Source organism: Zingiber officinale, chromosome 7A (assembly GCF_018446385.1).
Source record: "Zingiber officinale cultivar Zhangliang chromosome 7A, Zo_v1.1, whole genome shotgun sequence".
In the NCBI taxonomy this organism is placed as follows: Eukaryota; Viridiplantae; Streptophyta; class Magnoliopsida; order Zingiberales; family Zingiberaceae; genus Zingiber; species Zingiber officinale.
Genome location: NC_055998.1, coordinates 30767379 through 30839467, shown reverse-complemented (window position 1 = coordinate 30839467; position 72089 = coordinate 30767379). Strand labels below are relative to the sequence as shown.

Here is a 72089-nt window from a genome sequence, read left to right as displayed (position 1 = left end):
CCGAAGCTTCGACCCGCCAAGACTTTTCGCCTAGGGTTATCATCCCCTATGACCTAGGGTTACCGCCCCCCTAGGGTTTTCCCTTTGCCTAACCGCAGTTAGGACTTTTACCTAAGTAACCTTAGGACTTTCCTGCAATCTCATTCACACACATTAGATATCAAAACAACTTAACTCGAACCCTTTGACATAATCAAAACATAGGTTCAATCGTCGGATGCTTCCCGCACCAACAATCTTCCCCTTTTTGATTATGACAACACTGTTCAAAGTTAAGTAAAAATATGACAAAATTTAAATATGAAATTAAGAAATTTAAACATGAGCATGAATGTAAAGATTTGTAAAAATATGACAAAATTTAAATATGAAATTAAGAAATTTAAACATGAGCATGAATGTAAAGATTTATAAAAATATGATAAAATTTAAATATGAAATTAAGAAATTTAAACATGAGCATGAATGTAAAGATTTGTAAAACTTATGCTCCTCCTTATATTTAAATACTTAATTCTTAATTTTCTTTAACTTTGACTTTTCTCTCTCCCTTTGACATAAATCAAAAAGAATAAGGAGAAAAAAATATTTTATGTAATTTGAAGCTTCCTCTGAATAGTAGCACTTAGCAAAATTTAGCTTTGAAAATACTTAGCTATTTAGAAATATTTTAAAAAATATCTAACTTTTTCTAACAAAAACTTAGAAACTTTTATATCTTTTTCGAAGAACAAACTTAGCTAAATTTTCAGCTTTAAAATTGATTGCGTTGAGAAAACACCTTGCCAAATAGCTAAGTTTTAAAACATAATCTATCTAAGTTTAGTTTAACAAACTTGATTAAGTATTTAGCTTAAAGGTTTTTTACTTAGCTTAAAAAATACTTAGCTCTTTCAACAAAAAACTTGGCAAAACTTAGGGTGCGTTTGGTTTGCCCCATTTTCATTTTCATTTTCATTTTCTGAAAAACGCGAGTTTTTCGTTTTTCAGAAAATGACTTTTCCGCATTTTTCATTTTCTTAGAAAACGCTCTCTCATTTTCTTAAAAATGAATGTGGAAAACGCAAACCAAACGCGTTTTCCATTTTCTCAGAAAATGAAAACAGAAAACAGCGTGGAAAACGCAAACCAAACGCCCCTTTAGCATTTGAAAATAATTGCCCTGGAAAACACTTAGCTAAATTTGAAAAGTCTTTGAAAGATTTTGACAAGCCCTTAAAAGTATTGATAAATACTTAACTTTTAAAAGAATTTTCTTGATAGAAGTTTAGTTTAAGTACTTAACTTTAAGAGAATTTTCATAAAAGCTTAACTTAAGTACTTAGCTTTGAAAATATTTATATTTTTAACAGAGACTTAGCTAAATTTTGAAAGTAAATATTTTGTCAAGTACTTAGCTTTCAAAACTTAACTTAAAATAGATTTTGATAAAAAGCTTTAGCTTAAGAAAAAATTTAATAGAATCTTAAATTTAAAGTTAAAAACTTAACTAAAAAATATTTTCTTGAAAAACTTACTTAATTAAGTAAGTGATTTGAAAGATACTTACTTAAAGATTAATTATCATTAAGACTCTGAATATAATTTAAAAATTAATTATTATTAAGATTTTGAATCAAATATGATTTGAAAATTAATTAGGATTTAAAAATTAATTATCATTAAGACTCTAATATAATTTAAAAATTAATTATTATTAAGATTTTGAATGAAATATGATTTAAAATTAATTAAGATTAAGATCTTGAATCAAATATGATTTGAAAATTAATTAAGATTTGAAAATTATAATTTTGTAAATAATGATTTTGAAATTTGAAATTATTATGATTAATACTTTAATAATAATTAACTTTTTAAGAAGTAATTTAAAAATTAATTATAATATGAAGTGAGATTTGAAATTAATTATGATTTTTAAAAATTAATTAATAATTATCAAATTTTCAAATCGAGTAAGATTAATTATGGTTCTTAAAATAATTTTCAAATTGAGTGAGATTAATTATGATTTGAAATTATAACTTTGTAAATAATGATTTTGAGATTTGAAAATATCAAAAATAATTAATTTACTTTGGTTGAAATTAATTAGACTTTTGAAATTAATTAACTTTTTAAAAATTTTCATAAAATTAAATGAGATTTTGAAAGTAATTATGATTTTAAAATAATTTTCAAGTAAATTGAGATTTTGAAATTAATTATGATTTTTCAAATAAATTGAGATTTTGGAATTAATTATGATTTTTCAAATAAATTTCAAATTAATTGATATTTTGAAATTAATTATGATTTTTTAAATAAATTGAGATTTTGAAATTAATTATGATTTTTAAAATAATTTTCAAATAAATTAAGATTTTGAAATTAATTATGTTAAATTTATTAAATTGATTAAGGTTGATTAATTAGATTCAATTAAATTAGGTCAATTTTAAATTCAACTAAGTACAATCTAGATCCATCTCACCCAATTCTAAGTTGTCAATCAGGGAACCTTATGTATTTTTATGAAATGGTTAGCTTTAATTTAGATTATATCTAAGGATTAATTTATTTTTGAGCTAAACTTAGGTTTTCCAATTAGTTAATTAAATATACATTTCTAAGATTAGCTCCTAGACTGTGGTGAGACACTAGACCTTCTTGGGTATGAGATCATCCATAGGGATGACAATTTTCGGGGATCCCCAATTTTTCGGGGATGGGGCGGGTTTGGGGCGGGTATGGGAATACTATCCCCATCCCCGAACCCGCCTCGAATATTATTATTATTAATATTAATAAATAATAATATGATTTTTTTAAAAATATTAATAATAGTGTTAATATTAATATTAAAATTTTTGAAAATATTAATAATAATAATATTATTGATATTGATATTAATATTAATATTATCATTAATAATTATTATTAAATAATAATAATAATAATATAAATTAAATTTAGAAATGGGGCGGGGATGGGGAATCCACGAACCCGTGGTGTAACGACCCAAATTTCCTCATTAGGAGTTCTAAAAGTTCTTAAAAATATTTAGAAATGCTATAGAAAAATTCTAGAGATTTTTAGGAATTTATAGAGTATTTTTATGTAATTTTTGGAATTCGTTTGGTATTTTTACCAAAAAAGAAGAGATTAGAAAAAATAAAAAAAATAGGTCGAGATTCAAAACGTGGACCTCGACCTGAATCGAGCCTTAACTAAATCCAGTTAGCCAACTGATCCCGCGATCGTTTCTTATTAAAAAAAAGGTGAAAAAGTCTATTTAAGCAGTAGTTGGGAAATAAATTAAAATAAAAAGGAACAGATGAGAATTGAACCCACGACGCTTGATTCGGTAAAATTCCGGTTGAGCAAGTGTTCGGGCAGATGGTTTGTGATTAAAATAAGGGCGAAATATATTTAAGCGGTGATTGGTAACAGAATTACCTAGGTGTTAAAAGGGATTAATTTCTCCCGATCCAAAACCTAATCCCCTCTTCGATCTCGCGCGCGGCGTTCCTGTGCCCGGGCGGAAACGAAGCCGAGCCTAGGGCTTTGTCTCCGGCAACCGGCGAGGACCTTTCCCGTGAGATCTTCACGTTCTCAAGACCCCTTCAGCGAGGAGAAGGTGTAGACGCAAGAGATCGCCGAGATTTGGAGCTCACCCGAACCCTAGAAGCACTAGAAGGTTCCTCCTTCGGCTGGGAGTTAAGGAAACGAAGGTGAGTTGCTCACTCACCTGCAGTAAGAGTAGTTCCGAGATTTCATCTTGTGATGTTTCATGGATTTCTATTTTATTCGAGTTTTTCCTGAGGAATCGAGTTTTTGAATCTAAACTCTGGATGGATTTGATCGATACTTGTTTAGATTCTTCCTTATGTTTCCAGAAGTTAGGGACATTGCTAGAGAATTAGCTTATTAAGAATTTGGTTTTATTTTATGATAGTTTTGTCGAGACTTAGCTAGGGGATCATTCTTGGATCAGGATTGATGGATAGATGAATTTGGTGCTATATGTTGGTTTCTGATTCACTGATAGGTTCTCGTAGGACAAGTTAGAAAGGTTCGGTTGAATTGATGTGGTTGCCGTGCACCTCAAAGAAAGGAGTTTTCTGTTCGAAGCATATCACAGGAGGTAGTGTTTTCTTTCTGGCGATTGCTGCCGTGAACCCTAAAGAAAGAAAGAGGATGATTGGTTTAGATTAAGCATGTAGGTTCATGTTTTTGTGGGTTGTTTTCCTTCAGACGATGAAATTAGTATCGCAACTTTTGATCTGAACTTTCTGTTTGCGACCTTGATGAACATGCTCGGTTCGTGTGGAGTTTTACAAGCTTCGAATTTTGTTGCTCTATTAAGACATAAGCTGTGAACAAGTTCTACATAGGTTTTGATTTTAAAAATTCCAGTAAGTTTAACTTAGGTGGTGTTGTAGTTTTCAGATCCTTGTAAATACTCAAATTGAGCATAGAGTCAATTATATGAGAGCTACAGATCTAACAACGTTTACAGTTGTTCTTGAGATGTTAGAAGCTTTAAGTACTGTAGATTTCTAGTGTTGGTATGTTTACACAGCTTGAGGTTCATGTTAGAGAATTGGTTATAAAGTTTTGTAAGCGCATTCCTTTATGTTAGTATGGATTCGATGAGGTAAGGGTTAAAGGTCTTGGAATGTTTGGTGCTAAAGAAAATGCCAGGACTATGGAAGCCTTGGGACTTAGTTAAGGATTTGTCTAGATTAATTCTTTATTTAGAATGATAAGAAAATTAGGAAGTAAGAAGTTGTATTTCATTATTAAGTTTCCGCATTTTAGTAATTGGGATGATATATGTTATTTTGATGTTATTAGGACATAGTAGATGATTTGGGATCTTGAGTAATATAGTTCTTTTTTGTTTTGGATTATTTACTGCGTGAGTTGTTGATATATGTTCCATCCGCCTGTGGCTGATGTATACTTTGTATGTATATCAGTTTAAGGTCACCGGTACAGGGGAGATTCTGTCAAAATTTTTCGGTAGGGTTTCCATTTGAATTTAATCATACCGGTTAAGTAGAGTTAGTAGTTAAGTAATGGTCACTCTTAGAGAGTAGTAGTAGTAGTAGTAAGAAGGGTGATCGTTACATGTGGGTTTAGGTTCAGGGAATCCCCGAACCTGAAAAAATGAGAACGGGGCGGGGATGGGAATGGCAAACCCGCCCCCGCCCCGCCCCGTTGCCATCCTTAATCATCCACCACTTCTAGACAGAGTCTTTCAAAGAAAGTATATATTTAATTTCCTTTTTGAAACCCCTAGGTTTAACTAAACAAGTGTAAATTACGCCTAGATCCTTAATCTAGCATAATCTAAACATATAATAAAAGCAGTAAAAAATAAGCATCAAACAATTCTATTTTATAATAAAAATGATCTTTTTATTGGCTCCCCCTGGATCATAGCCTTGATATGATCTATCAAGGAAATGAACTTGATCCTTGGGGACCCAATATAGGCCAAGTCCAACTCGATTGATCAAGTTAGAGTTGGGGACTCATGCTTGGACTATGTTTCTATTTGATCTATTTACAAGTGACAAGTAAGACCGGTATTTTCTTTTAGCTTTAAACTCTAGTCCGGATCGATTGTATACGACTTTCTATTTTCCAAGAATCAGGTCAAGATTCTTGTAACCCAGTGTAAACCATTCCAATACAATTTTCAAATCCTTGACTTGAGTTTTCAGGCTGAAATTCTCTTCCTCAAGCTTTTGGACTTGAGTTGAGGTTCCAGTTTGAACAGGTACAGTTAAGGATTCAGAGTTAGCCACTTCTTTAAGGGATGTTACCTCCTTTAGAAGTGATTTGATCCGAATGTTGAATTTTGCTAATTTATGCATTAAATAATTGATTAAATTGTATAAGTGAGAAACACTTACAGAGGGGTTAGGCCCTTCGGAAATGGATACGGACCTGTGGCTTCTCTCGGACTCAGCTTTTGATTCGTTCTCGGTTTCTGAATCGGACTTGAATTCGGACTTAGTTTCGACAATATTTGCTTGAATCGGTAGTGCGAGGAAGCTTGCTTGTTCTTCTTCATCGGACTCGTCTGATGATTCAGACCATGTTGCTTTAATACCTTCTTTCTTTGTTGCTTCTGGTTTGGACAATCCGGCTTGTAGTGTCCCTTCTGATTGCAGCCGTAACATGTGACTCCAGTCTTGTCATTCTTGGACTGGATCACCTTCTTGATGTCTTTCTTTTTGCAGAGCTTTCTTACTAAGTTGATGAGTTTTGCGGTGATCTCATCGTCGTCGTCGTCGAAATTCAGTTCTTCTTCTAGCTCCGATTTAGTTTGTGTCTAGGTTTTGATTCGCGTGCTCTGCTTGTACCTGCAATCAAAGCTATATCTTTCTGGTCGATTGGACGTTAACTTGTTCATGCAATTTAAATTCAGCGAAAAGTTCATCTAGCTTAATTAAGGAGAGATCCTTAGAAACCTTGTAAGCATCTACCATGGATGCCCACAAGGTATTTCTCGGAAAGGCGTTTAAGGTATACCTTAGGATGTCGCGGTTTTTCACTCTTTGTCTGATCGCGTGAAGCCCGTTGAATAGATCTTGTATCTGGGTGTGGAGCTGGCTAGCTGTCTCACCTTCCTGCATTTTAATATTGTACAATTTGTTAAGTAGTAAATCACGTTTACTTACCTTTGTGTTGGGCGTTCCTTCGTGCAACTCGATCAACTTTTGCCATAGTTCTTTGGCGCTTGAGAACGGGCCGATGTGGTTCAGCTCCTCCTTGGTTAGGCCGCACTATAGTATACAGGTTGCTTTGACATTTGCTTCTACCTTCTTAATTATGCTTGCATCCCAGTTCACACAAGAAACCAATTCTCCAGAGCCGTCGAGTGGAAGCTCGAGTCCGGTTTTGATGATCATCCAGACTTCGAAGTTGGTTTAAAGGTACATCTCCATCAGTACTTTCCAGTAACCGAAGTCATCTTTGATGAAGAGCGGTGGACGAGCGGTGCTATAGCCTTCTTGGAGAGCCATTGAAGATCTAGCACAAAAAAACAAGAAAAACAAGTCCCAGGACTTGATTCTGGATTAGCAGTGTGGTTTAAGAATCGAAATAAAATACAATCTCGAGTGGTGTTGCACCTACTTCGAGAAAAGAATCCGATTACGAAAAATTAGATCGGAAGACGACAAGAACATCGATTCCGATCGACTCCGAAAAATTGGAAAACATCACGAAAAAGTGCTTGACTGGTGGTTGCACCAAATCGAAGCGACCCCGCTCTGATACCAATTGTTGGATCGAGACGCGCTAGAGGGGGGGTGAATAGCGCTCGTGGCTTTCACAATCCGTATTCGAGAAACGTACGAGTAAAGCAACGGAATAAGAAAACAACATACACAAAAAGACCCAAGTATTTACTTGGTTCGAAGCCTAGGGCGACTCCTACTCCAAGGCCCACGCTCGTTGAACGTTTACTTTGGGCAATCACTATGATATCACAAATACAGTACAATTAATGATTACAAATAAATGCACTATTACCGACAATAAGAAATTGTAAAATCGCAGCTCCAGGTCGTCGGAGACTTGTCGTAGCTTGGCCGGAACATTTCTTAAGCAGCACACAGGTGAAAGATCACTTCAGAATTGTGTGTTCAAGCTGTTGGTCGAATACCCCTTATAAAGCATGCTGAGGGCGCCTTCAACCTCCTTGAAGGCACCCTCATCCGCTACCGAGTTCGCCTCACAGATCAGATCAGAAGTGGTCGCAGCATATCCACTTGAAGGCGCCTTCATTCTCCTTGAGGTCGCCTTCAAGCCTGTCCGAGGCGCCTCCAGCTCCTTTGAGGGTGCCTCCAGCCTTGCTACACGTGCTTCTTCTGCCTTTCACCCGAGGCGCCTCCAAGCTCCATGAGGGCGCCTCAGGTACTGTTCATCCGAGGCATAATGTGCTCTTTTGTCTCTGTAAAATATATTAGTCCACAAAACAACCATATATCCTGTAAAACAAAGTTAGCACATAATAAACATGATAATAAAATATTTTGACAGTCTCCGGACTGTCCGGTTCTGACTTCAAATTTCTGACCGAAAACCCTAGGTCGAACCGACGCCTATTGTTCCCTCTTCCGGGGAACGCGTCTTCACCTACTCCACTCAGGAGAAGTTACCTTTTGCCAGTTCGGTCCTCCAAACCGACTGGGCTTTTGCTCGGCGCTCGAGTCTTCCGATCTTCATGCTGGACGCCCGCTCCATGACCCGTCCACAGTGTTGTTAGAGGCGCGAAGCGCATCGAGGCGCAAAGGGCTCCTAGAGCCCGAGGCGCGAGGCGCGCCCGAGGCGCGTGCCTCTTGAACATGAGGTTGATGACTACTAACCTTTTGCCACACTCATATACTATGTCAAATATGATAACTATTAATATTCCACACACATCAATATCAAATATAACAAGCAAAACAACACCATGATAAAATTAATAAAAGTTTCAAACTTTCAAGTTTCAACTTTCTAATTTAAACTAACAAAGTCCATCAAAACAAGTGTAATAAGTCAAATTAATCATCAAGCTCAAGATCATCCTCATTGTATTCCTCTTCTTCGTTATCTTCATCTTCTTCAAATTCAATTTCTTCTTCTTCTTCTTCTTCATCTCTAAGTCTTAGAGATGAGTGTCTCATAGAGGAAGATGCATTTCCCTTCTCGACTTGTTTAGGCCTAGCATGTGAACTAGAGGTCATGATGTAATATTTTTTCCTCTAGTACAATATTCAGGCTCTTCAGCTCCACTAGCCCTAGCAACGACATCCCATGTCAAGTCATCACCTTCAAAAACCAACTCATCTTCTTCATTATCACTTTCTCCATCCATTCTACCCATCAACCATTCATTACTATCATCAATATCTGTCAAAGAGATGGGGGCAATCTTATCACGTGCATCATACCAAAGCTTTAAGGCATGATTGTATTTCACAAATACCAAATCATTTAAGCGCTGCTGAGTTAGCCTATTTCTTTTTTTGCTGTGAATCTACAAAATGTCAAAAATCACAATAAGTATAATAAAATATCAAAGAATATTTTCTACTTATAAAAGTAGCATACTAATAGTATCAAACATTTATATTTATTACATACCTGCTCAAATACACTCCAATTGCGCTCACAACCAGAAGCACTACAAGTGAGGCTAAGCACTTTAATAACAAACTTTTGCAATTCTGGGGTATTTGCTCCATAGCATTCCCACCATTCTGCTGGAGATAATGCTCTTCTATGTCTAATTGCTACATTCCTCCCAAATAGCCCTTCTGCCTTTCGATATATAGAGAGCTGGGTAGTGATTTTATCTTGCTCGGCAGCGCTTGAAACCAATCTCTCCAGAGTTTCAAACAAACCATTCACCACTTCTCCACAGATATTTGAATCTGTGTATGAATAAAAATATTCTGGATTCAAATAATGTCCTGCAGCATGCAGAGGTCGATGAAGTTGACATTCCCATCTCGCATCAATGATCTCAAACACTTCTTTGTATTTCTCTTCTTTCTCCTTGAAGGCCTTCATAATTGTTTCTTTTGCCCTATCCATAGCCTCATAAATATAGCCCATTGCAGGTTTTCTTTCGCCATCAACTAGTCTCAGAACACGAACTAAAGGGCTATATTTCTTTAAAATATGCACAATACTGCTCCAAAATCTAAGTGTCATGATAATTTTAGCTATCTTCTTCCCCGCCGGTCCTTTTGCCCATTTACTCTCTGCCCAATCTTTTGAAATGAACATTTTTCTTAAATTTTGCTTCTGTAGGTGCATCCTTTCAAGAGTAAGAAAAGCTGTAGCAAATCTTGTGACACTTGCCCGACAAAGCTCTTTTTGTCTTGTGAATTGCCTCAACATATTTACCATGCCGGGGCGAACATAAATGTAAGCATTCACACTCATTGCCTTTTTCAATGTTGCTTTAAAATCATGCAATTTCCCTATATCTTCTAAGATCAAGTCAACGCAGTGAGCAGCACAAGGAGTTCAATACAAGTGTGACCTTTTTGCTTCTAATAATTTTCCTACAAACGAAGTTAGAAAAGTAGATAAATTTAACATATATAAGAAAAAGCATATTGATAAGAAAGAATTAAATAGATTCTTACCAGCAAGCACATTGTTACTTGCATTATCCGTAACAACTTGAACAACATTTACTTCTCCTACACGCTCCACAAATAGATCAAGCAACTGAAATATTTTTTCTCCAGTCTTTGCATAATCAGAAGCATCAACCGATTCGATGAAAACCGAACCTTTAGGAGAATTCACTAAAAAATTAATCAATGTTCTCTGCCTTTTGTCTGTCCACCCATCTGCCATCAAACTACAACCATACTTGGCCCATTCTGTTTCACATGACTTAATGTAATCATTTGTCACACTATCAACAACCTTTTTTAGAAAAGGAACCCGCACCTCATGATAACTAGGTCCTTTTAGACCTATACCATATTGGCCAACCAAGTCCAACATTCTTTTGAAGCTTGAATAGTTAACAACATTAAAAGGAATTGCCGCATCATACATCCACTCAGTTATGGCCATACAAGCTTTTTTCCTCAATTCTTTCTTGTATGCCTCATTTATCGTAGTTTGTCTTTCTTTACCTTTTCTACTTTCAACATTTTTTTTTGTACATTAGGAGCAAAATACGTATCCATTGGACCTATTTGTCTGGGCCTTTTTTGCATATTCACTGATCTAGAACTTGTACTTGTACTTGTAGGCGGCACACCTTTAGCTCCAATATTATCCATATCAATATCATCACCAAGAGGGTCTATATCCTCAAAGTCCAATGTCGTAAGTTGAGAAAGAATACTTTTCTCTGCCTTTTTCTCCATGAAATTTTTAATTTCTTCACGTACATGAGGTGGACATTTTTTGCAAGTCGTAGTATTTCGAAACCCCTAACAAGATGTTGTTTTGCACGATAAATATCCCTTTGTAACTTTTTGACAAAAGTTACAAATTAAATCATTTTTATTATCCGGATTAACTCTTTGAAAATAATTCCATCCCGGATCTTTTGATATATATGTTGGAGTATCACTACTACCTTCCATGATAATTGAACAAGAAAATAATCTGAAAAATTAAAAATAAAATAAAATTAATATGGTACCAGCAATAGAAAAGTACTGTACAATAGCAAAATAGTAAAAACAAAAAGCAAAATAAGACAAACAAAAATAAAAAATAGTAAAAAATGAAATATTGGACAATAGGACCAATACGAACAAATCACAAAGACAAAATTAATGCATAGCTGACTTAACCCGGTTGAACAAATTAAAAATCACTAGAGTACTTACAACATCAATCTTTTTGATGTGAATCAACCTAAATTAAATTAAAGTTAAACCAAAATAAAACAAATTGAACAAGTAAATGAAATGTGTAATCACAACAAAAATTTTACAATAAAGAATCCTCCCCGTAACTTAATCCACATCAAAAATAAAAGAAGGAAAATATGAAAAGAAGATAGAAAAATATAGGAAAAAAAGAAGAAGCGAAAAGAAGAAGAGAAGAAGAAGATGATGACAGACGAAAAAGAAGAAGAAGAGACGAAGAAGACGAAGTGAAGAACAGAAAAAACAGGAAAAAAGAAGGAAAACATACTTGGATTTCTTCCTCAGCGATGGCGCGACAACGATGGACTTGGGTTTCTTCCTCAGCGATGGCGCGACGGCGACGGATGGGAAAGGGTTCAGGTTTCTTCCTCCCTTCCTGCGTTCTCTTCCACCTTCCTGCGTTTTCTTCTCCTATTTCCCGTGCCCTAATTCCAAATAACGTTGATTTGGAATATTTTTTTTTGGTTTAAAATCCATATCTGTTCACGATCGATCACGGTGCCTCGATCGCGCCTTTATTGCGCCTTCGTTGACGTGCAAAGGCGCACGAGGCGCGCGCCTGGCAAACAGCGCCCGCCTCGCGTGGGAAGAGGCGTTCTTCCCAGCGCCTTGTGCGCCTAGCGCCTCGGGCGCGCCTCAGGCGCGCCTTTAACAACCCAGCCCGTCCAGACTTCCACCTGGTTCACGACATTAGGATTTCCACCTAGGGTTACTGCCCCCTAGGATTTTTGTCCGAAGCTTCGACCCGTCAAGACTTTCCGCCTAGGGTTATCACCCCCTAGGACCTAGGGTTACCGCCCCTTAGGATTTTCCCTTTGCCTAATTGTAGTTAGGACTTTTACCTAAGTAACCTTAGGACTTTCCTGCAATCTCATTTACACACATTAGATAACAAAACGACATAACTTGAATCCTTTGACATAATCAAAACATAGGTTCAATCGTCGGATGCTTCTTACACTAACAAGATCCACTTTTCAATAATTTTAACTAAGTTAATAAACTTTATTTAAATTAGTCTAATTTTATTTTATGTTATAATTGCTATATTAAAATAAAGATAATTTTAGAATAATAAATATATTATCATATTATTTTAATTTATTAAAAAGGATGTTTTTTTCAAGGAAAATGATAATAAGGGCATGGTCTATTTGAATAAGGCAAAAGTGAGAAGGATGTGTTTTCATTGAATCGTTACTATTTTTTTTATTTATCATCGAGACAACAATCTATTTGGTATGCTTTATTTTTAAAAATATCTTTACGCTGCTATAGTACGGACTGATGTGAATCCAAAGAGAAAGATATCTTAAGAACCCACAACGAATGAAAGAAGAAAGAAAGAAAGAACTAAATCGATAAGATTGATAAAAAAAATCTCGACTCAATGCTTAGAAAAGCATGAACCTTGGTATAGAAAATGGTAGACACCACAATCTTGGGATGAAGATTGATAAGTCTTCGAACGCCATAAGGAAATGCCTTGATAAGTTCTAATTCAATGAAGAACTAACAAATGAGAGTCTCACCGTGCTTTAGATTGAAAAATATGTCAAAGATACATGTGTGGACGTCACCCTCTTTATTTATAACTATAAGGTGACCAAAAATCCTAAAAGTCCAAAAGAAAGTCCATTTAGTAAAGACCTATGTAGACTACTTAGTCATTTTAAGCTTATGACTTTATTACAACCTAAATAAAAGTAGAAATTGAGTCTAAATTAAGCCTATATATCCCTACTACATAGACATGAGACGTAAGTACTAATTAAGCTCATATAAGGCTTGAATTAGGTAGACTATGCAGAATGACTTGCTCTTGGTCAAACCTTTTTCAATGGTAGCTTTGGTCTTCACATTTTCAATCAGTACATTAAGTGCTTCATTCATCTTTCTAGCCTTAGCCTTTGTAATTGGGCCTCCATTGATGCATAATGGATCATCATTAACATCTAGAGTGGGTTGACCATGATACATATTGTTAGCTTGTTACTCTCTTTCTTTGACTCCATCATTCCCCCTTTCCCCAAAAGGATTCGTCCTCGAATCTTGATCATCTACATCAAAGGGAGAAAGATCAGAAACATTAAATGTAACACTCACATTATACTCACCTGGTAAGTCAAGCTTGTATGTATTATCATTGATTATAGCAATGACTTAAAATGGACCATCTCGTCGTGGATGCACCTTAGTACGATGTTTAGTAGGGAATCTTTCCTTCCTCATATGAACTCAAATCCAATCTCCGGGTTCAAAGATCACTTTCTTTCGTCCCTTGTTAGCTTGCGTAGCATATTGTTCAATCCTCTTTTAAATTTACAATTGAACTTTTTCATGCAGTTGCCTCACAAACTCAGCTTTGCTGGTACCATCTAAACTGGCACGCTCAGAGACAGGCAAAGGTGACAAATCTAAAGGGATTAAAGGGTTGAACCCATATACCACTTCAAAAGGTAAAAAAGTAGTAGTAGAATGCACAAATCTATTATAAGCAAATTCAACATGTGGTAAACAATCTTCCCAACCTTTTAAATTCTTTTGAATGATAGCTCTCAATAAAGTAGATAAAGTTCGATTTATTACCTCAGTTTGTCCATCTGTTTGTGGATGACAAGTTGTAGAAAACAAAAGCTTTGTTTCCAATTTTCCCCATAGTGTCTTCCAAAAGTAGCTTAGGAACTTTGCATCACGATCTAAAACTATGCTCCGCGGTACTCCATGAAACTGCACAATCTCCCTAAAAAATCAATCCGCAATATGGTTAGCATAATATGTTTTTCTACAAGGAATAAAATGAGTCATTTTAGAAAATCTGTCCACAACGACAAAAATAGAATCCATACCTTGTTTAGACCTTGGTAGTCCTACAATAAAGTCCATGGAAATATCAACCCAAGTTCACTAGGAATTGGTAAAGGTGTATACAATCCATGAGGTAAAGATCTAGATTTTTCTTGCTTACATGTAATACACTTCTCACAAAGCTTGACTACATCTCGTTTCATGTGTGGCCAAAAGAAATGCTCTACCAACACTTCTAGAGTTTTTCTTACTCCAAAATGTCCCATTAGTCCCCCACTATGAGCTTCTTGGATTAATAATTTCCTTAATGAATAATTAGGGACACACAACCTATTCACTCTAAAAAGAAATCCCTCATGCTTATCAAACTTCCCAAATGCAGCATGTTCACAAACATCAAACATATTTCCAAAGTCAGGATCATTAGAATATAGATCTTTAATGTATTCAAATTCTAACAATTTAGTGTTCAAAGTAGAGATCAAGGTATACCTTCGAGACAAAGCATTTGCAACAATATTTTCCATACCTTGTTTATATTTGATCACATAAGGAAATGATTCAATAAACTCCACCCATTTTGCATGGCGTCTATTCAACTTACTTTGACTATTCAAATGCTTCAACGATTTATGGTCAGTGTGAATGACAAACTCTTTGGGCCACAAGTAATGCTGCCAAGTCTCTAAAGCTCTCACCAATGCATACATCTCTTTGTCATAAGTTGGATAGTTCAAAACTACTCCACTGAGTTTCTCACTAAAATAAGCAAGAGGTCAACCTTCCATTACAACAAAAACATTAAAAGACAACGGTTAAAAACCGTTGTAATTGACAGTGTTGTTAAAAGTGGGGGTGCTACGACAACGGTTTTAAACCGTTGTCTTTGAATGAAAAGACAACGGTTTAAAACCATTGTTATTTAGAGCATTTTTAAAACAGTACTGCTAGCTACAACCATTTTTGGGGCTACGACAACGGTTTTTAACCGTTGTCTTTGAGGGTGATAGACAACAATAACGATTTTAAATCGTTGTCTTTTAAATTATTATCTTTTAATACCAATATATCTGATTTCAATTTAAATATATTATTAAGAATCATAATCAAGAAAGAATATTCCCCACATCAATATCATTCAAAATGTTAGTTATACAAGAATTACAATCACAAAAGAAGAAACATATCTCATGTTCAAATACAATTTATCTCAATTACAAATAAACTCTATTTATAAGTAATGAGACAGGATGTTATTGTAGTTTATTCAAAATATGCAAAAATGCTCAAAAGTGCTGATAATATTGTGCTTGTCATTGAGTTGATCAAAGACGATTCAAAGTCTAGATTTTAGCTAAAACCTCTGTTTATTTAAGAACAATGCTGGTACGTACCTGCTAGCAAAACAACTCCATCTATGTAAGGTAGGTAGTTACAGATGCGTCAATAAAACCAAACTTGATTGGCTCACATTACACTCTAAACAGCAGACAATTGTTTTTTAATATAGGGTTTAGCAATTAATTGAACCATATCATCAAAGATTAGACAAAGTGTACCACCCCATAGCAATACTAGTGCATATGAATTTTGTCTCGATGGAAATGTCCGTTGCAATACATGACAACCTGATAGCCTCAGTATGACCTAGAGCCGCCAAGATCAGCTCTAATGGGGGCCTTTAATGGTCATTTTAGGTTAGAGTTGACCATTTGACATTTTTTTTTCTATTCCTCTTTATGTCATCTTTATAAAAAAATGAAATCAACACTCAAACCTGCCAAATTACAATTAAACATCTTGAAGATTACTTTCCTTTAGGATGAAAAGAAGAAAAAAAATATTAATATGATGTGCTAGATTTCTAAAGAAGAAAGAGGGGTTATTTCTTACTTCCTAATAAGTTGAGACTTAGCTAATATCAATGATCATGATAGAGGTTTGAATACTTAAATTTAGTCCCTCAAGTTTCATTTGAATCAATGAAACCTTTGGTATTTGGTTAAGTACTCACTATGGTCCTTCTCTAGACCGAACCTGTATCCGGAAGGTTGACCCATTATTTCATTGAACTACATGAGTTAAAAAAACAAAAAACACAACAGAAGCTAAAATGAGGCAACTAAACTTAGTTAAATCAAAACTTACAATACAAACTTCAGAGGTCAAATTGGAAAGAACTTTAACTAGAAATCACACTGAAATGTAGTCATGAGATAACTAAACAAAGATTAAATGAGATGAATGAAACTTCGAGTGTCACATTAAAAGCCCCATGCAAATACGAGGGGCCAATTGGGATCAGAATTTTTCCCAACAAATTACAACAAAATGTTGTAATACAGTTGCCATGTGTTGTTGAATAACTTAGTGTATAAAATGTTGAACTAGCTATTGTTTATCTATTGGGGCACTAAATAATCCTAGTACCTGAGTTTCTTCAATTGCACTGGATGTGAAAATATAAATGTTCAGGTCAGTCAAATCTTACTTGATTTGTATAACCTTCTTTCTTGTCGTGTATCCAACCGCCGCTTTGTAGATAATGGTAAGAATTAGCCATGAGACTAAGAATAAGTACATGCCTCCTTGGATCACCATCGACACAGGATTAACCTGACTCTTTCTCGTAGATTCATTAGGCACGCTGTAGGAAAGCATGCAATGTGCATGTCCATTCTTCTGGGAGGGCTCGTGCATGACATTTTCTGATATGGTTGAACTTGTAACGACCCGCCTTCTACCACTAGGCTGTAAGGCTGATCGTCACATTATGCTGTGCTAAACTATTCCCTGACCATTTAGTAAGTCTAGATGCGGAAGCTGTAATAATTAAAATTTCACTAAAACACTGACATTTCTTGGTTCTACACATGCTAAGGAAGGTAACTAACTACTCATAACATGTCTTACCTTCCCCATGGCCAAGGAACTGGACTTAGACACTTCCATGCTGATACCAGACCTCCCAATCGATCCACGGATCGATTGGAATAGTCGGATCGATCCATCCGGCAACTGTATGCGGGACATAAGTTGGATCGATCGGCTGATCGATCCAGGCTGATCAATCGATCCAAGAGCTCTCTGTTCGCGATCGGAAATGGCCGGATCGATCGGTGATCGATCCAAAGGCCCACTGTTCGCGGAGTAGATTGCCCAATCGATCACTGATCGATTGAAACCTCGAATCGATCACCGATCGATTCGAGTTCTCGATTTCGTGCCAAATGTCCGATTTCAGCACTGTTTCGTGCCTCAACCACATTACAAGTACCAAAATGACTAAGAAACACTCTAATGACAACAACTAACATTCTAACAACATAAAAGAGGTGTTCTAAGCATAATAAAGTGCATGGTTAACTAATTCGTAATTAATAACATACTAAAGTGCAAGATGATAAAAGAAACACTGAAAAGTTCTAATGTTTGAAATAAAGCTTGCTAAGGTTCCTAAGATCTTCTTGAAAAATAGGCAAACAATATGCAAGTCAAGTTCTCGAATAGAACCAAATTCTCAGACTTAGAGTGGTGGAGAAATATGCAGATAAGGAGATGTATCAATGATGGGTAAAAGTTATTTATCGGTTTCATACATAACCAAACATTGTTGGGAATTATGTAGTCTCTGCAGAACAATTCCGACTTTAATAATTTTACATATTTGATGCAATCGAATAACAACGGAAGCGATTACGCAATTTCATAAATCATAATCGAACATATGAATATAAACTAATGATGAAATTAAATTTATAAAATAAATATTTTGTAGAAAACTAACCTCTTGTAGTTTTCTTCCCTTTTGTGAATTTGAGGTGCGTAGAAACCACAATCTTCTGGTACAATCCTTCCTGCCGGCAGTGTGTGGACACTCCAAAACACAAACACTAGAAATCAAAATGTATTTTCTCTATATGAAAACGTCGAGTCGGCTTGATACCAGAACATATCTGTATTTATAGAATTCAAAAACCCTAAGACTTGTTCTAGCAGGAATAGGATTCTCAATCCTAAACTTTGAAATTAGATCTTATCTTTTAGATATTAAATAAAATATAATATATTCTCAATATGTTGAGATATTATTAATATCTATTTGGATATTACCATAATAATCCAAATTTATAATTATCTCATAATTATAATTTAGATCTAATCACATTTAATTGCATTTATCTACAAGCCCTCCTCTAATAGGAGATCACTCTAGGCACGACAACGCCTAGAATCTCCAACTAAAGGAGAACCACGTGTGTCGGCCCGCAGGTAGGTGTTCAACTAAATCCCTCCAGGAGGGTTTAACATACCCTATGTGTGGAAAAAACCATATATAGCTAAAACTAATGCATAGGAAACCAACCGGAGCTATTATACCGCAGGTGAGGGTTTCACCTCTTGATCGTAATTTCTACGATTCTATCCGCTAGAGTTCCGGTGGAGGTCGTGTTGGAGTCGTCGCCGGAAGGTGAACCGATGGACCTTGGCTTGGTGTGCCGTGCGTGAGGAAGAGGAGAAGAAGAGAGGCGCCGGTAGGGTTTGAGAGGAGGGAAGGTGCCAACCAAAATAAACCAAACTCAACTTAAGTTTATTATTTATATTAAGTGGTTTAATGAACCCAACTCTAATATAAATATATTTAGTTCTCCTTTCTTCAGCACGGCCCTGCTGGGTTCACGATTACTAAACTAAAACCATAGGTTCCGGGTTCGATTCCCTTTTATTCTTCTAATTATTTTTGCTACTTCCGCTACTCGAAAAATTCCGGAAAAATATCCAAAAATTCCAGAAAAATCATACTGTATTTCTAAAACAGTTTTGAGAATTTTCGGGCTTTACAAAACTATAGATGCGAATAAACCCAGAGGTTACATGGATTGGATTGGCTGTGTGGGCAGCAGCAACCTTTCCAGACATAGGAGGAAACTTAGCAAATGCTGCGGGTGCTGAGATTGCACCGAACATGTTTAATAGATGCTTCTTTGCAGCATTTTCCTTGTTAAAATCTTTCATGGTGTCATCTGTAGCAAAATAGTGTAAGAAAACTAAGAACCTGAAATCGTCAAATCATCTAATATTCATAGATAGCGGTTTGAAGTTTATCTAACCCAACCAACCATTTGCAAAGTTTTGTAGGCATAATTAGTATACTCATTTTGCAAATCATTACCACTAATAAAGACTATGACCACCATACCTGGTTTATCACCAACATCCTCACATTTGTCTTCGGATTGATCCATGAAGATTTTACTCCAAGACAATATTTAAAGTGGATGGTACCTTTGGGGCTACAAGACATTGATACAAAATTCTTTGAACCAACAAATTAATTTCAAATGAATCACCCTTCAAAATAGTTGACTTGCAAGTTAGCATTAGATTGAATAATGCCACCATCAATATTTGATACAGTTCTACCTTTATCATCCAGTATACAGCAAATAATTTAGACCCAACCTTGTAAGGACTTTGACATATGCTTCCTTAATGTATATAATCATTGTCTTTGTTCCCTTGAAGGCCATCACACTTTAGCTGCTTGATAGCCACCTCCTTCTCATGCAAAAGATCTTTTTCCCTGTCAACAATGATCTGCTTTGACCGATGCAAAAGTAAAGAAAAAAAGTAGGAAGAAAGAGGGTGTTCGATTGAATTAGCAATCATGCGTTGCTATTGATTACTTCTTCCGTCAAAGATTTCCACTTGTCTCCTCCAGCTTTAGTAACCTGTTCAAATCAAATTGATGCACTTATTATAGTGGTAAAAAATCGAAAAGAAAAAAAAATCAATTATGGAGTAGAAAGATCTGTAGGGGAAAGGAAGAGGAAATCTAACCGTTGCGATTGACTTGTTATTAGGGTTCTTTTCCTTGAATGTCTTCCAAAATTCTTCCCTGCCGAGATAATCGAGTGAGCAATGACGTACAAAGAAGGGTAAAGTAAATCGATGAGCCGATAAGAGAGGATCTCACATGAAGTCGAAGAAGGCACTCTAAGGCCTCTTGGGCGTGTTGGGATTCTTGCCAGCTTTGGATTTCCTTGGCTTCTTTGTTGCACGTTCCGGTCCCTTCTTCACCAAAAGCCTTTAGAGAGAAGAAAACAAGCATCAAATCCCCCCTCCCAAAATCACACTTTTTCAACACCGATCGATCTGCTAAGAACATTAAAAGGAGAAACGGAATCTCACTTCGTATTAGCCTTCTTGGGAGTGTCAGTCTTTGATTTCCCCCTCTTCATGGCGAGATCTGTAGCAAAGACAATCAGATCCGCCCAAAAAAGTAAAAAAAACACACAAAAATCATAGAAATCATGAGAAATCATAAACTTTACCTTGAGATTAGGGTTCTATGCCATAGGAGAGGAGTGATCGATGGGATGTATAGGCGAAAGCAAAGAGGATAAGAAGAGGAGGTGAGGAGGAGCCTGGAAGAAGAGGCAAAAAATTGAAATCAACGGCTCGAGATCAGGTCGGGGAAACTAGGGCGAAACATCAAGGGTTCGCAGTGTGAAGAGAATGTATAAGGAGAGGGAAAGAAAATGTTCGAGAAGACTAAGGGGGAAAACACGGCGCCAAAAGTTTTTGGCAAAGAGGGAAAGCAAAACACGGTCGAAGAGAAAAATGGCGAGAGAATAAAGTCAAAGATAACGGTTTTAGATAATCGTTGTAAAATGCGTTGTTGATTTAAAATAAAATCGCTCATTGACAACAGTTTTCACAAAACTGTTGTCTTTTGTATTTTATGGGAGCTCAAAGACAACGGTTTTATCAAAAACCGTTGTCTTTTATTAAATTTACAACAGTTTTTTACAAAATCGTTGTCGTTGTGGTGTTGTCTTTTAACATTTTTGTTGTAGTGTTCTTGTATTAGCACAGCTCTAATACCTATTCCTAATGCATCACACTCAATTTCGAAAGTTTTAGCAAAGTTAGGTAATGCAAGTAATGATGCAGAACTTAGCTTCTCCTTAAGTAAGTTGAAAGCTAAAACTTGTTCACTATCCCAATGAAACCCAATATTCTTTTTAACCACTTCAGTTAAGGGTGCAGCTATAGAACTAAAATTTTTAACAAACCTCCTATAGAAACTTGCCAACTCGTGCAAGCTACGTACCTCAATTATAGTTTTTGGTGTTGGCCACTCACAAATTGCTTTAACCTTTTCTTCATCAACTGCTATTCCCTTAGCACTAACAATATACCAAGAAACTCTATTTGACTAGTGCAAAAAGAATATTTTTGAATGTTAGCATACAATTTTTTATTTTGCAAAACAAGTAGAACTTTTGTAAATGATTGACATGCTCATCTAAATTCTTACTATAAACCAAGATGTCATCAAAATATACTACAATAAAGTTCTCAATATAAGCATGCAAAATATGGTTCATTAATATCATGAAAGTACTAGGTGCATTATTTAGCCCAAATGGCATGACTAACCATTCGTACAAATCATACCTAGTTTTAAAAGCAGTTTTCTATTCATCTCCCTCACGCATGCGAATTTGATGATAGCCAGACTTCAAATCAATTTTAGAAAAAAAAATGCAAAAACCATATAGTTCATCTAGCATATCATCTAATCTAGAAATAGGATGACGATACTTTACCGTAATTTTGTTGATAGTCCTACAATCAACACACATTCTCCAAGTTCCATCCATCTTAGGCACAAGCAAAACAGGAACTGAACAAGAACTCAAACTTTCTCGGACATACCCTTTTCTCATCAACTCTTCAACTTGCTTTTGAAGCTCCTTCATCTCCATAGGATTGATCCTATAGGCTGGTCAATTAGGAATGACTATTCCTGGGATGAAGTCAATTTGGTGCTCTATTCCCCAAAGTGGTGGCAATCCATCAGGAACTTCTTCAGAAAAGACATCATCAAATTCCTGCAAAAGAGATTTAACAACACTAGGTAAAGAAGGGTTATGATTGTTAGTGTTGAAATAAGTCTCCTTGTACAAAAGTACAATCATCGGCTGTTGAGAATAAAAATCTCTCTTAACCTCTCTTTCTTTTGCATAAAAGCTCCCTTTTTTATTTTTTTTTCATTCTTTTTTTCACTACTCTCATCCTCACTTTTCTTTTCTCACACTCCTTTTCTTTTTCATTGTTTTCTCTCACAATCTTTTCTTTTTTCACTCTCTTTTTTTATCCTCAATTGATCTTCATATACTTGCTTAGGAGTTAATGGTACAAAAGTTACAAGTTTATCATGCATCTTAAAAGAATATTTATTTGTGAAGCCATCGTGCATGACCCTCCTATTAAATTGCCATGGTCTACCTAAAAGCAAATGACTTGCATGCATTGGTACTACATCACAAAGAACATCATCATGATACCTACCAATGGATAATGAAACCAACACTTGCTTAGTGACCTTAACTTCCCCGCAATCATTCAACCATTGTAATTTATAAGGTTTAGGATGTTTAGTGGTAGGTAATCACAATTTCTCAACCAAGATAGTACTAGCAACATTAGTGCAACTTCCCCCATCTATAATCATACTACATACCTTGTCTTTGATGTGGCAACGGGTATGAAATATGTTGTCTCGTTGTTCTTCATCTTCTTCCTTCACTTGTATATTTAGAGCATATCTAGTGACAAGGGTTTCATCTTCGACGAGATACTCTTCTACATCACTTTCCATCAATGGTGGCACGACATTATCATCTTTGGACTCACTCTCAGTTTCAAAAGCATAATTCTTTTGTTTGGACATTGTGAAGCAATATGCCCTCTTCCCAAACATTTAAAGCATTTAATATCTTTATTTCTTGAAGATTGGATAGATTCTTTACCTTTGACCAATGGAAAACCAACATCTTTATTCTTCAAAAACTTGGTCTTACTCTTTGATGCAAATTTATCATCTCTTTTGTTCCAACTAGATTTCTAAGTGGATGAATTTTGACCATGCTTGATTGAACCCTTCCTTTTGAGTTGCCTTTCAACTTTCATAGACATATGCACCATATCTTCCAGCTCCACATAATGTTGCAACTCCACTACATTTGCAATTTTTGAATTCAAACCTTGTAAAATCTTGCCATGGTTGCTTCTCGGTCCTCCACATTGGCTCGAATTATGGCAATCTCCATCTCCTTGTGATATTCCTCCACAGTTTTGGATCCTGGGGTTAGACTTTGTAGTCATTAGTACAAATCTTGATAGTAGTGTGATGTCACGAACCTCTTTCTTATAATAGATTCCATCTCTTCCCAAGTGCCAACGGGTTTCTCGTTGTTTCTTCTCCTGCTTAGAATAATTTGATCCCACCAAATAATAGCATAATCAATAAATTCAACAGCAGCTAGTTTTACCTTCTTCTCTTCAGAGTAGTTGTGACAATCAAACACTAATTCAACTTTCTTTTCCCACTCCAAATATATGTTTGGATCGCTTTTGCCTTGAAATGAAGGAATCTTCATCTTGACATTTCTCATGTTTCTATCAACATAATCATTCATTCTTTCTCTTCTATCACCAATTCTAGCATGACCAGATCTGTCATTAGAAACTCTATCATTAATGTCCTCAGATACGCCATCATCATCATCATCATCATCATCATCATTGTTGTCATCATGGTTATATTACCTTGAATTTCATGTAGGAACTCTACCCATTTGGCTATTTTGTAATCTCGAAATTACAACATCTTGTCTCTCTAATCTGTCGAGAATTTGATTCAATCTGATTTCCATGCATTCCAAGTGTTGTCTCAAGGCTCGTTGTTCAAGTGTTTCTCTCGGTCTTGCTTCCTCTCCACTTGTCGCCATTAATGCAATCTGTTGACACTCAATCACTCAACTCACTAATGTTAGCTCTTTAAAGAACTTAGAATGGTGGCAATTTCTCTATAAGCGTTTGTTGACTAATTTAAAACTCCCAAGGGTATTAGGATAAAAGATAGGAATTGATATAAAAATACAAGTTGCAGAATTGAAAACTGATATTAAGGACAGAAAGGAAATTTGCCAGAATTAAATCTTGGCAAATCTTAAATGGAAAATACGAAATTGGAAAATGCAAGTATACTAGGCAAGACTTTAAAGGATATTCGGTGTATACTAGGCAAGACTTTAAAGAAAATACGGAATTGGAAAACACAAGTATACTAGGCAAGATTTTAAAGGAGATGCAGAGTATACTAGGCAAGACTTTAAAGAAAATACGGAATTGGAAAATGCAAGTATACTAGGCAAGACTTTAAAGAAAGATATGGAATTGGAAAACACAAGTATACTAGGCAAGACTTTAAAGGAGATGCGGAGTATACTAGGTAAGATTTTAAAGAAAATACGGAATTGGAAAATGCAAGTATACTAGGCAAGACTTTAAAAGAAATGCAGAATTGGAAAATGCAAGTATAGAAATAACAATTCTCTATAACCACATTCTTTTTTTTTCTTTCCTTTTTTTTAAAAAAAAAATTTTGACCTTTTTTTTTGCTGAAAATATTTTTTTTTTGTTTTTGTTTTTTTTCTACTGAAAATATTTTTTTGTTTTTTTTGCTGAAAATATTTTTTTCCTTTTTTTTTTGAATTTCGGATTTTTTTTTATAGCAACAAGACGACTAAAAACTCATTAAGATTGAGATGATAATGATAAGTAGATAATGTTGAACAAAATAAATAAAGATTCAAGCACAAAAGAAAAAGGATAATGAAATCGATTTAGAAAAACCAAAGCTCTAATACCAAATGACGTGAATCCAAAGAGAAAGATATCTCAAGAACCCACAATGAATGGAAGAAGAAAGAAAGAAAGAACTAAATCGATAAGATTGATGAAAACAACCTCGACCCAATGCTTAGGAAAACATGAACCTTGGTATAGAAGATGGTAGACGCCACAACCTTGGGATGGAGGTTGATAAGTCTTCGAACGCCATAAGTAAATACCTTGATAAGTTCTAATTTAATGAAGAACTAACAAGTGAGAGCCTCACCGTGCTTTAGATTGAAAAATATGTTAAAGATACATGTGTGGCCGTCACCCCCTTTATTTATAGCTATAAGGTGACAAAAAAAATCCTAAAATGCCAAAAGAAAGCCCATTTAGTAAAGACCTATGTAGACTATTTAGTCATTTTAAGCTTATGACTTTATTATAACCCAAATAAAAGTAGAAATTGAGTCTAAATTAAACCTACATATCCCTATTACATAGACATGAGACTTAAGTGCTAATTAAGCTCATCTAAGACTTGAATTAGGTTGACTATGTAGAATGACTTGCTCTTGGTCAAACTTTCTTTAATGGTAGCTTTGGCCTTCACATCTTCAATTAGTACATTAAGTGCTTCCTTCATCTTTCTAGCCTTAGCCCTTTGTAATTGGACCTCCATTGATGCACAATGGATCATCATTAACATCTAGAGTGGATTGACCATGATCTATATCGTTAACTTGTTGCCCTCTTTCTTTGACTCCATCACGGATAATATCACAGCTATTATCTCATAAAAAATAATTTAAATATTATTATAATAGTTACAAAATTATAATGGTTATATAATTATAATAGCTATCCATCATAATTGTTAGAACATAAATTATTATTTTTATTAAAAAATAATTATAATTTATACTTTTAAATTAATTTGTTATATTCTATTTAAAATTAACTAAGCAATTTACCACTAATTCAGATGTGAGTTATATTGAATGAATATGTGTCATTAGTTGCATATGTTTTTTGTTGCATGAATATATTGGTTCTTTCCTAGGAATAGGAATCGGAATGAGAATCATTGTATTGTGAAATGAGAATGCGTATGAGCATGAATATCACTCTTAAAAGCAATATTTGGTTAGTTGCATATTTTCTATCGGAATAAATTAAAATTTCCTTTTTTACCCTTAAAGGAAAATAAGAGAAAAAATTAGATGTGAGAGAAAGATGAATGTGAGAGAAAAATATGATGAAAGAGAATGATGAGAGCGAAAGTGTGATGAGAAAGAATGAAGAGAGAGAAAGTGTGATGAGAGAAAATGAGAAAAGAGAGTGTGATAGGAGAGAGCATGATGAGAGAAAATGAGAAAGAAAATATGATGTGAGAGAAAGTATGATGGGAGAGGATGAAGAGAGAAAAAATGTAATGAGAAAAAATGGAGAGAGAGTGTGATGAGAGAGATTGAGGAGAGAGAAAGTATGATGAGAGAGAAAGTGTGATGAGAAAAAAGAACAGTGAGTGTGATGGGAGAGATTGAGGAGAGAGAAAGTATGATGTGGGAGCAAGTATGGTGAGAGAGAAAGTGTGTTGAGGAAAAAAAAGAGGGAGTGTGACAAGAGAAATTTAGGAGAGCGAAAGTGTGATGAGAGCGAAAGTGTGATGAGAAAAAAAGAGAAAAGAGAGTGTGATGGGAGAGATTGAGGAGAGAGAAAGTATAATGAGAGAGAAAGTATGATGAGAAAAAAAGAAGGAAGAGAGTGCGATGGAAGAGATAGAGGAGAGATAAAGTATGATGAGAGAGAAAGTGTAATAAAAAAAAGAGGAAAGAGAGTGTGATAGGAGAGATTAAGGAGAGAAAAAGTGTGTGATAAAATGATGAGAGAGAAAATATGATGAGAGAAAAAATATGATGAGAAAGAAGTGATATAAAAGAAAAAATAAATAAATAAATTTTGATATTTGATATTTGATATTAAGGGAGAAAATTTTAGTTTTAGGTCAAGGGTATTTTTGGAATAAAGAAATATTTTGATTGATGAAAATAGGGTAATGGCTCATTGAAGGGAGGTACATGGGAAAGAGTTATTACCCAATTTCAAGGATTCATTTTCTTATTTGTATTCCTATTTCTATAATCCAAACATTTACAATGACAATCAATGATTTTCATTCTCATTCCCTATTCTTATTCCCCTAAATCAAACACCCCCTGAATACTTAACCATCGCTGGAACGTTGCAACGCATGTGCAGAATAAACTAATTGAGTTGGGATCCCTCTATGTGGCAAAAAGGCGATTCACTCGCCCCTAGCACCCCCGCCAATTCGTCCCTAGGCCAACACGGAGGAGGTAAATCACGGGTAACTACTAGCCATTAGTGCAAATGGTCAAGACATGGGGGAGGTTATGCTCGGTCACGCCGAGTTTCGACCCCAAGACATCATGTGGCAACACCCCATGCCTTAACCATCGCACCGCCCCGAGGGGACCGAGTTGGGATCCCTCTAGATTCATATTCAATTAAATAAGTTATTAAATAATACTTTGTTTTGAATAATATAAATAAAACAAATAGTTTTGAAAAGTCAAGACAATGTCAGCGAAGCCCGCCCTAGAGAATCAGTTCGACGGTGGCTACGACAGTGGCGGAGGAGGAGGGTCAGTCGAACGGGATTGTTCGAGGCGAGTTCTCATTCTTCTTCGACGCGAAGGGGCAATCGCCGATCGAGACGACGCCTATGTTCGGAACTTTCCGGTTCCTGGAGGCAGATTGGGCGACGGAGGAGGAGGAGGCGGCGACGGTTGGGAAGGAGGAGGAGGTGAGGGCCGATGAGGGGCGAACTGGGGAGAGCTGAAGTAGTTGAAGCTTTCAAGTGGTTTCTGCTGATTCTAATTCGATCAACCTCGTGCTTCCTTAACACTCTGTTTGGATGGAGTGAGAGAAGGTTCATTAACAGAAGGGGAAGGGAGGGGAAGGAAGGGGAAGTAAAGGGAAGTAAAGTATTTAACTTCTCCTTGTTTGGGAGGAAGGGAAAGTTCCTTAACGTAATATGTGTTACTTTGTTTGGGAGGAAAGGAAGGGGAATGAAAGTTAAATAGATAAAGTTATAAAAATATCCTCACTTTTTAAATTAAACATTTTTCATAATATTAATATTTTTTTATAAATATAAATTAGATATTTTTAATAATAAAATTAATTTTTTTATATTATCTTTTAAATTAGTTATTTTTTAATAAAAAATTAATCTTTTTATACTATTTATAATAAAATAATGAATTATCGATAATTAAGTTATTAAATGAGAAATAATGATTTTAAAAACCTTAAATAAAAAAATTTGAAAGATAACGCTGATAATGAGAATTCTTATTCTTTAAAAACTTATTAAATTTTGATGGATAAATTAAAAAAATAGTAGATATCCTCTTAAATTTTGACGATAAAAATAGTCTCTCCTTTCAATTCAGTTAGAAGACGTGTCAGATCCCCTCTAATGATCTGGCAGCAAGCGAGCTGTGAAGAAGACGAGGAAATTGGACTCCGACGATATAAAAAATTAGAAATTGGAACATTTCTTAAACTATTAAGAATAGGGATAAAATTGGAATAAATTTTTTTTTACTTTCCCTTCCCCTTCCTTACACCCCAATTCGGGGTGTAAGAAAATCTCTCTTTCCATGGGTAACAAAGGTTAAAGCTTACCCTTCCTTACCTTTCCTCACTCCTTCCCAAACAAGGTTCAAAGTTTCCCTTCCTCTTATTTCCTCTTCCTTCCCCTTCCCTCACCTCCTCCTAAACAGACCATAAATTGTAACCAAAATTAAGCAATGAAAAAAAAAAAGTAAACTCGTTATATTCTTAGCATTTATAATTTATTTATTTATTTTTAAAAAGAGAAGTTTAACTAAATACATGGAACAATCGCTTTGTAAAATATTTTCATTTCTTAATTAAATAGTAAAATTAATTAAATTATCAATATCAATTATGATGATATAATTTATTTTAGCTTTTTTAGAAATAAAAATAGATTATAAATGAAAAAAAGACGTCCGTTTATGATTTTTTCCCCCTTTGAATAATGTCATTTGTGTAAATAAAATAACATAATTGTAGTAGTATTCAAAATTTGTATAGATCCTAATTTTGAATTTAACAGCTATCCCGTTGCCCTAGCCCTCTATCCGTTCATTTTCCTCCTCCCGCAAACTCGCCGTCGTTTCCTGGCGATCGACTCGCTTCAGTTCTGAGGACCTTCTTGCTTCCTTCCCTTGCTCCTCCAACTGCTTGGGGCCGGAGATCAACACTGCCCACCTTCCATCTGTTCGAAGCCGGATCGCTTGGAGCCGTCGTTCATTGCCCTATCCACCTTCCATATATTTGGATCCGAGGAGATCTGCAACGGTGAGTTCGTACGCGACTGTTCCTTTCTTGTGTTGCTCATCTTCTTCATTTTTTTACAACTTGTTCACGTCTTCTCCGGTTCTTGAGTAGACCTTACCTCTTAGCCTCCTAGCTTGCTCATCTTGAATACCTAGGCTCTTTCCTCGAAGTTTTGTTTCCTTTCAGATAGTGTTGTAGTTGTTTCCATTTGAATATCCGATTTCATTGAAAGATCCCTATCCTTTCCGCAGTGATTAGGGTTCTAGATTGAAACTTGCCATATTTGTTACTTTATATTTTTCTTATTCCCTGGTTAAGTTAGTTTGTCATCGTTAATTCACTTTATATTATACTTGTTTACTTATATTTTCTCTTGTTGTAGTATGATAAATTTGTTAGCAAGAGATGGTTTGAAAAATGACGAAGTTGAATACGGTTGGGTAGCAGGAAATTTATCTTAAGGAAGTATCTTAACAAAGGTAAGGAAAATTATTACATGTTGTCATGTCTAAACTAGATGACGTTGACTTGCCTAAATTAAATGTATGTGGATAAAGACCAATCTCTTGTTAGAAATTGTTATGGAGTGCATTATTATCTTTGGGGGGAGGCCTAGATTTGTCCTGCCTCATTAGTATTTCTTTAAAACTATGTGTGAATTTTTGTGACTGATGAAATTTGAATTGAAAAACTTACTGATTGATTTTAGTTGAGCTAATTAATTACTCATACCAGTATGCAGACATTCTTAGTTTTGTTTTTGCATGTAAGAAAAGATGTATTAGGAATATATAGACCCTAAAATATTAGAAACTAAAATATGAAGATAACTTTTTCAGTACCTTGCCAAACCAGAAGACAGAAATCTTTCATTGTGGATGGAGTCAGAATACCACTAGCAAAGTCAATTTTTTGGTCGATTATTTAGAAGTATTTTACTAGGTTTAAAATCTCGACTCCTACTGAGGTTTTGGTTTCAAATTGGAATGATATAGTTTCGTTATCGTATATGTAGGATCGAGGCACGTGAGAGGGGAGAGGGGTGAATCACGTGTATTTTAAAAAAAATATTTATCTTTTTAGCAACTAAAAAGAAGGTGAGTGCAAAGTGCAGCAAACTTAGAAATTAAACGAAGTAATAAATCAAAACACGAACACGAAGAGTTACTTGGTTTGGATCGTCGACTCCTATTCCAAGACCCACGATCCCTTGGACTGTATCGATAGGCAATCCACTATAAACCTCTTCCGGAACCGCCGGAACAAGAAATTGAATACAAGTACGAAAATTAGGAAAGTGTAATAGCCTATATTTTTCTTTTGCAAGTATAAAAGAAGAACAACAATACTAAATCGTTATCAACGCATGAAGTGGAGAGTCTGAATAGGCTTGTGTGTCGGTGTCGGTTTGCCGGTAGCGGTCGGATGTCTCAAAGTAGTAGCGCAGTAGTAGAGCATAGTCGAAGCAACAGAAGTGTCGTTGAAGCTTGTAGAAGAAAGGTGTTGATGGCTGTTCGGCAGCTTCTTTTATTGATGATCCGAGGCGCCTCCTTTCCTTGGAGACGCCTCTGGTTGATTTGATATTCACTTCTTATCTGTGCAGAGGCAGCTCCTTCCCACTGGAGGCGCCTCGGTTTGTCGAGGCTTTATCCTTTGCAGCCACAAGCCTTATCCGTGCGGGGAGGCACCTTCTTCCTCCTGAGGCGCCTCCGTGCCTTCAGCGCAGAGACTTCTGCTAGCTGCCCCGAGGTGCCTCCAATAAGATGCCTCGGGTGAATAGTATCTGAGACTTCTTTTGCTTCTAACTTTTGTAGAGACATGTTAGTGTACAGAAAAATAATAGACCTTGCAAAATAAGGTTAGCACATTTTTTAAAATATTATTAATTAGATTCTATCTCCTCGAGACCAGATCTAGTCATGGTCTCAGACTTTCAAAATGGATCTAAGCTAGATCAGCGTCTATAGTCCATCGGAACTCGTCCTCATTGGATTTCTCCTAGTTATTTACTAGACCTTACCAGACCTGTTTGGACTGTCTTAGGTGATCAACTTGATTTACTAAGATCTACCTGCAATATTGAGTTAACACAATAGATATAAAACAGTAAGGTAAAACAATGTTAGTAGTAGTCGGTCACACATGCTTGGGGTTTACTCCTCCAAGACTTTTTATTACCTAGGGTTACCTCCTCCTAGGATTGCCTAGCTCTACTCACTAGGACTTCCATTGTCTGACTTCACTCATTAGGACTTTTCCCATTTAGCTTCACTCACTAGGACTTTCATTGTCTAGCTTCACTCATCAGGATTTCCACCACCTAACTTCACTTACTAGGGTCTGACTTCACTCATCAAGACTTTCATTATTCAGCTCCACTCATTAGGGCCTGACTTCACTCACTTGGACTTCCACCACCTAACTTCATCGACTAGGGGTTGACTTCATTCACCAGGACTTCCCCTTACCTAACCTCCAGTTAGGACTAGTCACTTACTAGACTTCTCACCTGCCTAACCTTCGGTTAGGACTTACCTTTGCTAGTCATCTAGTCCTGACTAGATTTTTCTCTTCCAAATATCAAGTTCTGTTGGATTGACCCTTTGTCAACCTGACCATATTTGGGTATATTGTCAAACATTGAAACTCTAGAGGTTGATTGCATTAACAATATCGTGTTGTGCCGATACGATTTTGATACTTTATATATATATATATATATATATATATATGTTTATTTTGTATTTATCTAATATATATAATAAAGCTTGGTTGTTGTTGTATTAATGTTATGTAACTTGACAGCATATCGTTTGTCAAAACTTCTAAAATAAGGATTAGACATTCATATCAACAAAAATGAGTAGGGATCCTCTGGTCTAGGATTTCTAGACCAATCGTGGACCCTGCCCATTCATTGGTGGGGTGGACTGTACCCCACCTGTTAAACAGGTGGGGTCCAGCTCACCCCACCAATGAGCTTGCAGGCCCCAGAGGATCTGAGTCCAACAAAAATATATTTCATATGTTTAGGAATTAAGAATCTAAAAATAAAGAAGCTAAGTATGTTAATATTCATGATTTCAAATCTCAAATTGATTCTAAGATAAAAGAAATTATTATCTATAATAATTATATCAATTAACACAAAAATCACAATATATATATATATATATAGCGTATATTGAATTTAAAATCAAATTTATTTAAAAAATTTATATATATTTTAACTTTTTTTAACAATTAATTTTTTAGAATTATTTATAAAATTTTAAAATTATTATAAAATTTCAAAATTATTTTAAATATTTTCATAAAATTTTAATCTATTTTTAATTTATAAAAATAATTTAAAGTTTGTTTTTAAAATTATTTTAAATTAACTATTTTTTTACTTTGATTTTTTTTATAATTTTAATTACAATAATAAAGATATAAAATTGTATATTATAATTATATTAATTAATTAATAGTTTGTTTAATTAATTATTAATTTATAAAAAAAAAGCCAACCCGGTGCATAAAGTTTCCGCCATGCGGGTTCGGGGAAGGATTCATTATATGCAGCTTTACCCTGCTTTTTGTAAGAGGTTGTTTCCAGGATTCGAACCCGTGACCATTTTGATCATAAAGCAACAACTTTATCGTTGCGCCAAGGCTCCCCTTCTAATTATTAATTTATATAATATATAATTATAATTTATATAATACTTAATTAAAAATTAGAATTTAGAAATATAATATAATGGTTTTATTTAAACGTTTTAATAAACCCTAACTTTTTTCTCAACCTCGCGATTCCGCCTCCCATCACGATTTTTTTTCACGTCGCCACCTCGCCGCCGCATCGCCGAGCTAATCTTTCGCCAATGATTCCAGTAAGTCTTCATCCCCAAATTGATTCCTTCTTTCTTCCTTCTTCCTTCTTCCAGTTGTGCGCGCGTGACACACGTGAAATTGTTGTGCGTGCTGTGCTGGTGTCGGTCCCGCGTCGGAACGGTAAAAACCGCTCGTTTCGGGTGGTATGGCTCTAGATTTCATTCACCAGTATGACTTGGTAATCACATTTCTAAATTAGTAGGTTTCTAGGAAATTTTTGGACTAAGATTGTTAAAGAAGGTTGGTTTGGTACTTGCCTAAGTCGTTTAGTATCTAGATCCAGACATTATATTGGTACATGGATATAAGGCATTTTCACCAAAGAGAAATGAACATTCATTCTTATTTTATAACATTGATGGATTTTATTAGTCTTATGCATTAAAGTGGAATTTTTCCAACTCCATTCTAACTTTTTGCTAAGCTTCATAAAGCTTCATTTTTGCATCTTAATTGTTTCTTAACAAACTCATTTACTTGGGCTTTGTTATGTTGTTAATTTCATTATACCAGTGCTCTAAACTGACGCTCGTTCCCCTTGCTTTCTTTTTTATCTTTAATGTTAAAATCATAGTTTGGCATTTCAAGGATTATAGTAGATGATTGTGTATTGTTACTTGTGTTATTTTACTTGGTTTTTCTTCCAGGCTCAGCAGAAGCATAATAATCATAAAGGTCAAGAGAGAGGAAAAAAACGGAAGGTGTTATCTAGTTCATGAAACACTCTTATCAAACTCTAGAAGAAAGATCCTCAGATTCCTTCTCTTTCATGCCAGTAGGATTTACTACCCAAAAGACTGGTATACTGGTAGATATATCTGATGTTTCTGGCACTGCCAATGATGTTGCTGACATGGTTCAACATGATTTTGATGACAGAGATGCCACTTCTATAACTTGGGACAGGTAGATCAGAGCTTCACTTGGCTCCTATCCACTTCCATTCTGCTGAATCCCCAAATTTGAATTTGGAACACCTGTTGCCAGCTTCCCCTCCTCTCTTGCCTGTCGTTTTTGTCCTGCTCCGTCAGTCAAAGTCGAGCTTCTCAAGTTGCTGAAATCACCATGATTCACGGCGATCAATTCACTGCACACCCGAAAATTGATGACCCTTTTGCTGGCTACTCTCTCATTTCCCTCCTCCCTCGTACGCTAGGGATTGGGCTCCATGCTGATTCCCCTTCATTGGAGAAACATGAGATGGGCACAATCAAAGCTGTTCTCCAGTCAATAGTAATACCTCCATCTTGTTCTCCACTCTCAGCGTCAACTGTTTGTTTTATTTTCATGAGGAAGGGTCAGCTTTAGGAAATTTCTGCTCACTTCAGCTTAGATCATGACACCCAGGTTCTAATCAGGATGTATTTTCTGTGCATCATCAGGTTCACGACGGTTCTGGGGATGTCACAGAGCAGGCACAAACTATCACCAAGAACTGCCAAAACATGGTACACTCTTCTTTAGATGGGGACAATACTATTCCTGCAGGTGGTATGGGTCAACCAGTTGGAAGGAGGCCAGTGCTGGGCCACAGGTAAAACAACTTTTGACTACTATCTCTAACTGTTAAAACAAACACTTGAACATTCTGCCTATCCCATTGTCTAGCCATAAAGGTCTGGAAAGGATTATTTTGCATAAAATTATTAGGGTTGTGATAAGAATTTGTGTGAATTCTTGTAGAATTTTTGTTATACAAATGCTAAAAAGTGTTATTAACAGTAATTCTGGTATGGACATCAATTTGAATACATTACATGATCCAGAGGAGTTCTTCAGGACAGCTGAGCTACTTGAGAGTAATCCTTCCCTATTCTCACATGATTCTTCCATTTAACATTTTAGTTTTACTGCTCAAGTCCCTTTTGTTTTGATGAAATTAGAAGCAGATCAAATGCATGAAAAATTGAAGGGCGTGGATCTCACTGAATTGGAAAAGGACAAACATATCACTTGTCGCAAGCGTCGCTCCGGAATTTTTCCTGAGTATGTATAATTTAGTTGGTCCATTGTCTAAGTTTGCTGTAAAAAGGGTGAAGATATGCTGTGCTTGGATGAACAATGCTTTTTAACCTTTTCATGTGGTCAATTTAAACTTGTTTAAGAAGCTTGATTGGATTATTTTGGATTACTTGTTCTACAATGAGTTACATAAACAAAAGTGAATGCCGATGACTTGTATGCCTGGGACAAAGGTTCACAGATTAGTGTCATTCATATAGATGATTAATCGTCATCACATCATTACACAATACAAGGTTACATACTGAAGCTGCTTCTTACAACAATTAGGTAATAATTTTTTGAGCTTCAATAGTGCCTCGTCTTCTTGTACCATTTTATGACCTTCAAGATGTTTGCAAAACTACTTGGTTTAGACTGAATGTAATTTTGAAATTTTAACATGTCAGATATGCAGTCCTTCCTATCAAGATAGCAAGAGATGCCAAAGTCATTATATCATTTTTATACGCATTAATCTGAAGATTATTTATAAAATTATGAAGTGTTTAAATTTTTATGGAGTGTTGTTGAGGTAATTACCAGTAATGAATGCTTGCACTCTAGCAATAATTATGTAGTGTTATGAAAAATTTTAGAGATCATTTTTAGTAATTTATTGGTTAACTTTCCTTCAATATAGTGGCTTATTTGACGACTTGATCTAATGGACAAGCTGAAACCACTTTAATGCTTAAAAAGTTGAACTGGCTTCGAGTCAACAGATAATATTTGCTATTATGTATTTCTGGAAAAAACAATTTATCTATTATGCTTGTCAAGCATGCTACTTTGACTGAGGTAAAATTTCCTGGATATTCTATTTTATGTTTTTTGCTTCCTTTCTCTGTCAGGAGAACATATTTGATGAAAGGGTATAATGCATTTGAAGATTTTGATAAAAGAATAGCTGAATCATCAATGAAATATATCCACAGGTACCACAGCTTTGTTTGATTCTGGTCACCTTGATTCTTGTTTCCTTTCTGATTGTAAACATCTCAAAATGCACATCGTCTTTTCCATTACTTTGTATTCTTGATGACAAGTATGGGTGTTTTCATCTTTTTTTTTTGTTTGTTTGTTTGTATGAAATACTAAAGCAATTATCAACTTGTTCTACCACAGTGATTGCGTTAATGATGTTGATTTTTCTGAGTTGGACCATATACGTGATCCAGTGGAGTTCTTCAGGACTTTTGAGCGGCTAGAGAGTAATCCTTTCCTGCTTAAAATATTATACCGTCGTTTAATTTTTTTAATCACTGTTTCTTCCCTTTTGTTTTGTTGACATCAGATGCTGATAAAGTGCTTAAAAAACTGAAAGGTGAGGTTCCTGTTGAATCTGCAAAGGATCAGCTGACTAGTCACAAACACTGTCCAGAGTATGTCTAATTTAGCTGGTCTACATGATTCCTTTTTTTTCTAAATGACATTGTAGAGACAGTTAAATATGATACACAGTGACAAACCAACTACATTATAAAACTTCGCCCATATATGTAATCAATTTTATACATCACATTGTCTGCTTGATTTCATTATTTTGCATCATTTATTTGTTCTATGATGCTTATGAGAAAAGTAAGCCTTAAAAATGATAACATCATTGTATGCGTAGGACAGAGGTTTATGCATTAGTAGGGCATTCATATTACTGAGTTTTCTTGAATGCAAAATTTCATACAGTAGTGAAATTGCTTATAAAGAATGATTGGATAATCAAATACAACCTCATCTTGTTGGACCATTGTTCGACTTCAAGTTATTTCTTCAAACTACTTAATCTTAGCCCCAAATATTTTATTGAAATGTGTGATTTTTCCAATCATTTTAAACGAGCGACATGATTTTAGATTCGCTAACAACTAAGGAACAATATTTGCAAAATCTTGAAGAGTAGGATTTGGATTGGATTTCATATCCTCCTTATCCATCCCCATTTATTAAATTCATCCCTATACTCATCTCCATACCCATCGGGTATTTAATTTTCATCCCCATACCTGTCGTAGGATTAGGTATCCATATCCTACCCATCACCCTATTACTACCTCAAATTTTTTATAAAAAATTGAATTATTTCAATGAACTTATGAATATTTATTAAATTCTTAAATTCTTGTACTCGTCTACTTTTCCTCGTCTCGCACTCCTTGGATCGGGTGAGGAGTTCTTGTGGAAAATAAGATAAGATACGTGTTGGTGACCGGGTAAAGAGGCAAATTAAGTTATTTTTTCCTTAAGCGGGTTAAAGTTTTTTCTTTCCAACAAAAAATAAGGCTTTTTATAGATTGGGCATCGGGTAGGGTATGAGTAGGATTTTACTATATCTGCCTCTATACCTGAATCTGAAAATACCTATACCCGAATACTCGATTATTTAATTGAGTTTAAAAATATTTCCTCCATACCCTACTCCGTTCGGGTCGGATATCGGATTCTCCTTTGAATTCGAGGGAAATTGCCATCCCTAGTCATGGGTGTTTGTACTTTTGCACTAGATATTTAGTATTTTGGAGCATTAAATTTTTATTTGTAAAATAGTCATGTTTTTTTTCCTGTATCAGGAGTTCCATTAAAGGCTGCAGTGCATCACAATATCTTGATGGGAGAATTGCTTCATCATCTAATGTTTCAAATAAAATCACCACCAATGAAAACCATAAACCTAATTCATTGGATCAAGGTAGTCTAGACATCTTTACATCTACACTTGTTGCGAAAGCTTGTTCAAGAACCTTACATGGGAGGAATTGCTATTTATTTGTTTGTAAATTACAGATGCTGCAGATGATAAGGAGATAAATACCAGCGATCTTCTTAATAAGCTGATGACTGTGTACAAAGATTTGAATATTGCTGATGGGACACCTCCGGTGAATGAGATATTGCAGATTGAGACAATTGAAGTTGGGAAATTACGGCTACCTGAGTGGCGTATAATTGAAAAAAATGATTTCGAAACATCCAAAAATAGAGCGATGCAAAAGACATCTGGAGACCATCAAATTTCTCAATCTTCACCAACCCAAAAAAAAATTCCACCTCCAGCTATTTCAGTTTTGCAGTTGCCGGTTTCAGTTAATAATTTGTCGGAGAATGCTCACATGTCTCCTCAGAATGATGATTCATCAAATGGAGATTCTTGTCTAGTCAGCTGCCAGCAGAAAATGCATCTTTCACCTCCTGTTGATGTCAGTTCTCTTAATAAAAATGGTTTCCTTGCTAGAGATGCTTCCATTACACCAATTTCAGATGGTGAAAGATTAAGCTCCAGTCATAAATTGCAAACTCCAAATATCAATGCAAGTAAAATCACTCATAATATTTCAGCAGAGGCAGAGGGAGCAGAATCGGCATGCCGCCCATCTGAGAGTACCATAAGAGATAATCATTCGGAAGGGTTTAATAAGCAAAAGGATGATAAAGTAAGCTATTCTGGCACTGGGAAAATTCATATTGCTAATATCATATTCTAATATTCTCAGATATGTTTTAGGGTGAAGATATGCAACTTGATCCACTGCATGACCATCTTGATTTTGGAGTTAGGGATCCAACTCCTGGTGGAATGATTAAAAGAAGGTTGGCTTGCACATTTGAAATTTCTGATGAGGAACATGTGCTATCTGGGAGCGGTGTTGATGCTAATAGATGTGGTCACAATGAAGAACTCCAAATTCAGGCAAGTGCTTTTAGATGCATGGAGTTATGATGGTGTTCAAAGATTTAGGATTTAGGCTGCATAAATTTGTAAAGGATTACACACATATTTATTGTCTTAGGAAGCTTGTTTAGCATTCATCTTCATCTCATTAGACACATATTTATTGTTATAGGAAGCTCGTTTAGCATTCATCTTCATCTAACATTGGCAACTAGATTAGTTGTTACGTTTATTTCCATTTTCATCTTCTGTTATATTTCATTGGTGTTGGGTATATACTTGTTCGAGGATGATATTCACTGATGCATCGTTTGAGTATCAAATCCTGCAATATCTCATTCTTATTTACTACTGATATTGCTTTGCTGTGATGATCCTCATATATATATATTATTTTTTTAGCTTCATGGACATTGTGCAACTTCTGGGATGTCTCAAAAAACAGAAGAGAAAGAAATAGTTTCAGGAAGAAACAAAAACAAGCTAGAGAAAAAAATGTCTTCAAGAAGAAAGAGTCTTGCAAGTAATCTTTATCTGTTTGTTAATATCATTTTGTAAATTAAGTCGCTCTTGAAACTTATTGTTTACAACTTTAGATGATGGCATGAAATGGGAATCCGGTGTAAGACGAAGCACAAGAATTAAGCATAGGCCTTTGGAGTATTGGCGTGGAGAGAGATTCTTATATGGACGAATTCATGATAGTAAGTATCGGTTAACATCTATTTTAACTCATTCGTTATTGTTTAAGCTTATTTAATAATATATCCCAATTGGCATGTTTTTTTTATTACTAAAGGTTGGTACAATTAATGAATCCAATCAACACCATTTAAGGAATTTTAGACCCTGCTTAAATGTATTGGGTTGATTTGAGCATGCCTTAAATAATCTATTTGTTGCTGTCTTAGTGAAGATCTTGCTTTCGATAAGAGTAGATTTTTCTGGATCTTGCTGTAGTATGAGAGTGTGATGTGCTTTCATCTCCCTTCTTTTTGCCAAAATGTCACACTTTTATCTGCAATATATTACTGTTCCTGTTACCAAATATATTAGGGTGTGTTTGGCATGGTGGGATGGAATGAAACGAAATTAGAAATGGACTTAAATGAGATGAAAAAGGAATTTTACATTTCTTTTTTTTGGTTGTAATAATGGAATGTGATAATTGAATGATCCATTCCTTTCTTTTGTTTGCTTGTGATAATGCAGTGCTATAACTAGTTGAAAGATTCATTACTTTCTTTTGTTTTCTTGTGATAATGCAGTGCTATAATTAGTTGAATGTTCACCCAACTTGATCCATTCAATTTAAGATCATTTGATTCTTACGGTCAGTGTGACTTAATAGGTTTGTCTAGTTTGTCTGATGGCCCAATCCAACTTGCTTGTTGTGCTCAATTGGCTTGGTTGGTTCATCCAACTTGCTCAATTTTGTTGTCTCAACTTGACTTGTTTTCTTATCTTTGACTCATCAGTCTGTGTGACTGGTTTGCCCGACTCCAGCTGTACACTTGACTTATTTTACCCGACTGGTTGGCTTGGTCCATCTAACATGACTTGCTTGCCTCCCGTTTTTGTATACATTTTATTTATCTTCATTTTTGTTTCGAAATGATAACTTGGGAATGGAGATTTCCCATTGCAATGGTAGGAATGTATGAATCATTTTCATTCCATCCTAGTAAACACACCCTAAATGTTTCTCTTAATCTCTTACATAGCTCTATATTTTGATTTAAGAGGCTATTAGTAGAACTTAATGCTATCTTATATTGTTTTGAGATCTGATTCATGACATTTATCCAACACATGCAACCAATCCACAGTGCTTGCAGTAAGCATCTAAGAAAACGTTCAATCCACTTGAGATATTGTTTTTTTTTTTTGAAAATGATGAAACTGATTATTCTTGAAATGCTTTTCGAAGGCTCAACTTCTAGTTTGGTTCTTATGGTTTGATGTATTTTAGACCTTTGAGGGCTAGAAGGTTATAGCAAGTTTAGGTGCTTCAAAGATCAGTTTGGACTCCTATGGATGCATATTTATGTATTTGCAAGCCTTATAGTTCAGATCATTCATCCAATGCATCCTACGATACTGATCTTTTATATATATACGCTAATTCACATGCAATTTCTTTTAGTTTTTGAACTGTATACGCAATATTGAACAAACTGACATTTCTTAGGTCTGGCAACGGTTATTGGAGTGAAATATGCATCACCGGGGAATGATGCGCTGAAAGTTAAGTCATTTGTCTCAGCAGAGTATGCAGAGCTTGTCACCCAAGTAGCATTGCATTGACATCAAGCCTTTTTTAGGGGGGCATTTTGGTTTATTATCATGTTATCCATCCAATCTTTTTGGTTGGACATGTATGTCTCTCTTTATTGAAGACGTTTATTTTGGAAATGGGCTTGCCTTTTGAAGGTAAATCTGATTTAATCTTGATATTCTTGGGTGTATAATGATCAAGTTTCTTCATACATTTGTATAAATCCTCAAGAAATGAATGTCGAGGGTTGAAAAATTGCATAGAATTCTGAAATTTGTATTGATGTTATTAGATTAGTGTTCTATTATTTCTTCGTTGACATTGTAGGTAGCACGGCTTCCTAAGGTTTCCAATTATGACTAGTATTCACATTGTTAACTTGTGACACTATCTGATAGATATATTCAATTTAAGGTAATATGGTATCTGTTTATTTTATTCATGATATGCTTTTCAAAAAGGACGTCAACTGATTGGTTAAGAATAAAGAAACTACCTATGAAATATCAATGGATCAACTTTTTTCAAGTGGATCACCATTTAGACTCATCAAACAGTTTTAATTGCATTGTGTTAGGAGTTTATACTTTGTCCATACTTCTTTTGAAATGAAAGTATGCAAAAGAAGTAAAGGTGTGGAGAAAATGCCACAATACTTTTAGAAATATATTTGTGCCTCTTAAAATAAGGATCCTCACTCGACCCGGTCAAGCACTCACGGTCTAGCTAGATGGAGTAAAAAGCAAAAAAAAAAGTTCGCTATCTATTTATTTTTTTTTTACTTTTTTAAAGAAAGAAATAAAATACCATGCACCACCTGATAGTGTTAGTGTGTATATATATATATATATAAAGTCTTGGGTGTGCCGATAAGGTGTAGCTTAAATGATGGATGTATGTTATTTTTGATGTAATTATTAGAGGTTAATTTTTAGGAATTGACGATATGATGTTTATTTCATCATACGCCTATGACTTGTGTATCTACATGTACCTTCCTTTATATATGTGGGATCAACATTAGGGGAGTCGCTAAGATAACAAATTTATTTTTTTTTTAAAATTTTTTGATAAAGTTTCGGGTGCAACCCTCAGGCGTAGCACAAACAGTGGGCGTATGATAACTTTGGCATAATGATCAGAGGTCGATCCCTGGTGATGACTGTCATGGTTGATCCCATCATGCGCTCAATGCATAAATGCCGAAAAAAAACTTTAGAAATAACTTAAGAAGGCCCGAAATAAAAACCAAAAATTGACCTAATGGAGCAGTTTGGACCATTAGTGCAACTAGAGGGAGTCAAGTCGTCTAATGAATAAATTAGATAAGAGATCTAAAGGTTGGGCATGTCATCCACGGTCTAACCCGACAAGGTTTAGGTTGTATTTGATATGATCCAATTGCAAGCAACTTAGGTCGGATCGGCACTATATTTGTTTTTCACGTGTTAGTGATTCAATTATTGTTGTTGTTGAAGAAAAAGAAAGGGAGGAAGACCTATCACTAAAATATTTGTGCATTATGATTAAATATATATTAATTTAAATATATTATAGTTTCCATGTAATACATGAGCTTAATAGTTTATATATCGGTAGGCACTCAGGAACCATAATTATTTACACCAATTGATTCGATTATATGGTTATAATATATAATTATAATCGTCATTCACCAAAATGTATGTAAGATTCCCATTAAAATTGCACAACTAACTAAATATCATAATAGAATTGAGAATTAAAAAAAAAGAGAGTCTATTTCAAGGTTCATATATATTGCCAGCTGTAAAATGTATGCACTCATAAACAAAAAATTCGAAAACGAAAACCTCAAAAATGTTCTAATATTAATATAAATTTTAATATATTTTGAAAAAGAGATAACATTTTAAAACTATATATATATATATATATATATATATATATATATATATATATATATATATATATATATATATATATATATATATATATATTACGAAATTAAGAAAAGAAAAAAATAACTCTAGCCCCTTATTTTCTATTAAGTAGTGTATTTAAAAAATAATACTTAATTTTTTTAATCAAAATTAAATGTGAAAAAAATTTATAAAAGATAATTATGTTCTTATTGTTTTGATATTTTTTTTATAATATTAAAAGGAAAAAAATATATTAAATTGATGTGGAAAATAATTACACAGGACTTGTCTCTTTAATTAGTGATTAATTGAATTGATAATATATCCAGGGAGAAAATATACATAAAAGGAGAAAAAACATATAGAATTATCTAGTGATGATGTCTTTTGTCACTCACTCGGATATGTGATTGATGTTGATTTATTGGTGCATCCACTCTCGGTGTCCTACAAAGAAAAACTTGTTAGTTGAGGGTTGGCGCTGTCGGTGTTACCCTCTTTGATGGTCAAGTCAGTGATGAACTGAGATGTGAGGCTCATGTGCATGAGCCAGAAAGTAAAAGAGCTCGAATAAGATAAAGAAAATTACTTTTGCGTAAGAAAAGAAAATTATATGTTCACTTATTTTCGCGGAACCTTATATAATTGTGGGCAGGGGCGAATCTAAAAATTTAAATTTAGGGGGAAGTAAGAAAATAATTATTATACATTATATTTGAAGGTTGTGCAGCTTGGACAACGAAAATATACATTTTAAATTACTTAATTTTATTTTATTCGTATAATTAAGTATTAATCTTTATTATTGTTGGAGATTACATATAATTTATTGATTTTAATTACTAAATCAGTAGCCATGCACATGCTGAAAATATCAATTAGGGTATTGAATTGTCTAAAATTAATTCATATATTAACTACGAAAACAGAATAGGCGTAAATTATCAATAAATTTAATATGTTTTTTTCTTAAGATTATCAATAAAAATATCAAAAAGACAAAGACATAATTATCTTTTATAATTTTTTTTCACATTTGATTGTGGTAAAAAAGGGGTTAAATGTTAATTTTTAAATACAGGGAGATAAAATGCTACCTAATAGAAAATATAGGGGGTTAAAGGTATTTTTCCCTTAAGAAAAATACTTAAGAAGGTAAAAAAAATACTTAAAGAGAATGGCAACGATGGTTAACTATTGAGTGAAGAGATATAAGAGAGGGAGGGAGACAATGACAGAATAAAGAAATCATACCCCTACATCTCTTGTAGACGAAATAAATGGATTCCTTTTTTTATTTCTTATGTTTTTTATGACCATAACCTCTAGAATCTATAGTTTATTTACCTTTACCCTTACTGTTGATCATTTTCTATTTCTTGCTCAACCTTGAGAATTAGATATCTCATGCCTCAGTCTCTCTTTCTTTTGTACACATTGAGTAATAAATTCATTCAATATCCATTTTTTCTTTTGAGTATAATAAGAAATCTTAAAAGGAGAACCGTGCAAGTAAAAACATTAAGACAAAATGCATTAACATACTTTTTAGACATTTTGAGTTTTAGTACTTTTAGACTTGGGACGACATTAAACATCCTCATAATGTATTCCCTTATGTTTCCTTTGATATTATACTGTATAGGCACAAACTTCAAAAGAAGTATGATAGTCTCAAACTTTTTGTTTGACATTAATCAATATGCCCATTGGTTTAAGAAACTTTTAGCATCTTCTCATTTAGTTATTGATCCCTTTATCGGTGCCAGAATTGAAAACCTCATGATACTCAGACTTATGCAGTTAGATCGTTTTTACTTTTTAAATTCAACCCTCTGCTCTACAGTGTTAGCATTGGTGGGTATAGGGCGATCGTATCTCAATACATAGTCTAAGTTCATGCAGCCCAAGACTACAATTACGTATTCTTTTTACTCTATCAAAATTTTATCCGATTAGTATGAGGATGTTAATATTTATAGTTACTAATTGCAATGAATTAGAAGAGAGTAAACATTGCAAGCTCACAATTAAACCAAGAACATAGATATATTAACATAAGCGTATGTAATATAAAAAAAAATATAAAATATACATGTAATGAGCTCTTAATGAGGTACCAAATATAATATTACATTTTAATATTTGGACTAAAATATAATTTATTAGTGATACTCTCTAATATAAATTAAACCTTAGTTGCTCACACAACGCCGCACCTTCCTTTGGGCTGATATATTATGTGTATAATTGACACTTTATATGAGTGATATAAAATCATAACTTACAGCAACCTTAATCAGCTATTTAATATATATTCCTTTGGACCGATACATTATGCGCATGATCTGAACAAACAATATTTTTTTCCTTAGTTGTAAGTTACCCTTAAATATATATCTGGCCTAAAAGTAATTTTCTTTTAGGCTAATTACTTTTAGTATAGATATACGTCACCGACATAAATACACCGAACTTACCTAAATTGTATTTTTTTAGGCCGACACAATAGTTCAATTTAATAGCATGGTGTAGATAGACTCAAGAAAATCATAGAAAACCAAATCGAGTAGAAGTAATTTGCACTACTAGTAATTTCCAAGTAGTCCTGAGCAGAAACCTAAGCGGTGGAGCAACAACGTGACTTCTAGCTCCTAACACGACCTGACTCTATCAAATAACATGGCTATGTTCGATGCTTACAACATCTAACACGACCTGGCTATATTGGGCAACACTACGGTGTTGGGTGCTCAGTGCGGCTGTGTTAGGACCTTACGAACTAGATGGAGTTGAATGCGCAACGAAAACTTGAATCAAACTTGACGCCACACGCACAACTCCGATATTTTACTTGGTATCCACCTCTTAGGCGACTAATCCAAGACCTACTCCTAGTGATCTCTCTCCACTATGAACTTCTCTTTTTTGGATACGTTATGGAGGTAAAGAAGCCTCTTACACATTATTCTTACAAGAACACAACAAGCAAATACAAAGTACAAATACAAATGAAGAGTAAAACAACTTTACAATAAACACTTTGCTTTTCTTGCTTCATTGTTGTTTTGGAATGCCTCTTAATAGTTGAAAATGCAATATCACTTTGTTCAAAACCCTCCAAGAACCGACACCAAGAATTTTCCTTAAAATCCTCTTTATAAGGCTGTTGTTCGAGCTAACTTTCGCCTATCAATCGATTAGTAAACTTCACCAATCGTTTGTCATCGAATCCAATCATTTAAACATGTAGAACGACTATTTTTTACCTTACCAATTGATTGGTATGACACCAATTGATTGGTTACTTCTAATCGATCATGCCAATCGATTTGGCAACATTTTGTTCGTTGTTATAGTGTACCAATCGATTGCTCTAATCGATTGAACCACCAATCAATTGGTAAGCAGTAAAAGTATAGATTTCTAAACGAGCTCTATTTCGCACCAAAAATCTACATGTTTTTTTTATCTGAGTCAAAAGTTTTAACCTTCGAAAGTTTACTTTATCTTAACTTTCTTATTGCCTAGCATCTGATCAACCTTGACTTGCCGGGACTTCATGCCTCGCCACTAAGTCTCTGGTCACCCATAACCCACTTAGACCTTCCATCTCATGCCAAGTGTCTGATCCTTCATGATCCACTTGAAGTTTTCTTCTTATGCCAAGTGTTTGATCCTCCATAACCCACTTACACTTTCCTTTTGCTAACTCTCCGTTGAACTTCCGATTACTAAATGTCCAATCAATCTTGACCCACTTAGACTTTCCTCTTACCAACTTTTTGTTAGACTTTCAATCATCAAGTGTCTAGTCAACTTTGACCCACTTGAACTTTTTTCTCTTGCCAACTTTACATTAAACTTTCGATTACCAAATGTCAGGTCAACCGTGACCCACTTAGACTTTCTTCTTCCCAACTTTCCGTTGGACTTTCGATCACTAAGTGTCTGGTCAACTTTGATCCACTTCGATTTTTTCTTGCTAACTTTCTGTTAACTTTTGATCACCAAGTATCAGGTTAACCATGACCCGCTTGGACTTTCTTCTTCTTATGTCAACCCCCTATTGGATTTTCGATCGCCAAGTGTCCAATTAATCATGATCCACTTGGACTTCTCATCTTTATGCCAACTTCCTGTTGGTCCTGATCATTAGGCGTCCGATCAATTGTAATCCACTTGGACTTTTGTCGCTTCATGCCAACGCCACATTCAACTTTTGATATTGTCAAGTATTTGATCAATATTGACCTACATGACTTCTCGTGTCAACTCGTTATTGATTTTGACATTATCAAGTATCTAGTCAACCTTGATCACTTGATATCTTACTAATATATTGATCAAATATTGAAACTCAAACTCAAGTCAACCTGAGCATGATCAATTTGGTCAACCTTGACCTGAGATCGATTACACAAACAAGATGCGTTCAATGCCTAACACGACGTGGTCATGTTGAATAATATGGCCATGCTCGGTCACACAATGCACAAACATGGGCTAGCCATGTTAGGCAACACGACCTTAGCACGTCACGGGTTTTTTCTGAGTGTGCCACATGGCCTAGCCATGTTGGGCAACACGGCTGTGCATGATGTGATGAAACCCTAAAGCGACGATTTTCATGAAAAAAATGACGACGACGATTACTGAAATTCTTTATGTTTCTTGCAAAAAATGCAAAATACATGAAAACCATGCCTATCCTAGGTTTTTTTCCTAGGTATTTTGACGAACAAATAGCATTTTATGCTAGCAAAACTAAATCTACCATAGAACAATGCAAAAACGATTCAAACCTAAACCTTAATGTAATTGATGAAATAAAAAAAAAAAATCAGAAGGTGATGAAGGAATAGTGTACCCTTACCTCTCTCGCACAGTTTGTGTTTTTTTTTTTTACTACATCTCTAGTATTAAAAAAAAAACAAAAAAATTAGAAAGGTCGACCGCCCCGACCCGTACCCCTTGCCGAGTTGGAGCTTGAGAAAAATAATAAGAAACATTAACACGAAAATATAGACAATTCAAAATGCTAGATCAAATGAATCAAAAAAAAAAAAAAAAATTAAATATACACTGAATCAACTTAAATGATCTAATTTAATACAATTTTAAGTCATCTAATTTGACTCTGATTCGATTCGAGTCCCGCTCTATTTTAAGTAAAATTTAATTATTTCATAATGTTTCGTGCTATTTTGATCATTATTTGTGTGCGTGGGACCACTCTCTTTAATTTCATCTGGTGCCATATAGTGGAAGACTGGAAGTCCATGCGTACGCATGTATATCCGTAAGTGTACCTAAGGACGTATAGCTCATGGGTTTTTAATGTTTCTCTTTTCATCTGATGCATCATCAGATAAAATTAAATCTTAGCTGCTGACATAATCGCACTGATTCATTAATTATATATAGTACCTACATTTGAGCAAGAATAGCTGCAGCTTAGTGAACTCCACTCAGTCATGGCGAGTCCTGGACGATTCCCCGGATTCGGTCCAATAACAATCCCACCCATGCCGCCGTTTGGGTCATCATCATCAGGGTCATCATCATCGTCGTCGTCCTCAGCCTCTGCATCATCCTCGTCGTCGTCGTCGTCCTCCTCCTCCTCCTCCTCTTCGTCGTCGTCGTCATCTTCATCTTCGTCATCGTCCTCATCGTCCTCATCATCCTCCTCCTCCTCGAGCTCGACGTCCTTGTCGTCGTCAGCAGCGCCGCCTTACGAAACACTGAAGCAAACGTTCGCAGTGCAGCAGCTGTTGAGCGAGAGCATCACCTGTGGCCTGATGCTGCTGATCTCGCTCACCTTCTTCATCGCCGCCACCAAGCACCGGCTTTGGCACTCCAACCCAGCCATCGACAGAGTGCACAGGTACATTCTCGCCCAGATGGTCGACCCGCTCATGAAGTTGGCCACCTTCTACCTGCTCTCCAAGCCCTTGGAGAAGATCTACCTGGTGTGGGGGGCCATCTTGATGATCGCCCACGGCACCCTCTTCTGCATCGCCGACGCCTGCACCTTGGACGACTCCAACTCCGTCAAGCTTCTCTTCATCGGCATGCTCACCTACAATTTGGTGGACGTTACCAAGCACATCCCCAAAGACGACCACGGTCACACGTTTTTTGGCTTCGTCGTCAACCTGTGGGTGATCTGGGGGTTGATCATACTGAAGACGGCGGAGAGGTTCTTTAGCTTTGAGGCCGCCAAGCGCACCTACGGCGCGGATTCCATCTACTCTGCGTCCAACTACATGCGATACCAGGATGCGCTGACGAGCAGTGACGCGGATCCCAACGGCAACGTCGACGGCGACGATAATTATAAGGTCACCGATCCTGTTTTCAAGAAAGGAAATAAATACATCGTCGCCGGAGAAGAAAAGATAATATTTCAGATGGAGACGGAGAATGGGAACATGACGAGGATCGTCCCTTGTGCGACGCTGAGCGATGAAGTGATCACAGTGCAGAAGGTGTGGGGCTGTGTTGGTGAGCTTCTAGGCCAGCAAATGGACCCAGATAACCAATTCAAAGACATGTGTCTCTCTTTCGCCTTGATGAAGCTGCTGAGAAGAAGGTACGTACGTAATTCTTCGAATTGTTTCTTACTTTCCTACAAAATTATATTGTAGCACTTACTTATATCGATCTTTTTGATCATTCGCGTACACATATTTAGGTTTCTTAATAATCCCGGTGAATTAGAATTAATCCAAGAATCCAGAGCATCGATCTTACAAGCCCTCCTCAATTCCGATGATCAGAACAGGGCGAACAGGGCGAACAGGGTGTTTCGGGTAATCAAGACAGAGTTAGGGTTCTTAGAAGACTTCTTCTTTTCCAAGTACCCGATTGTCTTTGGCTATGGACTTCCCATCTACAATTTTCTCCTGTCGCTCTTGCTAATGGCCGCCACCGGTTGGCTCGTCGTCACCACCTATTATCACTGCCAACTAGACAGAGACTTCTACATCACCTACGTTCTCGTAGCCATGATCCTTATCATGGAGATCACTGAAATAACCACTTACGTCCTCTCCGATTGGACCAAGGTGGCTTTGCTGATCATCTACGTGCGGTTTCCATGGCTACAGAATGCGTCCTTTGTGAACACGGCCCTCCGTTTTTTCTTCAAGAGAAAGACCTTGCACCCTCTGCGTGAAAAAATTGGGCAATTCTCGCTCCTCACACATTACGGCCAGAAGTTGCCGATCAGAGGTAAACCATGCAGAGCAACGTCCCACGCGCCCATCAAATTGCCCGAACAAGTCAAGGAAACGATCGTGGATTGTCTAATTAGATTTGGCCAAGGCTGTCTCCCTAATGGTAAATCATCCCTGCAGCGAAATGGCAAGACAGACCTATGCTCGGACTGCGACTTTCCCACCAGCACTCAGACTATTCTGGTGTGGCACATCGCCACCTGCTACTGTGAAACAAAATCATCGAAAAAGGACCGTAATTCATCGGCTAAGAAAGTCGTCGCCACAGCTCTGTCGAAGTATTGTGCATACCTCGTGGTGTCTGCGCCGGACCTGCTGCCGGATCAAGGCAGCGCAGCGAAGGTAGTTGTCGACTTGATGATGAGCGAAACCGACAGGCTTTTGGAGGGCGCCAGAAACGAGAGTGAGATGTGGGAGATGATGGAGAAGAAGGATGATGCAGAATCAAATAAGAGAACAATTGCAGGAATGGGAGTGGAGCTGGGGAAGAAGTTGATGGCGATTGGCAACGAGGATACGAGATGGAAGGTATTGGCTGAGTTTTGGGCAGAATACGTGTTGCACCTCGCTCCTTCGGACAATGTTCAGGCGCACAAGGAGCACCTCGCTTCCGGCGGGGAGTTCATTACCCATCTGTGGGTTCTTCTGTACCACGCAGGCAATCTCGGCCTTGGGAGACCAGAGAACGATCCAAATGCCGATCCGTAATAGACTCCGATCCGATCCCTAGCTACTTGTCCTCTCTTACGATATGCATTACGTGTGTGTGTGTGTGTGCATGTGTGCTTTATCATTGTTGCAATTTTCATTCTCTATGTTTGTGTTGTTGTTATTGTATGGTGTTATTGTGTGATTGGGAAATTTTCATTCTGCTTGTTATCCAATGTGATATGATCGCACGATGAAAAATTTGTAATGGCGTTGTAATCAGTACCATAGCTAACTCACTGTCATCCAGGTTTAGTGACATAGTGTTTGGCTGATGGATTTAACGATGAGGGAATGGAAGATAGTGTTTAAATTATGAATTTGGGAATGATAATTAAAAAATAATTTTTAGATTTGTAGAGATCAGTCAAATCCATATAATTAATTAGGTGTATTTCATTTTTATTTTTATTTTTATTACTATTCTATATTACTATTAAACTCATACCATAATCAATTCCATCATTTAAACAAACGCAGCTTAATAATATAATTGAGCGGATGATTCGATAATTCATGGCTTATGATTGACTTTTCAAGGTTTCCATGGGCATGTGTCACGGTCTCCCATTTGAGTTAGGTGCTCTGTTACAATTCTTTGCAGAAAAGGTGAAATCCTTGCCCCCAGGCTCCCACCGACCGGACCCACGGTCATTATGAGGGAGGTAAATCGCAGCACTCGAGTTAACATGGGACGGACCGGGTGGGATACAGGAATAGGGGATTTATTCTCCCGTTGCCACTGAGTTTCGACCCGAAGGCCTCCTTGCAGCAACTTCCGCCCCATACCATCTCGGATGACCCACGGGGTTGCTCTGTTGCAATTCTTGACTTGACCTTAGGTAGCTTCTAAGAAGGGACTTCTTGAGTTGATTCTATATTCATCATTCATTGGTTTAGTAATGACTAGGAACATAGAGAGTTATCCTATATGATCCGGTGGTAAGGTGAGACCCTGTTATGTAGAAGGTCATATACCACGTGGAATGTTAAAGTCAAGGCGGTCAACGTCCTCAGGCCATCGTCCGACCGGGCAGCGTACTCGTCTAGTCGGACTCAGGAATCACTGATCCGACGTTATCACAACTTGGCCTCATACCGAGCTTCCGATGCTCAAAGGCTATCAGCAAAGCATGCGTCAAGCGACAGGGCATCTCCCATCCGACCAAAGATTAGGTCACAACTAGCGAAGCGGAAACACGACCAAGCAGGTGATATCCGAGCAGGGGTTCTACTCGGCAGTCTGGTCGAGCGGCTATCCCGCTCGGACCGAGGACAACAGCAAGCCTAGACAGTGGGAGTAGCCGAGCGGTCATCCCGCTCGACCCAAACAACGACTTCCTAGATAGAGGATGGCCGAGCGGCCCACCCGCTTGGCCTACTAGCAGACAAAGGGAGGATCGACCGCTATCCTCTTAGAGACCCGTGCCACCGACAGGCAGCATGGTTGGCGGCATTGTCAGACAAAAAATCGTACGACAGAAGCTTCCACTGTCTTGTCAGGATATGCTCGGATTATTGAGGTATGATGCCAATGATACTTTTCTGACACGTCTTATCAAGGAAAACTTTGAGATGCGTGCACGCGTGCTCCTAGGAGCCCTATATAAGGGACCCCAAGTTTCGACGGAAGTATGCATAATCTACTGTAGTTACTGTTACTCTGCTGCTCTTATCTTTGCTGTCCTGCTTCCACTTCACTGGAGTTTTGACTTGAGCGTCGGAGGGTCAACACCGGGGAACTCCTCCCTGGCTTGGCACTGATGTTTTGTTGTTGCATGTCCACGCTGTTAGGATCCTTCGTACTCGGCTAGAGAGGGGGGGTGTGAATAGCCGCCCCAAATCGATCGCGTTTCTTCCTACACTTCGTTAGCGCAGCGGAAAAACAAACAAGGAAACGAAAACAAGAAGATCAAACCTCAACGCGTCGATGTAACGAGGTTCGGAGATGATACTCCTACTCCTCGGCGTGTCCGTAAGGTGGACGAAGCCTCTCAATCCGTCGGTGGATGAGTCCCCGGAGAACCGGCTAATAATATACTCCTTGTGGGTGGAGAAACCTCACCACAATCTTTTGCAACAGCAAACAAAGGAGTACAACAATAGAGACAACAAACAAGAACAATAGAAATTGTAAAACACTTGCTTGCCTCTTGTTGTCGATCGGAACCTTGATGAAGCAGAACTTCGATCCAACAGCTAGAACACCAGCAGGAAACTCACGCAGAGCTTCAAGACGATGAGAGAGCTCAGCAAAGCTCAAGAGCACACCAGCTGCTCAGAGCGGAAGCTCAAGAAGAAAGGAAGTTAAGCCAGAGAGCCCTCACCCTTTATACCGCGAAGGAGAAATGAAGAAACTAGCCGTGCGTCGCAACGCGTTAGAACTCGATCGGTCTACGGACCGATCAGGACTTCGGCCGATCGGTCCCCGATCGATCGCCGCTGTACGAGCCTCATGCGATCGATCGCGTGGACCGATCAGGATACCTGGATCGGTCCACGCACCGATCCTAACTCGCCGTGCTTCCGCGACATCGTCTCTGATCGGTCCCCGATCGATCAGAAATGGCCCGACGGTCGTGAACCGATCACCGCCTTTCTTTCGCCTGTTGCTGGCGATCGGTCCACCGATCGACAAGAATCGAGAGCTATCGATCGGTCATCGACCGATCGAGAAAACATAGTCATCGGATCGGTCGGTGATCGATCCGAGCTTGGTTTTTGCCCAAACCAAGTCCCAAGACTTCAAACCAATATCCGGTCAACCTTGACCTATTGGTACTTCATCCCTAGCATCCGGTCACTCCCTTGACTGCTCTCCTCGCGCCAAGTATCCGGTCAACCTTTGACCTACTTAGACTTTCCAACACCGAAGTCCGATCATCCCCGATCCATCCGGATTTTCCTTGCTGGCTTCACTCACCAGGCTTTCACCGGCTTCACTCACCAGATTTCCACACCGCCTAACATCCCGCTTAGGACTTTCTCACCGCCTCGGCTTCACTCACGTGACTTTCCCACCGCCTCGCTTCACTCACTGGGACTTTCCACACCGCCTAACATCCCAGTTAGGACTTTCCCATTCACCTAGCTTCACTCACTAGGATTTTCACCGGCTTCACCAGGATTTTCCCGAATGCCTGGCTTCACTCACCAGGACTTTTCCCCGTGCCAAACTCCCTGTTTGGACTTTCCCCGTGCCAAGTCTCCATACTTGGACTTTTCACGTGCCAAGCTCCCTGCTTGGACTTTTCCAGTGCCAAGTCTCCATACTTGGACTTTTCCAGTGCCAAGCTCCCTGCTTGGACTTTTCCAGTGCCAAGCTCCCTGCTTGGACTTTTCCGTGCCAAGTCTTCATACTTGGACTTTTCCCGAATCAGGTCAACCAGGTCAACCTTGACCTACGGTTGCACCAATAATCTCCCAAACATCTATTCTTGTCCCACATCAAGAATAGAACTCTCTCACGAGTGTCAAACATCAACATGCAACACAACTAGGTCAACCTTGACCTAAGGTTGCACCGACAATCTTCCCAAGTCAAACATCAAAATACAACTCGAGTCACGTCAACTCGAGTCGGGTCAACCAGGTCAACCTTGACCTAAGGTTGCACCAACACACGCCACTGGGAGTCTACGTCCAGTCAATATGAGCGCCACGTCTCCAACGTCCGTTGCCTCGACTCTCGGACATGATAACTATATTATAATTTATTAAACATATCTGGTTTCCTTAGATTTCACATTCTAAAAGAGTTTTATGACTAATTATTTTAAATCAAGAAAATGGTAGAGTTACTCATCTAAAGAGATTTTGTCCCAAACTGTAAAAGACTTACCTGACTTCTAGGAGATCTAAAGTATTTAACAGGAGGGGATCAAAGTATTTAGATTTATATTTTTTAGATTTTTAATTAGTTATCCATTAATTAAATTTAGTTTATTTTTTTCTTGATTATATTTAATTTTATCTTAAATCTTAGGGAACTAAGTCTTATTAATTTGAGAGATGTTGGATCAACCGTCCTGCCACCTACAACTTTGAGAGAACGCTGAATTCACAACCTTTCTATGTCTCCCCTTCCTCCTACCATGGCTGATATAACCATAAGGATGCATACCTTGACAACATCAATGAGTCCTACTCTACCGATTGTTCGATCATAGGAGGCAACGAAGACGATGACAAGATCGAAATATTTGGTGATCCAGTTTATGACGATGATGATGAAATGGTTGAAGTCATCGATGAAATCGATGAGGTACCTTATGATGAGGCAATAAAACATGAAGTTTTTGTTAGATCGCTGACCATTGGCTAGAGGGGGGGGGGGGTTAATAGCCCCTGCACAAAATAAAACAAAAGAACCTTTCTCAACTTATAACTTAAACAATATAAACACTTGCATAAGAATAAATAAAAGACTAAAAGGAAAGAGGCACGAGATTTTACTTGGTTACAACAGGGGAGGTTGTTAATCAAAGGAAGTTAAATCGCAGTAAACAATCTCCTTCAGGCGGAGAAGCCTCTTACAGCAGTTGAAGCACACAATCACATAATAGACCAAAACTAGAATAAATCACAGTGTTCTATCAACCTCTTGGACAAAGGCAGTATTTATAGCTTTGGTCGGGGTGCCTAGAAGGGTTTTAGGCGCTTGAAATGGGATAGAATTCTATCCCCGACGCAACGATCAAAAGTCACGTCGTTCTGGATAAAACTCGGGTTTCAAGCGCGCCCGGACCGGTCCGGGCGCTCCTGACCCGGTCCGGGCGCCCCTGACTCGGTCCGGGCGCCCCTGACTCGGTCCGGGCACCCTTGACCCGGTCCGGGTTGACTCGGTCTGGGCGCACCGGACCAGGAAAGTCAATAGAGTTGACTTTTTCGTCTGGGTCTTCAGCTCCGATTCCGCTTGCTTCGATCCGGGTCTTCTGCTCTGGGTCTGCTCGCTTGGGTGATCTCGGCCATCCGGAATAGGGCTCACCCGAACCCAACTTCCGGCCTTCTCGAGCAACCTTCCGATCTGACTTCTCATCCCTCGAAATCGTCACGTGCTTCCTTCTCGTCCACTGGTATACTCTTCCGCAGCTCCTCGTCCCTCGGACGCACCGAGTCCGCCGGCTCTCTCCTGTGTCATCCTTCTTGTTAGCTGCGTCTTTTACTCCTCGAGCAATCTTCCGCTCCGGCTTCTCGTCACTCGGAAGCATCGCACGCTCCCTTTTTCATTTGCCAGTGTACTCTTCCATAGCACCTCGTTCCTCAGATGCACCGAGTCTGTCGGCTCTCTCCCATGTTGCCCTTCTCGCTATCTGCAATTTTTGCTCGACTTCCTATGCTCCTAAGTTCCTGCACACTTAGACACAGGGTTAAATACAACAGGACATAACCTAATTTGGTTGATCACATCAAACCACCTTGGGGTTCTAACAATCTCCCCCTTTTTGATATGAGCAACTCAAGTTAAGTTAGGATAAATAAATATAAAATTGAAGAAATAAGTATGCAATAAAGTGCAAAAAAGATTTTTAAATTTAAAATTTGAATTGAGCTACCTCCCCCTAGACTTAATTTTTTCTTCTTCCCCTTTGATTACATATAAAAATGGGATTCTCAAGAAGTCTAAGGAAACTTTGTAAAACAAAAAAAAAAAATTTAAGTGAATGTTTAAGAGAATATCAAAAAAAAAAAAAAAAAAAAAAATCAAAAGTGAAAAACCTTAAAACAATTTTTGAAAATCTTGAAAAAATCTAAAGGTATATTAAAAAAAAAAAAATTGCGGAAGTGAAAGCCTTTTATAAAATTATGGATTCAGTAATGAATTAAACAAGACTTTAATTTGAAATAAATCTTTTAACAGGGCACGTAGGACTGTTCCAAAGCATTGAACGTAGAATTAAAATCTTTAAAATTATTAACTGTGAAAAATCTTGAATTATTTTTTGAAAAATATAGTAGAACATGTATTTTGACACAAGAAAATAAATTTTCAAGATTTACATTTTTAATATAAAAAATTTATATTTAGATAACTCAAAGAAAATTCATCTATAACAAAACTTTCAAAAGAATATCTTTAAACGGGGAGAATGACATTGTTTCACGAAAAAATCAAGTCAGCAAAAAAAAAAAAAAAAAAAAAATCCTGTGAAATATTTTTTTTAAAAAACTTTGTATTTCTCTTTCTAAAAAAAAAATTATATCAAACAGAAACAAAAAAAGAAATGAGTTCAAGAAAGATTTTGGAACCTAAAATAGATTCTTTCATACCGAATTAATAAGAAATTTGTTAGGTATATTTTTTCTTTATAATTTTCTAATTTTCTCTTTGTGATATTCAAATTTCCAATGTAATTCATTATAATTTCTAAATGTGAAGCGGAGAATTTTAAACTTGTATGATTTTTCAAATTTTCTACTTTTATTTTCAATTGACCATTTTCCAATTTCAATTGTCATTTTCTATTTTGATTTTATCAAAATCTTCTAATTGAAAGGTTGTTGTTAGAGTTCTTTTTAACCCATTATTTTTTGTTAATAATTTTTTATTTTCTATTTCTAATTTGTAAGACTCTTTCGATAATATTTTTATAAATTTAAATAATTGGTCAGGAGGTAGAAATCATACTTGACTTACCTTGTCGACTTCTGATGCTCTCCCTATAAAGGTGCTTTCCTCCGACGTTGTTCCCCCTTCATCGATGCTCTCGATGCTCATTGAGGAAGAGCTAGTTTCGTCTTCTGGTAGGTACTCGACTATGAGAGCTGTTCCGGCAATTTTCTTATTTTCAGCTTTTGATGACGACTCGGTGTCCATCGAGGAGTTGGATTCAGCTACTTTTGGTTCTTCGTAAAGCTTTAAGAACTTATCCCAAAGTTCTTTTGCACTCTCGTATTTGCCGATTCTGTTGAGGACCTGGGCAGGCAGAACGCTCAGAAGGTGGAACTCAGCTTTACTGTTAGCTATGAAGTCGTTGCGCTGCTTTACAGTCCATTGATGTTTCTCAAGTTCTGTTCCCTCTTTGCTTTTGGACATTTTAAAATCATATTTAATTATTAGTAAAATATTAAAATCAGTTTTAAAATAAATCTTCATTCGACGTCTCCAAAAAGCGAACTCTCCCTCGAATACTGATGGGTAGATATTAGCTCCGACAATCGTTTTTGCTTTGATCGACGGTTAGTCCTCTTGAACCAATTTGACTTTAATACCACTTGTTAGATCATTGGTCGTTGGCTAGAGGGGGGGGGGGGGGGGAATAGCCCCTGCACAAAATAAAACAAAAGAACCTTTCTCGGCTTATTACTTAAACAACATAAACACTTGCATAAGAATAAATAAAAGACTAAAAGGAAAGAGGCACGAGATTTTACTTGATTACAACCAGGGAGACTATTAATCCAAGGAAGTTAAAGCGCAGTAAACAATCTCCTTCAGGTGGAGAAGCCTCTTACAACAGTTGAAGCACACAATCATAGAACATACCAAAACTAGAATGAATCACAATTGTTCTATCAACCTCTTGGACCAAGGCTATATTTATAGCCTTGGTCAGGACACTTGGAAGGGTTCTAGGCTCCTGGAATGGAATAGAACTGTTGTAAAATAATAAAGCAATACAAGCAGTATTATTTTTGCACAAAAATAAGTATACAATAGACAGATAAATAAAGGCGTAGGGTTTAGAATATAGTTATCCAGTTGAAGCGTCGACACGCCGACTGTCCTTAGAGAATTTATTGCCGCCTCACGGTGCAAAGGCTCTCCGGTAAAATTCCCCCAAGATCCGACAACCGCTCGTCTCGTCCGTAGGTGCACTCCAAAACAGACGCGACACTCGGACCCAACCTCAGATCGCCGTAAGATCAAGCCTCAGGACAAGAAAGACGAGAAGAAAGCAGAAAGAATCGCACAGAGAAGGGAGAAAGCTCGAGGCTTGAGTGAAGAATAGAGGTGCTGCAAGTCCCCTTTTATTCACTCTGAGAAGGTACGAAGCACTGCTTCGCTAGCGAGGAAACGCGCCTCAGTGTCGCGTCCGCGTCCCTTCCTCACGGTTTGGTTTTGGTTCAGACCGAACCAGAACCAGAAACCAAACTGGTTTGGTTCAGACTGAACCAAACCAGCAAAAACAGACCGAGCCGCCCGTGAGCGCAAGGCCCACGGGCTGGGGATTTGCACCCCCCCTGCGTGCGTTAATCACGCACGTGACACCCGATTTATGGATTTCCGGCTCGAACCCCCAAATCCACTCGATTGGGGCTTGGCCCCGCATGCGTATAGGTCCTCTTATCATTGCTAAGCAAGGATGGAAGGGCTTCCTATATAAGCCCTTCCAAGCTTCTCCAGTTAGCAATGTGGGACTAAAAACACTACAAAAAATGCTTTGAATTTAAAACAAAATTCAACAATCCCCCACAAATTCAAATCATTTCGGTTAAAAACAAAAAATAAAAAAAAATATGTCCTGAGGCTAGGTTGCAATGAGCTTTTAGTGAAAATACCTTACGGTTTGAATTTTCACCTAAGTGCACCAATCTTATTCACATAGGTTTGAAGTGAACTAGGTCTTGAACTTAAACCTTTTTATATGTGAAGTCAAATGGTAACAACTCATCACGGGCGACGGTTGAATCCTTCTGGGTTGGTGCATTACGGCCATGCCACCGAATCTTGTTTCATAAGTGCTAAGGGGAGTTGCCTAGACCCCCCACACTGCGACCACACAGTTACACTTACATAGGTGAGTTCTCCAAGGATGTACTGCGAGCATCCTGTCAATAAGACCTTGAACTCATTAAGAGCCTCCAAGCTCATCCTTACTAGCAGTCAAGCATCTATCCAGGGAAGAGACTATGAGATTATATCTCAATCAATTTGATGCTTACGGTTCACCCTTATAACTTGTTTATACCACATTGAACCTACTTCTTGGGATCTCCAATCAAATAGGTTGGGTTGCCATTATAGATGAAACCAGGATAGGCCTCAGTCCCATTCCCTTACTGGATCTCTTGATTTTCTCGGAATCAAGTCCTTTTGTGAGTGGATCAGCAATATTGTCTTTTGAACTTACGAAGTCCAATGACATCACTCCAAGCTAAGAGACACTAGCTCACGAATAGACTTCAATCTTATTCGTACATGTCTCTTCTGTTTCTGGTTATACTTGGAGCTTCTAATCTGAGCTATTGTTGTTTGATTATCACAGTGTACTGAAATAGAAGGTATTGGCTTTACCATCAAGGGAATTTCTGAAAGAAGACCCTTAAGCCAATCAGCTTCAGTAACTATGGTATCTAAAGCACACAATTCTGCCTGAGATGTAGAACGGGATATAATCGTCTGTTTAACAGACCTCCAAGCAACTGCACCGCCTCCAAGTGTAAAGACATAACCAGTAATGCCTTTACACTCAGCAGTGTCTGCTATCCAACTAGCATCACTATATCCCTCCAGGACTGCAGGGAATCTCCCATACCACAAGCCCAAGGATATAATACCTTTTAGGTATCTGAGTACTCTGTCTAATGCATCCCAATGCGTTCTGTCCGGACAGCTTGTAAACCTGCTCAATTTCGTTATAGCAAAAGAAATATCAGGTCTAGAACAATTAGCTAAATACATTAGACTACATATTATTTGTGAGTATCTTAATTGAGACACTGCCACACCACTATTATTCTTGTGGAGAGTTTTTGAAGGGTCATATGGTGTGACAATAGATTTAACTTGGCTATAACCATATTTCTCTAATACTCTCTCAACATAGAGTGACTGAGAAATTGTTATTCCATCAGTTGAACGAGTCAACTTCAGCCCTAAAATCATATCAGCACAACCCATATCCTTCATATCAAACTTACCACTTAAGAGGGCCTTAGTCTCATTAATAATAGAAAGGTTAGTCTGATTTTGAACCGGTTTTGAACCGGTGAAAGACTTTGGTAATCGTGTGCCGAAGTAAAAAATTAACCCTTTTACTTCACATGTGTCTACTTCGGTAAATATCTACATATTACTTCGGATAATATCCGAAGTCTATTGTCGATTTTCACATAATGTTTCAAATAGTAGAATATCATCTACATATAAACATAGGATAATACAATTATCACCTTTCATTTTAGCATACACACATTTATCAGAGTCATTTACTTCAAAGCCAAACGATAGCATAGCTCTATCAAATTTTTCGTACCACTGCTTTGGGGCTTGCTTCAAACCATAAAAAGATTTGACTAACCTACAGACTTTATTCTCATTTCCAGAGACTACATATCCCTCAGGCTGATCCATATATATCTCTTCTTCTAGATTTCCATTTAGGAATGCCATTTTGACATCCATTTGATGAACCTCAAGATGATATATGGATGCTAATGCGATTAACACTCGGATTGTAGTAATTCTGGTAACAGGAGAATAAGTGTCAAAATAGTCAATCCCTTCTTTTTGTTTGAATCCCTTAGCAACTAGGGGGACTTTGAATTTATCTACTGACCCATCAGGTTTTAGTTTTCTCTTAAACACCCATTTACATCCTATAGTGGTACACCCAGGAGGTAAATCTACCAACTCCCAAGTGGCATTAGAGATAATAGAGTCCATTTCACTTTTAATAGCCTCTTTCTAGTGTTTAGCTTTAGGAGAAGCCATGACATCTCTATATGTCACAGGATCACCTTCTATATTATAGGTGATAAAGTCCTGGCCTAAATCCGTAGACACACGTTGTCTCTTGCTCCTTCTCGGTTCTGTATACTCACTAGATTCATCTAGTCTAGAGTGACTTGAGGAAGGTGTACCCACTACAGATAATGGGACCTCTACGGAAGAAGGCTCATTTCTAGTAGGAATACTAAATTGAGGTGTTCTCGTCTTCATAGGAAATATATCCTCAAAAAATGTAGCATCGCGAAGTTCTACAATAGTATTTGCATCTATTCTAGGAATTTTTGATTTAATAATCAGGAACCTATATGCAATACTATTTTGAGCATAACCCAAGAAGATACCATCTACGGTCTTTGGACCAAGTTTTTTCCTTCTGTGTTCAGGTACTAGTACCTTTGCCAGACACCCCCACACTTTAAGGTATTTCAAACTTGTCATTCGGCCTTTCCAAAGCTCATATGGGGTTTTATCCCTTGACTTCATTGGGACTCTATTTAGCACATGACATGCAGTGTATAGAGCCTCCCCCGACGTAAAGTTGGGTAACCCAGAACTGCCTAACATGGAATTAATCATATCTTCAAGGGTTCGATTTTTTCGTTCTGCTATACCGTTGGATTGAGGACTATATGGAGCAGTTACCTTATAGATTATACCTGTATCTTGACAAAATTTTTGAAATAGGTTCGAGGTAAATTCTCCACCCCTATCAAACCTTAACCTCTTAATAGTTTTATCGGTTTGATTCTCAGCTTCAGATTTAAAAACCATAAATTTATCTAAAGCTTCATCCTTGGTTTTTAGCAAATAAACATAACAATAACGAGAGTGATCATCAATGAAGGTAATGAAATACCTTTTATGGTCTCTCGTTATTACACCGTTAAACTCACAAGAGTCAGTATGAATCAATTCTAAAATATCATAATTTCTATCAACTGATTTGAAGGGTTTACGGGGTTGTTTATATTGCACACAAATTTCACATTTTTTCTTATCATTTATAGCATGCTTAGGGATCATGTCAAGATTCATCATCCTTTTTACGGTATTAAAATTGACATGTCATAATCTGTCATGCCACAGATCATAAGACTCAATGTTATATGAACAACCAATATCAGAAGTTTTATTTAAAGTAGCATTTTCTACATTGAGTTTAAATAAACCTTCATTAAGGTAACCTTTTCCAATAAAGGTTGCTAAATGTAATATTACAACTTTATTACATTTGAAGTTCAACTCATAACCAGCATGGACTAACTTTGATCCGCTAATCAAATTCCGACGGACCGCTGGAACATGATGCACCTCATGCAGTGACAGGACTTTTCCAGAGGTGAACCTAGGTCAACTTATCCTATCCCAAACACCCTGGCTGCAGAATGGTTCCCCATGGTCACGGAAGTGCCTTCAATTACCTGATAAGTAAGGAAGGCAGAGTGATCAGCACAACAGTGTTCATTAGCACCTGTATCAACTAACCATTCATTGGGTTGATAGATCAAGTTTAGTTCGTGTTTGAAGGTAACAAACCTATCGCTGGTGTCGTCACTAGCAGTCACGACATTTACTTGTGCCTTGGTGTTGGACGTATTGCTTTGGTTCTTGTCCTTTCGCTTAGGGCAGAATTTGGCATAATGTCCAGCCTGTCCACATGCCCAGCAAGGCTTAGGTTTGATTCCAGTTTTCTTTTGAACCTTTGGGTTGAGTTTCATCTTGTTCTTCATTTTCTGATTTTTGAATTTCTTCTTGTCAGATGAGACTACTACATTTGCCTTTGGAATAAAATCCATAGGCATTCTTGTATCATCATTTTTATGTTGCTTCCGATGTTTTTCTTCGATATTTAAAACAATCATCAAATCTTCTAGAGAGATTTTACCTCTCCGATGTTTAAGAGTCATGCCAAAATCTTCCCAACTTGGAGGCAATTTTTCGATGATAGACAAGACCTGAAATTTTTCAGGTAATGACATATCTCCTTCAGCAAGACCATGAATTTGAACTTGGAATTCATGTGTCTGCTCAACCACAGATTTGCCTTCAACCATTTTGAAGTTCAGGAATTTTGCCACAGTATACTTTTCTAAACCAGAATCTTCGGAGTTATATTTTTTATCCAAAGATTTCCACAGCTCTTTAGCTGAAGAGGTTGAGCAGTACACATCAAATAGTGCGTCTGAGAGGGCAGACAGGATTCTCCCATGGTAGAGATAATCCCTTTGCTTAAACCTCTCTAAGGCAGCACTACGGGCAGGTTCCTCTTCATTAGGTGAAGGAGGGTCTGTTTCTATAACGGAGAATAGTCCTAGCGTAGTAAGCCAAAATTTCATCCGTTGTTGCCAACGTCTGAAGTTTTGCTCGTAAAATTTCTCGGGTCTAGCACTAGCCTCATCAGATCCTATTACCCTATCATTCATCATGTCTATTGATACAGGCAATAAATTCTCTAAGAATGTTGTAAAATAATAAAGCAATACAAGCAATATTATTTTTGCACAAAAATAAGTATGCAATAGACAGATAAATAAAAGCGTAGGGTTTAGAATATAGTTATCCGGTTGAAGCGTCGGCACGCCGATTGTCCTTAGAGAATTTATTGCCGCCTCACGGTGCAAAGACTCTCCGGCAAAATTCCCCCAAGATCCGACAACCGCTCGTCTCGTCCGTAGGTGCACTCCAAAACGAACGCGACACTCGGACCCAACCTCAGATCGCCGTAAGACCAAGCCTCAGGACAAGAAAGACGAGAAGAAAGCAGAAAGAATCGCACAGAGAAGGGAGAAAGCTCGAGGCTTGAGTGAAGAATAGAGGTGATGCAAGTCCCCTTTTATTCACTCTGAGAAGGTACGAAGCACTGCTTCGTTAGCGAGGAAACGCGCCTCAGTGTCGCGTCCGCGTCCCTTCCTCACGCGCGGAACAAAACCGAAGTCCGCGTCCGTTCCTCACGCGCGGAACCAAACTCTGGTTTGGTTTTAGTCAGACCGAACCAGAACCGGAAACCAAACTGGTTTGGTTCAGACTGAACCAAACCAGCAAAAACAGACCGGGCCGCCCGTGAGCGCAAGGCCCACGGGCTAGGGATTTGCACCCCCCTGCGCACGTTAATCGCGCACGTGACGCCCGGTTTATGGATTTCCGGCTCGAACCCCCCAAATCCACTCGATTTGGGCTTGGCCCGCGCATGCGTGTAGGTCCTCTTATCATTGCTAAGCAAGGATGGAAGGGCTTCCTATATAAGCCCTTCCAAGCTTCTCTACTTAGCAATGTGGGACTAAAAACACTACAAAAATGCTTTGAATTTAAAACAAAATTCAACAAGAACTCTATCCCCGATGCAACGGTCAAAAGCCATGTTGTTTTGGATAAAACTCGGGTTTCGGGTGTCCCGGACTAGAAAAGTTTTGTTGACTTTTTTCGTTCGGGTCTTCCGCTCCTACTTCGCTCGCTTCGATCCGAGTTTCTGCTCCGGATCCGCTTGCTTGGGTGATCTCGGCCATCCGGAATAGGGCTCACCCAAACCCAACTTCCGGCCTTCTCGAGCAACCTTCCGATCCGGCTTCTCGTCCCTCGGAATCGTCGCGTGCTTCCTTCTCGTCCGTCAGCGTACTCTTCCGTAGCTCCTTGTGCCTCGGACGCACTGAGCCCGTCGGCTCTCTCCTGTGCCATTTTTCTCGTTAGCTGTGTCTTTTACTTCTTGAGCAATCTTCCACGCCGGCTTCTCATCCCTTGGAAACATCGCACGCTCCCTTCTCGTCCATTGGTGTATTCTTCCGTAGCACTTCGTCCCTCAGACGCACTGAGCCCATCGGTTTTTTCCGGTGCCTTCCTTTTCACTAGCTGCGTCTTTCGCTTGACTTCCTGTGATCCTAAGTTCCTGCACACTTAGACACAGGATTAAACACAACAAGACTTAACCTAACTTGGTTGATTACATTAAAACCACTTTGGGATTCCAACAGTTTCACATCTAGGGATGATAAAAAAAAATAGATTATTGAAGACCAAAATGTAATAGAAGGTTCTAGAAATGATCATTTGGAGAGTGTTGAGGATAAAATTTCAAAACATGACGGATCTTCTCAAGTAATTAATGTTGAGGGTGGGACTAATGTATATGTTGAAGAAAACAAGTCTTCAGCTAATGACATTTTGAATTCTTCTGTTCCAAGGGGAGAAACTAGTAGGCATCATTTGGAACAAGAGGATGCTCTTCAATCAGGCATGGTTCCATTGGTAATTGGTTCTCTACCGAATGCTACATGTGCTTCCTACCCTCCACCACCTTGAACCCCACTTGATGTTCCCAATTGTGATTTTGATGGCCGTAATCCAAACATCTACATTTTCTGAGGCGGACACAATTATTCCTAGTCATGCCACTTCTTCTGTTGTTTCTTCAAATATGGACGTGTCAAATTAAGATGAAGGTCGATGCCGCTACAATTTTACAACATTGCAAGGACGGTTTCTAGGGAGAAGCAATGCATTCTCAAGGAGCATTTTATGTTTTTTCCTTTAGTTCTGACGGTGTGAAATTTTCAGCTTTTGAAAGTAACAATGATATTAGTGCCATAGGCAATCTTGATGTTGTGGAAGAAGCAGTTTTTAAAATGGAAGTGGATAGTTTCGCAGTGTCTGAATGACAGCAATTAAGGGAAGGAAGGGATAAAATTGAGGAGGTTTTGGTGCCTTAAAACTCTTATATCGTGACTTCTTCTGGTTTAGATGGCGATCTTTTAAGCTGTGATGACTTTGAGATTACTAATGGTTAAAGTTAACGGGAGACTGCATAGACTGTACTCATTCTTGTTGAAGAAACTGAAGAGGCTAGGCAAACTACGAAGGATGAAATAGAAATCCATTTCAAAGACTTGATCAAGAAGCCTCCTGAGTTTATCAGTTTCTACCCCATGATCACCCGAGCTCGATTTGAGGAACTCAACATAGACAAGGGCGGAGCCAAGTTATAGCTTACCCGGGCTGTAGCCCGGAGGCCGATGACGTCGAATCTCGAATTTATAGTGGAAACCAAATGAAAAACACGAGAGAAAGAGGAATTAGCCTGGGACGACGACGTCAGAACCGGCGGTCATTGCTCACAATCTGGAATCAGCTCGGATAGATCACCCGGGCTGGCTCCGCCATTGAACATGGACCCATTCAAGAAGTGCATGAAGCCGGTGGAGAAGTACTTGAGGGACATGAAGATGACCAAGAACAATGTCCACGATGTCGTTCTCATCGGCGAATCAACAAGGATTCTCAAAGTCCAACATGTACTAGTAGATTTTACCGATTTAATGCTAGATGATCTTTCTGCTGGGCTATCTCCTGATATTACTCTAAACTCGAGGACGAGTTATTTTCAACTCTGGGCGATTGATGTAGGATAGAATCCAAAGTATTCCTTTGGATTTTTTTAATTAGTTATCTGTTAATTAAGTTTAATTTATTTTTTTATTGATTATATTTATTTATCCCAAATCTCAGGGAATTAAGTCTTATTAGTTAATTTATTCTAAATATAAGTCTAGTTGATTATTTTTCCCATTTAGATTTTTTTAGGATTTTAAGAGCTATATAAATCTATTCTTTAATGATGTTTAAGACAAGTTATTTTGATATTGAGTCAATTGATTTCGCTTAAGCCACATTACTACTACATTTATTTTATTCTTCTATTCCCTCTCTTGTTTTCTTGAGAAGGTTTTTAAACCTAGTTTGGGCTACTTCTTATTTCGTTATTTGTCTCTTATTTTTTTCGTTAATTCCTCTGATACATCACGCCTCAGAATAATCTCTTATTTTTTAGTTAACTCCTCCCGGTCTCTCGAGCACCCCGACTCCTCAATCTTCTGACCCCAACTCTCGGCTCTTCCAACTTCTTAGCCTCCCAATTCTCGACTCTTGACTCTCCCAGCTCCTTAGCCTTCCAACTCTCGACTCTTGGATCATTGCCCCTTTGGCTTCCCAACATCTTGGCGACATAGGATATAGAACCATTTAAGGACAAGAATAAATCATCCAGTAAATCTCAGATTATTTCACAGAGAGGATAATCATCACCCTAATTTCAGATTATTTTAAGAAAAAAATAATGGTGTGAACAAGTCCCACATTATTTAAAGAACTAAATAATGACAACATGAAAAAAGGAATAGAAGGAAAGAGTCTGTGGTCTCATAAAAGGTAATCCTTTCTGGTGCCTAGGTATATACGCACACCTAGGTACATCAATATCCTAATACTCATCTTCTTCATCCTCTAACTTGGCATCTGAGTGGCTGCGCCGGGAACCCCCGCTGACTCCTATTCTAACTTCTTTCTTATTTATCTTTATCTAAACTCTCAACCATATCATCATCTCCGTTATTACTCGACGATTAACAAGTACATTGATAACAGAGACAACTTATCAATAATTCACTCATTGACATTCACAGACAGGAGCAATATACCTGAGAGGCTAACATCTTGTTATGCATAAATAAAATTTAATTTTTGTCTTATGTGTTTGGTATGGAGATAAACCACTCAACAAAATAATAAAATAGAATTACAATTCAAATTGTATCTATTAATTTATTAAAAAATATCCAATTCTTTGTCTTCACTTTTATCAAAAGAAGAAAAAAAAAAATAAATCAAAAGGGCCGCAATGAGTGATATGATTAGGTGAGGTGGAGAGGCCGATGGACATTGGCAATGTATCGACTATCCAGAAAAAGACTTCCTGATTGACCTCGTCAACGTCAACACCAGGAGCTCATTTTATTCCGACGATCCTTTTTTTCATTAAAAAAACAACAAAAAGGCAAATCTCCGAAGTGTATAAAGCACTGAGATGGCAAAGTGATATGTTATAATATTATAATCAACCACACCGTAGTGTGCCTATTCGACATTGACGTGGCTTCGTTTGTCATTGGAGTAAAAAAAAAGGCTGCCACTATTTGAGTGTGACGGTCTTTGTGTTGACTCTCGCTCAGTGCTCATCCTAATAACTTTACTGCACATGCCAACCTCTATAAATGTTCATATGCTTGTTAATTTGCAGCTAAGGCATGCGAATCCTTGCTTAGTTTCCCTGTCCGAGCAATTCTTAGAAGATTCTCTGTTTTAAATTTCTATGGCGAATAGCACTGCAGACTGGCAGAGTCATACAATACGTGTCCAAGAAGGCATAAGCATGGTCATCACCTGCGCCTCCATGCTGCTCATCTGCCTCAACTTCCTCATTGCGGCCACCAAGCACCGGCTTTGGCACTCCAATTCCCCAATCGACAAACTGCACAAGTACGTCCTTAACCAGATACTGGAGCCGCTCATGAACCTAGCCACCTTCTATCTGCTCTCCAAGCCCTTGAAGAACATCTACCTCGTCTGGGGTGTGATCTTGATGATCGCCAACGGCACTCTCACCTGCATCGCCGATGCCTTCACCCTTTCCGACTCCAACTCCATGAGACTCTTCTTCATCGGGCTGCTTAGCTACAATCTGATCGGCTATTGCCAGGACATCCAAAAAGCTGATCCCTTTTCCCACTTCGTCATCAACCTGTGGGCGATTTGGGGCTTGATCATCCTGAAGACGGTGGAGAAGTTCTTCAGCTTTTGGGCTGCCAAACGCGCGTTCGGAACAGATAGGACCAACTTCATATCTGACTACATGCGATTTGAGCATAAGCTGAGCACCGGCACTCCCAATCCCGTCTCGATGCGAGGTTATAAATACATTGTGAGCGGAGAAGACAAAGTATCATTTGAGACAGAGGTAGCAGATGACCGCCAGGCGCATATCGTCATCGCAAACGAGTTGAGCGATGAAGTGGTGACGGTGGAGAGGGTGTGGCACTGCAGAGGTCAGCTGCTCGGACTCAAAATGGACCCAGATGCGAAATTCAAGGATGTATGTCTCTCCTTCGCCTTGATGAAGCTGCTGAAAAGAAGGTATGCAACAATCTTGATTTAATTTGTAGCCTGCTACGATTGACTCATGCTCTTCACGTAGGTTTCACGATTACCCTACTGAGGAACTAAACCAAGTATCCAAGAACACGGCATTGGTCTTACAGGGGCTCCTTGACTCGCAGGACCAGAACAGGGCCTTTCGGGTGATCATGACAGAGTTAGGGTTCTTAGAAGACATCTTCTTTTCCCAGTATCCTATTATTTTCGGTTGTGGATTTCCGATCTACAATTATCTTCTGTCTCTGTTGTTGTTGGGAGCCACCGGTTGCCTCGCCAACACAGCTTATTCTGACACAGACGATCTGGGAGGCAACGATATTGATCTTTATATCACTTTTGTTCTCGTAGCCATGATCATTATCATGGAGATCACTGAAACAGCCACTTACTTGCTCTCCGACTGGAACAAAGTGACGTTACTGATCAACTACGTAAAGTTTCCATGGCTACAAAAATCATCTTTTATCAACACGGCAATTCGATTCTTGTGCAAGATAAAGATCTTGCAACCTGTGCGCGATACAATCGGACAGTACTCGCTCCTTGAACAGTGCGGCAAGTTCTCGATCAGAGCTAAGCTGTGCAATAGCAGGGCAACCTGCGGCAATGGGGTCATGAAATTCTGCCGTGCATCTGTCAAATTACCCGACGAGGCGAAGAGCATGATCTTGGAACAGCTCCGCCAGTTAAGCCGAGGCCCCCTCTCCAACGGTGAGTCGTCACTGCGTCGAAATGGGATGGAAGACCTGGGCTGGACCTGCAAGCTTCCGGCCAGCACGCAGACGATTCTGATATGGCACATTGCCACTTGCTTCTGTGAAACAATCAGACCATCGAGACGGCCTCTCGCGTCGTCGGGAAAGGAGGTCGCCACCGCTCTATCGAAGTACTGCGCGTACCTAGTCGTCTTTGTTCCGGATTTGCTGCCCGATCAGGGCAACAGAGCAAAAAGAGTCTTAGACAAGGTGGTGAATGAGATCGACGACCTTCGGGAGGGGGCCAAAGATGAGAGCGAAATGTGGAAGAAGATGATGGAGCTTGAATCGAGAAAAAAGGGCACGATACTGGGGATGGGTGCTGAGTTGGGGAAGACGTTGGTGGAATCCATCAGTGATGAGAACAAAAGATGGAAGGTGCTGGCGGAGTTCTGGGTAGAGTACGTCCTGTACCTTGCACCGTCGGACAACGTTCAAGCTCACCGAGAAAACCTTGGTTCCGGAGGGGAGTTCATTACCCATCTGTGGGTTCTCCTGTATCATGCAGGCGTTCTTGAGCGGCCAGAGATAGCTCCAAACACCTACCCGTGATGGTGCATCTGCACACTTGCGTTGTTACTGACTTAGAAGAACTTCCTAAATAAAGAAGGTACTACATAAACTGTTTTATATGTTAGTATAGATGAAATATCGAATAAAATTCTTGCTATTTGAATTTAGCTCAATTAATTTATAATTGAGCTGAGCTTTATTTAACAAATATATTGATAGTTCACGAGTTTATTTGAATTTTTATCGAATCTAAACGAACTTAATAATTATAAATTTAAATATTTATTAAAAATTAAATTATATATTTAGAAAAAATTATAATATTTTTATTAAAATTTATAATTTTATTCTAATAAATAAATTTAATATATTTATCTATATGTTTCATAAGTAGAATGTAAGATATATAAATTCAATATCAAAATTATTATTTTTTATTTAAAAGTTGATTCATGAGCTTAATGAACATGTTCACGAGCTAACGAGTCGAATATTATGAAACTTGAACTTGGTTTGTTTATCTTAACGAGCTTTATTAAACAAGCTCAAACAAGATTTTATCCAATGGAGTTTCGAATAATTCATGAGCGGCTTGGTTCATTTACACTCCTACACTGGATCAAATGCTTGGTTATCTTGAGTGAAACTGTCTAAAAGTTGGAGAGATAACATGTTAGACAGGTGGTTGTGAGGTTGACTAAACGACGACATTAGATTGGAGTAGGGCTGTGAATGGGAGCAAAAATCCCTCCTGCATACACTCGAGAGAGCAGACAAACGTCAGTGCCAAAAATCAGGGAAGGGGTCCCTGGCGAAGGTCCTTCGACACTCAAGTCAGTGAATGCCCGAACAGGAATTTGAAAAGTAGATGTGTAGCAGAGAGTACGCATTGTAAAAGTATGCTTCAAAACATATTAAAGCGTACCTTGTTATTGGAGAGGATTCCCTTTATATACCACTTCTCATTACCTCCGCAATTATGAGGTAGCAGAGAATGTCGAGTGTCAGAAGTTATCGAGTAAGAGAATATGTATTCTAGGAGGCATATAATTATCATTCGAGGAATCTTCCGTTATCCGTGTGTACTCTTTTTTGTAACTGACATATGCCATTAATGAGGTGGTTGAAGGAATATGATGTCATAAAGTGTCAGATAATAGAAAATGTAGAGTCACCTTCGAGGAAGATTCT

General features: G+C 37.4%; 3 protein-coding genes across 6 annotated transcripts; all 3 read left to right on the top strand.

The window, feature by feature from the left end:
• Positions 1–29077: 29077 nt before the first annotated feature.
• LOC122001270 lies at positions 29078–41381 on the top strand. 4 transcript variants are annotated; one of them, XM_042555928.1, is made up of 17 exons: positions 29078–29318; positions 29680–29776; positions 33824–33984; positions 34056–34082; positions 34164–34409; positions 34559–34710; positions 34899–34975; positions 35060–35162; positions 36032–36115; positions 36306–36391; positions 36475–36562; positions 37748–37866; positions 37962–38608; positions 38680–38865; positions 39250–39370; positions 39444–39551; positions 41039–41381. In XM_042555928.1, the coding sequence occupies exons 3-17, from the start codon at positions 33892–33894 to the stop codon at positions 41152–41154; spliced, it is 2253 nt and encodes a 750-aa protein (XP_042411862.1). In that variant the 5' UTR covers positions 29078–29318; positions 29680–29776; positions 33824–33891; the 3' UTR covers positions 41155–41381. The 4 variants fall into 4 exon arrangements, with proteins under 4 accessions (XP_042411862.1, XP_042411861.1, XP_042411863.1 ...); XM_042555927.1 differs by lacking the exon at positions 29680–29776; XM_042555929.1 differs by lacking the exon at positions 29680–29776 and having other exon boundaries at positions 29080–29318; positions 33824–33976.
• Positions 41382–48487: 7106 nt separating this feature from the next.
• Positions 48488–51102, top strand: LOC122001269. The gene is made up of 2 exons (XM_042555924.1): positions 48488–49624; positions 49727–51102. The coding sequence occupies exons 1-2, from the start codon at positions 48507–48509 to the stop codon at positions 50976–50978; spliced, it is 2370 nt and encodes a 789-aa protein (XP_042411858.1). The 5' UTR covers positions 48488–48506; the 3' UTR covers positions 50979–51102.
• Positions 51103–68724: 17622 nt separating this feature from the next.
• Positions 68725–71055, top strand: LOC122001268. The gene is made up of 2 exons (XM_042555923.1): positions 68725–69609; positions 69671–71055. The coding sequence occupies exons 1-2, from the start codon at positions 68789–68791 to the stop codon at positions 70935–70937; spliced, it is 2088 nt and encodes a 695-aa protein (XP_042411857.1). The 5' UTR covers positions 68725–68788; the 3' UTR covers positions 70938–71055.
• The last annotated feature ends 1034 nt before the right edge of the window (positions 71056–72089 follow it).

Bases quoted from the DNA above. Each gene is read 5' to 3' on its own strand.
- LOC122001270 (XM_042555927.1), top strand. From the start codon at position 33,892: ATGAAACACTCTTATCAAACTCTAGAAGAAAGATCCTCAGATTCCTTC. The intron at 34,083-34,163 runs GTAGATCAGAGC...ACCTGTTGCCAG, and splicing joins ACTTCTATAACTTGGGACAG to CTTCCCCTCCTCTCTTGCCT. The intron at 39,371-39,443 runs GTAATCTTTATC...TTACAACTTTAG, and splicing joins AAGAAGAAAGAGTCTTGCAA to ATGATGGCATGAAATGGGAA.
- LOC122001269 (XM_042555924.1), top strand. From the start codon at position 48,507: ATGGCGAGTCCTGGACGATTCCCCGGATTCGGTCCAATAACAATCCCA. The intron at 49,625-49,726 runs GTACGTACGTAA...ACACATATTTAG, and splicing joins ATGAAGCTGCTGAGAAGAAG to GTTTCTTAATAATCCCGGTG.
- LOC122001268 (XM_042555923.1), top strand. From the start codon at position 68,789: ATGGCGAATAGCACTGCAGACTGGCAGAGTCATACAATACGTGTCCAA. The intron at 69,610-69,670 runs GTATGCAACAAT...CTCTTCACGTAG, and splicing joins ATGAAGCTGCTGAAAAGAAG to GTTTCACGATTACCCTACTG.